General features: G+C 41.5%; 1 protein-coding gene across 1 annotated transcript; it reads right to left on the bottom strand.

Moving 5' to 3' along the window:
* Positions 1-24,434: 24,434 nt before the first annotated feature.
* Positions 24,435-69,974, bottom strand: ELL2 (elongation factor for RNA polymerase II 2; the record flags this gene model as incomplete). The annotated part of the gene is made up of 12 exons (XM_079548843.1): positions 24,435-24,551; positions 24,681-24,725; positions 25,751-25,922; positions 29,928-29,997; positions 32,177-32,738; positions 34,136-34,229; positions 34,522-34,646; positions 37,342-37,601; positions 40,054-40,217; positions 44,782-44,903; positions 60,531-60,578; positions 69,846-69,974. 12 exons carry the CDS (start codon positions 69,972-69,974, stop codon positions 24,435-24,437), a joined length of 1,908 nt encoding a protein of 635 aa, XP_079404969.1.
* Positions 69,975-72,089: the final 2,115 nt, after the last annotated feature.

Here is a 72,089-nt window from a genome sequence, read left to right as displayed (position 1 = left end):
TTCTTACAGGGGTGTGGTTAAGCCTTTCCTACCTCCTGTCACTAGCTTCAGGATACTGTCACCACAAGTGGACAGTACAGATGTCAGGAAACCTGCAGCTAAGGTGTTTGAGAGCTGCCATTCCCAGAAATTAAAGCAAAATTTAAGTCTTTTGTGAGTATGTGTTTTTACATGTGAAAATTCATTAATGGGTGAGATTCCCTGTCTTCAGTTTCCGAAAGTGCTTTGATGGATTGTCAGACTTGTTTCAGTTTTCAAAGAGTCCGTGTCTGACTTGTGTCTTCAGCATAAGGCTGCATGCATGCTTCAGGCATGGCAAATATCGCACTACAACTGGGCAGATTCAGATTCATGTGAAAGTTCCACTTCCACCTGCTCAGAAAGTCCACAGACTGTGTCATGGTGAAGGAGACTTCTGCATCCTTGGCACAAGGTAAGGGCACTGGGTAGTATTCCAGTATCCATCAGCTTGACTACAACTGAGTTTCCCAGGCCACATCTTGGCTAGAATTTTAGCCAGAACATCATTCATTAGCATAAATTCTTCTACTAGGGGTCAGCAGAATTCCTCTTGACATCTTACCCAGACCTCCAGTAGCACATAGAAGAGATCCAACCTAAGATATAAAGAATGAAGTCACTGGAACAGAATAACAGCTATGTGCATGGGATGGAATTCCATGCCCAGATAAACAAGCTTTATCCTTGCAGGATCCTTTATCCTTCTATCTCCTCTAGAGATCCTCTGAGTGGTGTATCCTACCTTCCTAAGTTAGAAAATATACAATGCAAAAAATAAGGCTCTTTAAGTCAGTTATTGAGATCGGATGTAATACTGCTCAGCCCAATGCTTTGTTTTTTCTTGAATTAGATCTGTTTGCTTTCCGTAAGTCCTTAACACTTTCCACACATTTGATTTGCTCATATGGGCAGTGTGGCTGCCTTCAGGGGAAGGGAACCCTGAAAAGCACCCAGCCCAAGCCCTTGCTCAGAGCATGGTCACCTTGAGCAGGTTGTTCAGGATCATGTCCGTAGGAGTGTGAATGTCTCCAATAATGGAGACCTCGGAGATGGAACAACCAAATGTTTTCCTTATGTTTAGGTGCAGTCTCCTGCGTTCCCATTTGCCCTCATTGCCTCTGGTTATGGCACTGGGCAGCGCAGGGAAGAAACACCAGGACTCATCCCTTCTTTTTTAACTTGTCATCAACCTTATAGATTATAGGCAGACACAGGATCTTTTCCCCTGCCCAAAACAGGGCTTCCCAGTTAGTTGCATCATGGTAGAAGGAAAAGCACACAGTTATGTACTGAAATGTAGGCATTCTGAGCACTGCCCATTCCTTTGCAGAAATCAAAAAGAAAACATTAGACAGCTGGGTTCTCTTTGCACACCATACTGCAGTTCCTTGCCAGGCATTAGCTGTGTGCTTAGTACACCAAAGAAAATTCCAGGCCAGGCATTTCCTGGTTTCAACTTCTAGTTCACTATCTGTTCTAAGAAAAAAGAGGACTTCTGAGAGCAGCTGCTCTGCCCAGATTATTTTATCTGCTAGGTGTGCCTCAGCCTTTGTGATAGCTGTTGTGTGGTTTTTAGTAACCAGTTTCCCATCTCGAAAATACAGCAAAGTTTAAGCACCACTTTTGTGCTTTTCTGAAGACTGCATATACCAAATTGGGCATTTCTGAAGCCTGTTAACCTACAGATAGTTACTTTGTCACTTTGGGGAGCTTTCACAGTGAGAATATGCTGCTCAGAGTAATCACAGAATCACAGAATGCTTGGGGTTGGAAGGGACCTCAGTGCCCACGCAGCCCCAACCCGTGCCGTGGGCAGGGCTGCCCATCCCAGCTCAGCTGCCCAGGGCCCCATCCAACCTGGCCTTCAGTGCCTCCAGGGATGGGGCACCACAGCTTCTCTGGGCAGCTGTGCCAGGGCCTCACCGCCCTCTGAGGAAATAATTTTTTCCTAACATCTAACATAAACTTACCTCTTTTAGCTTAAATCCATTTCCCCTTGTCACTTTTCGAATGAGAAAAAAGTGGATACCTGCTTATAAGTTCCCTTCAGGACTGGAAGGCCACAATGAGGTCTCTGCACAGCCTTCTCTTTTCCAGTCAGAACAAGCCCAGATCCCTCATCCTTTCTTCAGAGCTGGAGAGGTGCTCCAGCCCTCTAATCGTCTTTGTGGCTTCCTCTGGACCCACTGTAGCAGCTCTATATCCTTTTTATTCTGGGGGTCCTAGGCCTGGATGTAGTACTGCAGATGGGGCTCCACAAGGCGGAATAGGAGACAATTCCCTCCTTCTCCCTGCTGCTGCTCTTCTTCTGATACAGCCCAGGATGTGGTTGGTGGGTTCAGTGCAGGGTCCAAACAGAAGGTGCAAAAAAAGAAAAGAAGAAATGTGACAAAGAAAGTGCTGAACGTGGCCAAGCTAGCTCGCTTGCTTTGGTCTGGACAAAGTGGGCAAAGAGCACAGAGAAGGTAGGGAACTTTTGAAATCACACTTGACATTGGAAAAAAATAAGAGCCCAAACAATACCTGGAATGTGTGAGACAACAAAGCATGGCTGAGAGATATGTCCTCTTCAAGAAGGCCTACTGTCCTGGCTGGTTCTGCTTATGTGACAGCTTCCAGAACTGCTTGTATCCCATGCCTGTGTCAATGTCAAAAAGAAGAAATACAGATGTATTTTGTGTGGCAAAAAGCTCCTAAGATCCTGTTTTTCTGAGCCTTGGGCTGAAGACTCCCAGGGAAAATAAGCTGCAAGAGAGGACTCAGACTGCCATATTCTTTCCAGTGTAATGATAAACAGCCAACAAAGAATGTGCAACCAGTAGTTCTTCAGAAGTTCAAAGTTTGCTCTTTCGAAACATTTAACGCAGTTATGTTTCTTAGTTAATTAAGTAATCCTACCCACAGTTATAAAAACACAGAAGATTTCCTTCAATTTGTTCTGTTCTGTATATGAGAAGAAAAGTCTTAAAAGTCAGGCCTTGCTTTTATCAAATATCTCTAAGGGAACTCAGAAAAAACCCAGCCAGGTTAACTGTAGGTTTTGCAACTGCTGCCTTTGTAGCATAGTCAGCTGGCTGACTCAGAGACCAGCTCCAGATACTGGTTTGGGACATCCAGCTCCATCTGGCTTGAGATTCTTCCTCTTGAGAGGTTTCCTTACCTTATGGACAAGGCAGACATCATTGTCATTGCTATACTCTTTGTTTAGTTTACATACATGCTGTATGTCTGGTGCATGGTACACAAACAAGGAAAGAAATGCTACAGAAGCTGAAGAAGCAAAATGTCATGGTGAGTAGCTACTTGTGGGTGTGGAGTTAACTGGAACTTTAATCCTCTGGATTTATGTGTAAATTCTGCAGTGTGAGGTCTTGTGATGAGAAAATAATGATTACAATTAGCAGTAAAAAATTTGTTCTTCCTTGTACGTAGTGCCAAACACATTTAAGCAATGGTCTGCATTTCCAAATGACAGGTCAGCAGCTCACTCTTTGTAAAGAACCTTGTGAAGGCTTTCCTCATCACTGTTCATACAAGAGATGCACAGGCATTACTAGAGTTACAAAGCTCCCCTGAAAAACTGTGCTGCAGATGTCTGCCTGCTGTGATGACTGCTGGGTAACAGCAGCTAGATGTGGAGGTACAGAAATGCAACAGGCTGCTAGTCTGCAAAGGAGGGACCTGAAATACGGAAGGCAGAGAGACTTGGGCTGCCCTTCACTGAGTATTTATGTTAATATTTAGTCTGTGATCAGAGTTCAAGGCAGCTTCTGCCGTAAGAGGCTGTGGTTGTGGTGCTAACTGTGTGTGGGGGTCTGCAAGGGAGAGCCTTCCTGCACCCACCATGGGGTGGTGCACAAAGTAACAGATGCAAAACTGTGGCTTTTGGGTTTAAATATTTCAGTCATTGCTCACTGAGCTATTTGATTATTTGCTGCATGGTGTACCAGAACTACTCATTCTGTGCCAAGGACAGACTTTATTTGCATGTATTCAGGGTCCACAATTGATAGGTTTGTACAAGGTTTATTTTACCTCTCACCTATCCGGTGCCTTGCAGATTCCACGGTACTTGCTTTTTCTAGAGCTTATTGTAATGAAAGTGTGAAAATCCTAGAAAAGTTCACTCTTTTGGATATTCACCTGAGAATATCTTAAAAGGAGAATGTATACTTCCTCTGGGAGAAAACTGCTATGAAAATGTGTAAAAAATGCATCATTAAGGTAAGGAAAAATGGTAAGAGAAGTATAGTGCTAATGCAAAAATGTCTACAAAACTGTCAAAGGTATTTAGGTATTATTTTTATTATTTTCTGGCAAATACTAGATGATAAATTTGGTGGGAGACGCAGAACGGATGACAGTGAGGAACTGATTCATTTTCTTACCAGAAGAAAGGGAGTTGCAGTCTTGATCTGGGCAAGAATGGTGGGGAAATTCCAGCTCAGCTGGAATTCCAGAAAATTCCAGCAAATTCCAGCAAAGTCAGCAGATTCCGATGGTGCAGCCGCACGTATGGCTGGAAGCTATTTTCAGCAGCCAGCGGGGAGTTAACAAGTATCCAGTCCAAAACCAGCAGTACTGCCACAGTTTCAAAATCATTTCCCATAATGTTGGATTTATTCCAGAGTGGAAAGAATATTTGGGATCTCAGCTGAGCACAGCTTACCTTACCTTTACTGGCAATCTGCTAGCCTATGGGAATTCTTTAAGTACAGAGCACCGTGATCAGAATGTGTTTAAAACATTAGGAGAAGATTCAACTGATGTCAGGCTGCATTGTTGTATTTGCAGGATAAAGTGTTATGCCTCTGAAGACTGAGTGAGATGTGATCAGTGTTACTGGTGTTAGGGGAATATTGTGCTTTTGCAGATATCTCATCTAGTTAAAGATGAAGCATTAGAAGCTCTTTTGATGAAGAGTTGGAAGGAAATTCCCATTATCCGGACATTTGAGTGATGTGGCAGGAGGAAATAGTTGTATCAGTGAAATAATTCCTTTTAGCTGGAAATATGGTATTTCTGGCACTTTACACGAGGACAGCACAGACGCAGCCATGTTCTCAGCCTCTTGCAATGAACGACTGTCTGCACTTGGCAAACTCAGTAAACTGCGTTATTACAAGGACAGACTTTTTGCTCTGGTTTCACACAGATATGCGTATGAGTACGGCTGTAGACTGTTGCACACAATGAAGAACAGAATGAGATGCAGTTACAGTGGTGAACAGATACCAAATAAACATCGCCTGGAGTGAAGCTGCACTCCTGGGAGCATGTGGCTGGTTGAGGAGCTTTGAACCCCGGCGTATTTTTGCACAAGACCCAAGCAACAGCTCAGTGTAACTGTTCCTGAAGCCCGGCTGCGCTGTGCTGATCCTGATCTGCTCCGCCGGGAGGCAGCAGCGCGCCGCGAGTTGATGCTCTCGGTCCGGTACTTGAGTCAAGTTGTGACACCGGGTGACTCGAGCTTGTGTTGCGCAGGCACAAGGGGCACAGCCCAAAAGATGAGCTGTGGTAATTACAGATGGCACGTGAGTAAAATGTGTTTTGCTGGAACTCTGGCATTATTTTGTTCCCATTTTTAATTAACTTTGGACTAATTAAAATGCGTCTGAGGGACAGAGGGAGTGAAAGGAGAAGAAAGAGGAGAAGGAAAAAGAAAAGAAAGGGGAAGAGGAAGAAATAAGGAAGAAAAGGAAGAGAGGAAGGCAGAAAGAATGGAAGGGTGAAGGGAAGGGAAAAAGGAAAAGGAAAAGGAAAAGGAAAAGAAAAAGGAAAAGGAAAAGGAAAAGGAAAAGGAAAAGGAAAAGGAAAAGGAAAAGGAAAAGGAAAAGGAAAAGGAAAAGGAAAGAAAGAAGGGAGGGAGGAAAGAAGAGAGGAAGAGAGAAAAGAAGAGAGAACAGGAGAAAGAAAGAACGAAAGAAAAAGAACGGAAGATAAAGAAAGGGAGGAAGATAAAGAAAGAAAACAAGGAAGAAAGGAAACAAGGAAGCAAGGAAGCAAAGAAGGAAGAAGACTGAGCTTGTGCCCAAGCTTTTCCTGCTCTACTGTGCAGCTACTATTAAGTGCTAGGTATAGTAGTAGGTGTGTGAGACAAAAGGCTTGCTGGTTTGGTCCTGCTCTTTTGAAGAATTTTTGCCTGAAGGCATTTAACATATCTGGGCATAGGCTGGTTAAAAGTGTGATATGTATTTTTAAATAAACATTTTCTATCAGTAACATTAGATATTCTCATTACTCTAAAATGTGCTAGACATTATCACAAAAATGTGGAAAATTGTTCACTGTTGTCATTCAGGTGTTAAATTTATATAGATACATTTAATGGTGCTTGCAGTGGTTTGGACAGCTTCTTTTTTTTTTTTTTTTTTTTTTTAAATAAAGCCACAAACAGATGCAGCAAAGTCAAGGAAGGAATCCTCCTGTTGAGTTCCCAAACTCTTCCCTCCTGGCACGGTATAAACACCAGACCTCAAGCCCCCCTTCCATTGAATTCAAAGATTTTCTCTCTCTCTTTTTTTTTTTTTTTTTTTTGGTGCAGATTACTTTCATAATTTGCTTTGAGTAATCCTCATAGATATATATGAGGATTGCTCACATTTACTTATTGTTCAAAAGTCAGTGTTTATATTTGTCTACATTGTTCAAGAGGGGACACAGAATTCATCTTTTGTGGATCTGCATGAATTTCAAGGTAGGGACACTGCAAACGATTTCAGACATGCATCTCCCACTTCACTTCACTTTGGTTAGTAATTTCCTGTCTTCTGTTTGCAGTCTGTGTTTGTCTCACAGAGTATGTTTCCTGTCTTTGTGTTTCTCCACGTGTAATAATGTTCCCCAGGTGATGGAGCACTTGTTTAATTGAATAATATTGCAGCTGAGAAGTGCTTGGAGTCATTTATGATGCTGGACTTCTGCAGGGATGGAATTCAGTATATTTCCTCTTGCCTTTGTAATTCTATTAGAAAATTCAAAGCAATTTCCTAATGACAATGCTACTACTCAGCAGAATGCTGGGAGGGTGTGTGAGCCTCTGTCTTGCAGACATTTTGCATCCACAGCTTTTCCTTGTGCTGCTGTTGATACACATCAGCATGAAGTCAGCTAGGCTAATTCAGTGTAGAGAAATCAGGGCCATAAATTCTGTAATGGAAAGATTGAATTGAGCAGAGCTGGAAGATGAAAAATGCTCTGAGAAAGAAAGAAGAAATACATATATCAGATTACAATTTATTTTTACCTCTGTGCCAGAAATTCTCAATAAGTCATTGTGCTTGTGTATGTGTCTGAGGGTGCCATATTAATGTATAATTGCATTATGCAACACATGTTGGACTTTTTTCTTATTATGAGAAGCTGCATTGCTTACCCTGCAAAGCCGTCTGTCTTTCATCATTTGTAGCTGGAGCCAAGAGCTAAAAATGACTCTTACTCTTGAGTGTGCTAGCCAAGTAAAGAAGTTTGGATAACTATCAGAAAACAGATTTTAAGTGTTTGTAAAAGAACCCTAATTGTTAGCTGGTCCGATGCCAAAACATTGTACTGATGTATTCCAAGCAGGCATTCAGGTAATGTTGCTCTCACAGATGCTGGAGGAGGAGGAGGAATACAGAGGGAATTCAGTAACATGAAAGCAGTGTATGTTCTTCCTATGCTAAGATTTGAGGCAGGATTCACTGCTGGTGGATACATCCAGGAATTCCAGCTGGTGTCCGGGGTGTGCCATAAAACCCTCCAGCCTCAGGCATCCATGATGGTGCCACCATTATTTTGCTGCCAGTCTGACAGAGCTCCAGAAAAATGGAGGAAGAAACCACAAACAGCCAACAACTAGATATGAAATATTTTTCTCTTTCCTGCAGGCTTCTGTTTTTGTTGGTGGTATGTTATTTTTGTTGTTTTTTAATTTTTATATTCCCACGTTCTTAATTACTGGAAAACTTGAAGAGTGATTTAAGAAGAGTGTTTGGGGCTCGCTCCCTGAATTCTGAAGCATGTGAGCAGAAGGCAGTGATATGGTGGGACACATGCCAGTGTTTCTGGTGCTTCTTTGGGAAGGAGAGCACAATATTTGACAGCAAGGTGACCTGATTCCCTCTTTTCAAATAGAAATGGGGAGGTCGGATAGCTCTCTTGAAAACTCAGTGAGTGTCAGTGCCAATTCATTTGACTGTGCCCTCAGGTATTTTTAATTCTGTTAGAACAGAGTTTTGCAGAATGTGGAAGTGTTTTCCTACCTATGGGAGAGAGATCTGCATTGGCACCACCCAGCAAGGCAGTGGCAGTGCCCCTGAAGCCCTGCTTATACCCCTACTGTTACTCCTTCCCTCTTCTCCACTGTTGCACACTTTGAGCACAGTGCTTCGTATGGCAACAGGAAGATAGCCAAAACTAGCTAAAATCTGCCAGATGTGTCAGAGAAATCATTGCTTTGTGGTTCAAAACAGATTTGCTGGATGAAGACTGACTTGTTTTTGCTTTGTTTTGTTTTGTGGTTTTGTTAATTTTTTACTTTAATCTCAGATTCAGGGATGAGATCTGTCTGAGGCATTATCAGAGAGGAGAAGAAGGAAGTAGGTCATGTTTTGGAGAAGAACTCCTTGAGGAGAAAAGCTGTTGTTGTGTAGCAAGGTGTCCCAGCCTCTCCTGATAAGCAGACATTGTTAGTGAGAGCTTGGTCCTCACTGCAGCACCTTTGTGTCTGCCTCTAGCAACAAAAATACCCCAAACAGGCAGGTGGGGTGTGCTAAAAGACAGCAAGACTACCAGGATCTCCTGTCTCAGGTGCAAGTAGCTACCAACGCCATGTGCCTGAACTCAGACCTTAAAAATCAGAAACAAACATTGTGTCAGTGTTGAGATTGAGAGCCCAGAGATCATAGAATCACAGACTGGTTTTAGGTTGGAATGAATCTCAAAGCCCACCCAGCCCCAACCAGTGCTGTGGGCAGGGCTGCCCCCCAGCAGCTCAGCTGCCCAGGGCCCCATCCAACCTGGCCTTGAGTGTCTCCAGGGATGGGGCACCACAGCTTCTCTGGGTCTCACTGCCCTCTGGCTAAAGAATTTAATCCCAAAGTCTAACATAAATCTCACTTTTATTTGGTTTAAAACCATTCCCCCTTATCCTATTACTATCAGCCATGTAAAAAAATCAGTCTCCTTCCTGCTTATAAGCTCCCTTCAAGGACTGAACGGCCACAATAAGTCTCCGCACAGTTTTCTTTTCTCCAGACTGAACAAGCCCAGCTCCCACATAATTTTTTTCATAGGAGATGTGCTCCGGCCCTCTGATCATCTTCATGGCATCCTTTCAATCTGCTCAAACAGCTCCATGTATTCCTTGTGGGGGCCCTAACCCCCTCCATCTGGGGACTCATGAGGGCAGAGCAGGGACTATCCCCTCCCTCTCCTTGCTGCCTCTTTCAGTGCAGTCCAGGATTCTGCTGGCCTTCTGTCTTTTTATCCACCTGAACCCCTGCGTCCTTCTCCACAGGATTGCTCCCAATTAGTTCTTCTCCCTGTATGTGCATATATAAGGGATTTCTCCAACCAAAGTGCAGTGCCATTGACCATGACCCTCTGGCTTCAACCACCCAACCAGTTCTTTACCCAACCTTCAAATCCATATCTTTCCATTTGGAGATAAGGATGTGAGACCATGTGAAAGGCCTTGCAGATGTCCAAGTAGACAACATCAGTTGTTCTGTCTTTGTCCACTGATGCCATCATCCATTGTAGAAGGTCACCAAATTGGTCATAATTTGCCCTTGGTGAAGCTGTGCTGGCTGTCTCAGATCACCTCTTCAGCATACATGTGCCTTAACATATCTTCCAGGAGTCTCTGTTTCACAGTGTTCCCAGGCATGGAGGTGAGGCCCGTCAGCCTATAGTTTCCCTGGTATTCCTTTCTATCCTTCTTAAAAATCTGAGTTATATTTCCTTTTTTTTTCCCATTACTGGGGAGTTCACTCGATAGAGATGACTTTTTAAATATGATGGATAGTGTCTTGACAACCACATCAGCCAGTTCCTTTAGGACCCTGGGATGCGTGTCATGGGCCTCATGGACTTGTGCACATTCAGTTTGGTCAGATGGTCCTGAACTTGTGCTTTGCTTACAATGGGAGGGATGTTGTTCTGCTTAGAGGTTCAGGGATGTGAGAGACATGGAAAGCCAGTCTGCTAGTGGTGAGAGTAGTAGGCTAGTACTCTGGATTTCATAATAGCAGAAGAGAGTTACAGTGAAGTGGGGGCATGCTAAGGACATTACAGTCCCAGGTTGCACCAGGGAAGGTTTCAACTGGCTTTAAGAAGAAATTTTTTCATGAGGAGGTTGGTCAAGCATTGCAATGGGCTGCCCAGGGTAGTTACAGAGTCCTCTAAGGGGACTTCAGAGGTGTGTGGACATGTCAGCAAGGAACATGATTTAGTGACAGGACTTGGTAGGTCAGGTTGGTCTTGAAGGTGTTTTCCAGTTTAGAGGACTCTATGATTCAATGACATCAGGCAGATTTTGTTCTCCTGTTGAAGGAGGGTGTGGGGATGGTGTGGGGTGGTGCAAATGGACTCCAGCAACACAATACACACACCTTGCTCCTCACCACAACAGAAAGCTGCAGTGCCGTTTACATTTCTGTGCCTGGGCAGTTATACACCTGTGCGCCATGCCCCAGACCACCTGCAGTTCCCACAGAGAAGAAACTCTCAGCTGGCAGTCACACCCAGGAAATGCTTTCTGCTGAAGCCAGGTGTGGTGCCTTCTGACGTTTGTGTGGGACAAAGGCTGTGCCTTTGCTTTTTTGTTTCCAAGTGCAATAATCCTTTACAGAGCCAAGGCACAGGACGTCCTTACAGGCGATTTGAAAATGATTTAACATCCTCAAAAGCCTAGAAGAAAAAATGCTGTATCCACTAGAGATTGGCAATATGCAGACTGAACGACTTGTATTTATTTATTTATTTATTTATTTATTTATTTATTACTTTTTGTATTATAGAGGGATTTTTTTGTAGTCTAGAGATTTATTATTACCGAGAAAATGACTTCTTGTTACATATATTGGACAGAAAATGTTGTGCCTTTCCAAGGTGACAAGCATTTTGTACATTCAGAAAGCACAAGCATGGGTCAGAGTGTGCTTTGTGTAAAGCCTGGAGCTGCAGTAAAAAGGTAATGTGTCACTCAGCATCACAGTGACAAATGCCTTTAACAGGGAGAAATCAGAGGGTACAGTCGGTGGCTGTGTTTCCTTTTACTCCTAACTGGAATCAGGAGAAAGAAAAGTGTTTTTCGTGATAAATAAATGATGAAGGTTGAATTGCCATAATTGCTTTACTAGTGGGCATCTCCATGACCTGACCTGACAATACCCCTCAGCAGCCCAAGTGGAGAACATCAGCCTTGCCTCAGTTTGTTTGTGCAGAAGATATTTATGTAAATTAGCCACCGAGATCTGGAACTCAATCTGTAATTGAGCCTTGAACAGAAAAGATACCACATGCAAAAACCCAGGGGCCAGTTACAAAGCTCTGCAGACTTCCACACACTCTCACGTGAAAGTTCCTGGTTTGTGGTGGCTAGGATTAACAATTGCCACAACTTGTCTCTATGTTACTCCTCTGCTTCCTATTGGGATTCCCAAAAAGTAAGAAGTAAAGCCTCTGTTTTTCCCAGCATTCTGTGCCCTAGTAGGGCCACCCCAGAGCCATGCAGGACATTGCTGCCCATGCAGCTGCTGAATGGGAGCACAGCCCCCTCCAAGTCAGTCCGCAAAACATGATTTAGCTCCCAGGGACTTGGAATCTGGAAAAATAAGACAGAGATTGGAGACCCTGTTTTGCTCTTTGTGAAATGTAAGAGCAGCAAATTCCTGTCTTGGTTTGTTTCTCTTTGATTTTTGCCTGAATTACCATGGAACTTCTATAAGGACGTTTAAAATTACTTTTCCTATGAACTTCAACTCTGTTTCACCAGGTCAAGAGAGTTGATCCTGCCCCTCTGCTCTCCACTGGTGAGGTCTCAGCTGGAGTACTGCATACAGCTATGGAGTCCTCAGAGTAGGAGAGACATGGACCTGTTGGAGCACATCTGGAAGAGGGCCACAAAAATGATCCAATGGATGGAATATTTTTCCTATGAGGACAGGCTGAGAGAGCTGGGGCTGTTCAGCCTGGAGAAAAGGCTGCAAAGTGACCTGAGAGCAGACTTTCAATGTCTAAAGGAGGACTATAAGAAGGGGACAGACTCTTTAGCAGGGGCAGCACTGCTAAACCCTCTTTAGCAGGGTCAGCAGTGGCAGAGTAAGGAGATGGTTTCAAACTAAAAGAGGGGAGATTTAGAGTGGGAATAAGGAAAAAGATTTTTACAATCAGGATGCTGAAGCACTGGCACAGGTTGCCCAGATTGGTGGAGGATGCCCCCTTCCTGGAGATAGTAAAGATCAACCTGGACAGGGCTCTGAGTAACCTGATGGAGCTATAGTTGTCCCTATTCATTGTGGGGGAGTTGGACTAGATGTCCTTTAATGGTTCCTTTCAGCTCAAATGATTGTATGATTCTGTGATTCATACACTCAATACAAATCTGATTCTTTTCTTGGGAGCGAGGTGTGGGGAATGGGAGAAGGCAACAGAAAAGGGCTATGTTTTGTAAGAGCAACTTCAGGTTGCAATGAAAGTTCACAAAAACAATCAAGTTAATTTTATGTATGCTGCAGCAGGTGGATTAGAAAGAAGAAATAAAAGAATCCTGCACCTTCAGAATTTTACTCTTGCACCGCAACTCTGTGGCTCTGCCAAACACTTTGTCTAGAAAAGAGAATCACAGAATCACAGAATGGCCAGGGTTGGAAGGGACCTCAAGGATCATGAATCTCCAACCCCCTGCCACAGGCAGGACCACCTACCTCCCTATTTAATACTAGACCAGGCTGCCCAGGGCCCTATCCAATCTGGCCTTGAACACCTCCAGGGACAGGGCATCCACAGCCTCTCTGGGCAATGAGAAACAATGTGCTCTTTACTTCATCAAAGTTTGCTTTTTGTGTGAAGCTGCTGGGAATTTGCAGTGTTGTTGAGCTTCTAGGTTTCTCTGCTCCAGCAGTGCACAAACTGCAGGTATACAGGTGGAAAACAGAAAGGCAAAAATGATTGTGTGAAACCCATCATTGCCTGCACCACTGGGGCCAGAGCACCTCCATAAAGCTGGCACGTCATGCTACAACAACTTGAACTGTTCGTGCTACCAGTGGTGCAGCTGTCTGATTTGTCTATGCATAAACAGGAAGAGTTTTCTGATTATAATAACAAAGCACAATTAATATATTAAGTGATTCAGCGCTTTCCTTGCGTTTGTCGGGGAGCTGCACCATGCTGTGAAGTGTTGCACGTTGGGATGCAGTGGAGGCAGGGTGAGGTGTGTGAAGGATCATGAGGGTAACTTTTCTGCTCAGGAGTTGTTATAAGGATAAACCATTTATAATAGCTACGTAAAAAGCTCCCCTTCCAAATGACCCGAGTATGCCCCTATTACTCCAGCCACTTCCATACAGTGAGTCTCTTTCATGATATGTACCCAGATTTGTGCCTAGTTTGGATGTCTTTTTTGACCAAAATCTTGTTGAAGATGTTCTCAGGCTCAAGATTTTCATGCGAAACTTCTGCACTTGCAGTTCCTAAGTCAAAACGATTGAGTTCTCTCCATGCCTTTTTGCCTGTCCCGGCAGTGACTCACAGTGGGCCATGTGGAATGCTCCTTGGGCAGCAGAGACATGAGCAGCCATGAAGCTTTGAAACCTGAGCACTGGGAGCACAGGGAGGCAGAACGGGATGCAGCCTGACCTCTAACAAACAAGCCATGCTGTCCTTCTCTGAGGCAGCCTGGCCTGTTTTCTTTCCATAACATTATGCCTCCGGAAAGAGCTGGCAGTGCTTTTCAGCAAACACTGGATCGTTGACTCAAAACATCTTTGTTTGGAGGAAACTTTCCATGGGCAGACAAGAGGCAGTCTCTGCAGAAAATCTGAAATCATAGCAGATCCAGCACCCCCTTTCTTTTGAACTGCAGAAACTTCACACCAGTGGTGGGAAAAAGGCAGACTGCCTGATCAGACAGCAGATCCCAGCTCCCTCCACCAAAGCAAGCAGGTGAGGTGCAGGAGCAGGTGCCCACCTGGAGGAGAAGAGCCTGGAGCAAAGGGTAGAGGAAGCCGCAGTGCTATGCTGCAGGTCAGGCAGGGTAAGGATGAAGGCACTGCCCAGCCTAGTGAGAAACAGGCTTGGGTTGGTTTTAAGACCTGAAAAAACATGGCAAATCTTTCTGCAGAATTTTTTTCCTCATCATCTCAGAGCTTTGGGGATGTAATTGAGATCAAAGGTGGTTTTGCAACGTGCCTGGCTCAGACACAGCCTGCACATCCTGCAAGGCTTTTCCAGGAGGCTATCTTGCTGGCAGATCTTTGGGCTGAACTTTGGGGTGCCTGGGGAAAACTGAGCCTTGTGGTAGCCATGGCTCAGCTCATTCCTAGTGAAGAACAATGGTAGGTATTGTTACAGTATTTTGCCACTGTACCCTGGAAAAACACGCAGCCCTGTGCTTGGCTGTGCTGAGTAAACACAGAAAAGGGCTAAATTCTGGCAAGGAGTGTGCCAGGTGTTGGCAATGTAGCCCAGAAAGGCAAGCTAACCCAGTCGCGCTCCTGGAAGCATGGACAGCTTGCTGTGTCCTTGTTGAAGTATTCTTGTGACTGTCTTCATTTTGTTGCTCTCATTTTCTTTCTCCTCTAGTCATCTCACTTCTTGTTACTTGCTTCTCAAAGTGCTTCATCCAGCAAGGAGAGAAAGTCAGTGTTGACTTGAATACTCTGTGACAGGGCAGTGAGCTGGGGTCTTTCCTGCTGGTTGAATGTGAGTCCAATTGTGGCAGGAGCTCCTTGGTGAGGGTGGTCTCCTCTGCCTGGATGCTCTCAGATTCACAACTTCCTTTTATTGACAGTATTCCACAGCTGAGGCAAGAGGCAAAAAGTGCTATTAGTCACTTTTGACATAATGAAGCAATTTGACCTGAAAAAAAGTTGTTTTTGTGGGTGTTAGAATTAATAAATTCTGACTTCCTGCAGATTTGTCTTTTCAGTCTGATTATCACTGGGGCATCCAAGAAGGATGAATGCTCCAATTAAATTTTTTCCTGCTGCTGAAGGAAAGGCTGTTATCTGCTCAGAAATAAGAGAAGAAAAATAATCTGGAAAAGGTATCTTCCATAAAGATGCTTGAGGAGTCTGTGGGTTATTCACCATTGAAAATAAAACCAAACCAAACCAAACCAAAACAAAACAAAAAAAAAAACAAAAATACCACCCAAAAATAAAAAAAAAACACCAAAACAAAATGAACAAAAAACCACAGCGAAACAAAGCATCACCACCCTAAAAAAAAAAAAAAAAAAAAAAAAAAAAAAAAAAGAAAAGAAAAGAAAAGAAAAGAAAAGAAAAGAAAAGAAAAGAAAAGAAAAGAAAAGAAAGAAAGGAGAAGGTACATATGCTCCATGGCAGCTTCACAGGCAGCAGGGCTGGGGATGGATGGTTCTAGGGAGAGATTTTGCAGCATGTCAGGAGCCTTTCACCCTGCTGGGACAAAGGCTCCAGGGAGATGTGAGATTGTTGCCCTTGTGCTAACTGAGGCACTGTCCCTTGCGGGGCTCAGTGTTTGTTTTCCGTCGCTCACCTCGGTGGTGGTCAATATTTACTCACCAAAGACTTTAACTTGCTGTCATTTCATAGAAATCCTTCCTCTAATGTTACATACTCATATGAGCTCCTTGCTTTAAAATGGCTAAAATTTAATTGTTAATGCTTAGTTCTCAGCACTGCTGTGGGGATTTATTGAATTAATGTGAAATAAACCCTGAAAGATGCAGATTCTCTTTAGGAAGAAAATCACCCTGTTTTCTTGAAATGTTAGAAAAGGAAAACCCAGTTTCAAGTTTTCTTTACTTAGTTGATGATGCAGGGGTTCAAATTCAAAGTCAGGTCTGCGTCTTCCTATCATACAATTATTTTGCTTTCCATGCTATGTATATCCTTGCAACTCTAGTAGTAGCTCATGAGATTATTTCTCATGGCAGTTCCCCCTATTAGAAGTCCAGAAGGGAATCAGAGCAATGGTCACTATTGGAAACAGCATAAACACAGCTCTGCAAGTCACCTCGGAGCTACCAAGGTCACAGAAAAAAAACAGCTTCTCTGCACTTGCTTAGAAAAATGTGACCACCAGGAGAGTTGGTGGATGTCAGGTGCAGCCTGGAGTCCCTCCAAGGGGTTTATATAAATCAGCTTCTTCTGCCAAAGGTCAGGTCAGCACACTGCTCATGGCTGCTGGCTTTTGGTGGCTGGTTTGAGGAACACGTGTTTCTATGTTCCAGCATTGTTCTTCCACCCATACCTCAGTTCTGAGCACACTTGTTTCTCCTGTGAATGGGAGATTTTTAAGTGCTGATCAGAAAGAGCTGGTGGTTTTGGTCTGCTTCCTGAGCATTTTGTCTCAAGGCCCAATACCTGAGGCATACTCTTTTGTCAACATAAGAAAATTCACTGTGTAAGAACACTGTGAACTTCATACTACCATAACTTTTAATTCCAGTCCTCAGTTAATTCTTCTACTGGTGTGGTCACAAGGAGATCAGCAAACAAGCACTCTTCCCACTGGTTGACGCAATGCCTCCCCTTCCCTTCCCTTCCCTTCCCTTCCCTTCCCTTCCCTTCCCTTCCCTTCCCTTCCCTTCCCTTCCCTTCCCTTCCCTTCCCTTCCCTTCCCTTCCCTTCCCTTCCCTTCCCTTCCCTTCCCTTCCCTTCCCTTCCCTTCCCTTCCCTTCCCTTCCCTTCCCTTCCCTTCCCTTCCCTTCCCTTCCCTTCCCTTCCCTTCCCTTCCCTTCCCTTCCCTTCCCTTCCCTTCCCTTCCCTTCCCTTCCCTTCCCTTCCCTTCCCTTCCCTTCCCTTCCCTTCCTTTCTTCCCCTCCCCCCCCCCCCCCCCCTTCACCCCTCCCCAACACCCTTTTTTCTCCCATAGGAAAAGTTGATTCTTTAAAATAAGAAGTCATGGCCAGTGAAAATTCCTTTTTATTTTCAACAGCTATTTGCAGAAAACTGAAGAAAATGTGCTGTGCTTCTGGAAAGCTCTTCTGATATCCTGCTCGTAGGGAACAGTTGTAGAAGGAATGATTATGTATATGTACATCTTTACAGATAATCTGAAAAAACTGATGCTGACTGACAGTTGCTGAGGATGAAAATCTTCTATTTAGCAATCAGTCTGTTTGCCTACAGTGCTTGCCAGTGTGACTCTACTGTTTCAGAAAGACTAGACTCAAGACGTGAAGACGTCTAGCCACCACATCAGTTTGGTTCCAGCCACTTTGCTGAGGTTTGCTGAGCTCTCCAGCTGTCATCCCAACTCCCTAACATGGAAGTAGCTGCTTAGGTTCCTCTTCTACTTCAGTATTTCTCACCATCTGTCCCATAATTTTCAGTGTGTTGGATGCTCTCCATGCAGCCTCAAGGATTTCTCAAGAAAGGGAGGGTGAGACAGCCTGGGTCTGATTGCCCTCCAGGGCAAGGTTTTGTGAGAAGGAGAAGAGCAGTGCCCAAAAGACTGTCATCAGTAGCGTTCGGTAACCAAATAAACACCTTCTTAGATGTCAAGGCCTGGGTGCCCCTTGATGCTCTTCTTTCCATGATGAGTTTGGCTGGAGCTGGCAGTCTGTTCTGTGCACTACTTTCCAGAGCAGTGAGTTGGGAATACTTTACAGTGTTGTCTTACTCAGGTCCTCAGGGCTTTAGAGGTCAGCATCCTACATTCTGGCGTTTCTGTATTGGTAGTTTATGTATTTTCCTTATTTTGATAGCATGTCTGACATGAGCAAATGGACATGTCGTGCTGAAGGAAAGCAGGTGCTGCTACCACCAGCTCCTTGCCTGGGTGCAGACCATGGCCCTGGTAAGTGTAAGGCATGAGCAGCAGCTGCCCAGGTGGTGTGGTGATGCTGACTTGGGATGCATGCATATCTTTCTAGTCAGAAAATACACTTCAGGATGAAGCTGTGGCCCCTTTCTGCCAGGTAGGTAGAAAGTGGCTTTCACGGGAAAAGCATATTACAACTGTGCTCTGGGCCATTGCAATTGTTCCCATACATCACACTATTGTTCTCTTACCAGTGCTGAAGTAATCTTGAAAGGCTAACTATGTGAACTGCTCCACATTTTTCTGCAAGATCTTTATTTGCTACTTACAGCACTGCAAGATATTCTAGGGGCAACCTTCCTCTTCCACCTCTAAGGCACTATGACCCCTCTCTGCCAAATGTCAAAACTGCAGTCACCTCCAGCTCCCCATTCTGTCCATCTTGTCCTGTGGTAAAGCTCCTCCTCAGAGCTGGAGGAGCTTTATGAACACAGTCTCTCTGTCTGTGACCGACTGTCAGCCTTATTCAATGCTGTGGGAATGAGCAGCGTTTTGATCAAGGGTCCTACTTGCTTTGTCTTATCTCTATTGTCACTACTGTAAACCTGTGAGGACCCAGGTGTGGTGAAATTTTGACTGTGTTGTGAGAAAAAATGTGCAACTAAAGGCAATTTACTGCAGAAAGAGTTGGATGGATGTTTAGAAATCATAAAATAAAGCAGGATCTGCAGACAGTAGTGGCAACAGCTGGCATTTTGTTTTGTACACTGGAAAAGATTATTCATCATTAAGGGTTACCTGGGGCTGTCTTGCACTCATTGTACAGTAGTGATAGTAGGAGACGATTTGATGGTGACAAAATGGTTGCTGTCCTTGTCTGGAATGGTAGCTCAGCAACTCAACTTCTGCTTATTCTTCTCCACATCAGCATTTTTGGCTTCTCTGTGAAGAGATGTCCTTACAGGCTTTTTTTTGCTGAGTGGTTCTAGTATCCAATATTGTTACTAGTAAAACAAATATGTTGAAAGCATGCATTTCACCAAACCTACAAGGTGTTCTTAATCTGTGCACAGGGATGCCGTGTTTAGAAAGGAGGAGAAAGCTCAGGCACAGTGAAGGTACAAAGTCGTGAAAGACTGAAACCCACAGTGAAGCACAGTAAAGCCCAGAGAGGTGGATGCCTCATCCGTGGAGGAACTCAAGGTCAGGTGGGATGGAGCTCTGAGCACCTGATCCAACTGCAAGGGCCTTTAAAGGTCCTGTCCAGCTCAAACAATGGTATGATTCTGGGAAGGCATACCCTGTTTCTGGGCTTTGTGTTTAGGGAAGGAGACCAGATGTTTCAGATAAATCTGAAAGACTTATCCCGTGATCTGGACATTTACCTGGGAATGTCAGGGTGAAGATGAGAATATCAAGTTCCCAGCAGACTCATTCAGGATAAAGTTTGGAGTGATGGCATGCACATTACAAGCAATTACATTAGTTCTTTTAAGCATCCAGTCACATTCTGTTAATGTGAAAAAATAGCCAAGAGAGCCTGAGCCATGGGAACCTCATTATCTGTCAAGAGCAGAAAAACTCATGCTCATACATGAGAAAATTCTATAGACCAAGGTGTCTGTTTAGGTTTGTGCGTGCTGTTTTCAGCATTTTTCCATATTGATCACAAGTGCCTTACAAACAAGCTGGTATTGTAACATCATAGTAATTTTCTGAGCAGTGTGCTGAGGTGGTTGGAGCACCAAAGCAAACCAGATCTAATGGAGGCTCTGTTTGTTGAGCTATCAGAAAATCCATAGTGCTCAGTCCTAGGGTCCTGATCATATCCTGGCCTTTGGAAGGACTGGGAAGTTTCTATCCTGTTTAGTATCACGCATTAGTAGTGTATAAAAGTTTGAAATTTTAATCATATCTAATCATAAGAAAACCTGCTGTGCCCAAGTTGGATGGGATCTGTAATGATCATTGCATCCAACTCCACAGAGCACCATCCAACATCCAAACCCTGTGTCAAGGACATTCTCCATATGTTCCTTGAACTCCCACCGCCCTGTGCATCCCGTTCCGTGCCCACCGCCCTGTGGTGCAGCCCCTTTCCCTGACCCCCAGCTGCCCTCCCCTGACGCAGCTCCATGCCGTTCCCTCGGCCCTGTCGCTGTCACACACAGCAGAGCTCAGCGCTGCCCTCCGCTCCCTGGGAGGAGCTGCAGCCGCCATGAGGGCTCCCCTCAGCTCCTCTGCTCTGCGCTGAGCAAACCTAGGGACCCTCAGCTGCTCCTCATACATCTTGCCCTCAAAACCTTTCACCATCTCTGTATCCCTTGAAATCCTCCTGCATGCACTTCTGTGCATGACTACATCTGTATGTGCCTTCAGTTGTAAGATTTTAGACACGGCAAATTTAACTTACCAGGTCAGTAATATTTAAAAGTGAAAGCCTCAGAAGTGTTTTGGTTCTAGGATTTCAAAGACAGTTCGTGGTTTCAGCAGTGGCATGTGTATGACTTTGGTTTTGGTTTGGCATTAAGGAATTTAGGCCTGAACGGCAGCTAGAAATGCACGTGGCTATCAAATATGTGGAGTTTTCACATCCTAAAAAAAGGTTAAGAAAGCAGTGAAACATGAAGCAAAATAGTTACCAGCTTGTAAAACTTTTATCTATGGCTCAGTTCTGCAACCAACAATTAACTGTTCAGAATGATGCAGCCATCTTGTACTAATAGCTACTGACGAACAGACAAGCACGTTCTATCACAGAAAATGCTGCAGCTAGCTCACAAAATTAGTGAGACTCTTGTGAGTACTGCCACCTCCTCCCCTGTCCCTAGCATATGCACCGGCTGGGGAAAGCCCCATGATCTTCACCATCTTCCTAAGCACCTGACTGTGCTCAATATCAAAGTGTTTTGCCAGAACCCTTCGCTGTGAATGTAAAATAGAAGTAGACAGGAACTTCAGGCTCAGAAGGGTAGGAAAAAGAGCCACTGCAAATTGGCATGTGAACATTTCGCTTTTTTGGGTTAGGGACTGTGCTAAGCATGGGTCATTCTCCAGCCAAGGACAGCCTGCAGCCTGGTGCTCAACGAAGGTGCAACAATGCCTCTCCGGCTCTCCGACCTTGTTCTGTGAATGGTGCTCACTTCCCTGCCCTGCCCACATTCCCAAGTGGTGCCACTGACAGTCAAGGACAGCCCCACACCTCAGGGTTGCAAAGTGAACATTTTATTGAACTCAAGTTGATGCAGAACAGAAGGGCAACAATGGCTCAAATGTTCATTGACAGAATGCCCCAAGATGTTTCACGCACAGAATTTAAATACAGTTTGCATGGAAACAATTGAAAAAAGTTTTACAGTACTCTGAATCAAAAGGGAAGTCACAGCCCTGTTGTAAGCCTTCATGTTTCCCAGATGCTGCCCTCCCTTAAACAATTCTACATCCTTCCCCAGAAGAAGGCTACAGAACTTCTGGCCATATCCCTTTCCCTTCAGGTATACAGAGCAGAGCAAAACTTCTGAGAAGAATCGCAGTTTAAAGTAGCCATAAGTCTTCACATGAATCACCATTAACATATCCAGAAAGACTGCTTGTAACAACACTGTTTAAGGAAAGCTAACAAATGAACAAGGTTACGATATCAACACTTTAATCCAAGTTGTTTAAAACTAACTGAAGCAACTTTGCTTCCAATACTTACACACATGTTTTACAAAACGCTTTCAAATATTTCTACTTTTTGATTAGCGACAAGATCAAATGAAGACTTGGAAGCAGTCAGCAGTGATCTGCTTCCTATGATGGTTTAGAGCATAGCTACTATTTCAAAAGTTTTCTTTGGGCATCGTTTTCTCCCTACAAACCATAACATGGGAAACCAGTCCTCATAACTTGTGATTTTTTTTTCCAGACAGCTGGAGAGTGCTGATGCCCCCTCATGTCTCGATGTTGTTTGAAACCGCAGTGAGATCCAGCTTCCTTTCAGGAGGAGGAGCATCTGCTCCTCTCCATCAGTCATTTGCTCCAGACCTGTTGTAGTGTATCCCCAGCCAACATGCCGCCATCTGCAGTGCTTGCTCCTCTGAGCAAGCAGGACACTTGTATGGGGCAGGGCAATAAAGTCACAGGCCTAGAGTCAGTGGGTTCTTCCACATCTGCCAAACAGGAATGGCAGCTCAAGGGCAACAAGAGATACGTATTGCAAAATAGTGCCGTAAATTTACATAGGCTGTTTGGTATACTTGCAAGGCTTAAGAAATGCTTGATGCAAATGAGCAAAACCTTCAATTAAGGTCTTTACAGTAGCTTGTCAGATCTCATGGTGATGCACAGTGGTGGACCTCTCAAGTAGCATTAACCTCCAGCTGCAACAGATACACAGGTAGTAAACCAGAAGATGCATGCAAATACGAGTCAATCTTTTCACATAAAAGGAGGAGAAAAATTTGTTAACTACACTAACCTCATTTTACATAGTGGTAGTACAACAAATACTAACAACACATTAGGACAGCTGTATACCAGTACTGAATGTCTCACAATGGCAGCTGAAGTAAGATCTGTACAAACAGTTTAGATGAAGAGCACTGCACTGCCAAAACACTATAGGAAGCTTTCCATTGTTTCAATCTGAGAAGACACTTTGTTGAAAGCTGGCTTGAGATCCAGCTATCCAGTGCAGATGCAGCATAGACAAAAGCTCCTGCACTTAGACCTAGGCACTGCTGTCCGTGTGCCTCAGTGTTTGAGTCCAGATGAATGCTGCTCTTACCGTTAAGCAAGAGGTCATCCCTTCACATTGCAGTTTGAAATGTGGAGGTTAAGCCAAGGGATCCAGAATCAGCTTGGCCTCAAATATGTCGTACAAGTCATGCAACAGAAAGGAATGCTTTTGCAAGCTAGTTCATCTTCACGACTGCAAGATATCTGAACCCACAAATTCAAGGCAAAAATTCAAATTCCCATTTACTTGAATGCATATTTTCAGACATTTTCTGGTTTACAATCATATACAACAGTTTTTCCTTGTTGTTGTTTTTTGTTGGCATTTTTTTGTGGGTTTTGTTTGTTTTGTTTTTGTTTTCTTTTTTTTTTTTTTTTTTTAATGCTGGAGATAAAGTTTATTAGAGATACTACCACTATTTTGGCAAACATTCCAAAATCATATTTGTAAACATAGTGCTTCCCTTTTCAATTGGCTGTATTTTGAAAAGACAAACATAAGACAAAGTAAGATTTTGCTCTATTCCGACCAGATAACCCGTGTTTTCACATGACAAAGCAAGCAATGATTTAAATCAAAATAAAATAAAAACTGCATGAAATGAAAATTTGTGCTGTTTTGTGATCACAGTATTTCATAGTTAAATACATCTGTTCTTTGTTATATTCCTGGCACCCAGGACAGAAATCTTTAAATATACATTTCATGTAGGCAATAGCTTCTTTGCATAACTCTCTTCAAAAAATACTTTATAGCAGTATATAAATAGGTAGCCTACATGTTTAGTTTTATAATCTTGCCCCAAAACTATATATCTGTTTAATTTTTTGTAAAGTATCAATTTTACCAATATTAATAAAGCTGACAAACTATTGAAATGGAAATGCTCTCATCTTCCAGAATAGAAGTAGCAATTTTGTAGGAAAAAATTCTAGAGGAACACTCGTCAGTTGTTTTAACCTGAGCGATGTCTGGCCTACTTAGAGTAGTTGGAGTAGCAGCTTTTTTTTTTCTTTTTTTTCCCCTCCTCATCATGCATGCTCACACCCACACATTTTTGCATACACACAGAACAGGCACACACTTTCAGACACTGGTAGGCCATGTAGTGCTTCCCAGGTGTTTCAGCAGGCGGGAAGCAGTGTAGCTAATAATTTAACTACACTAAATACACACAAGCAAACACCTTAAGGCAACCATTGCGATGGGGGGTTTAAGTTGCAGTGATGGGTTTCCCTAGTAACAAAGATGGGCTGTATATAGACTTATATACAACACCTTTTTAACCCTCCAAAACAATGTTTTTGTTTTTTGTTTTTTGTTTTTTGTGGGTTTTTTTTGTGCAAATTTCTAAACCTTCTACCATTTAAGGCAAAGAGTTTGCATTAACAAGAAAGGTCAGAAAAATAGCCTTATATTTATCCAAAAGTATTTCAGTTCGCTACACTATTTTCTTAAAATGTGCACAACTTCACAGTAGATGTACTGGGTCCCAGCACCTACTGATAAAATGATTTAAATGGACAAACATAAGTCTTGAAGAAAAAAAGGGACCAGAGAAAGCAGCTTCAAATATGCATATAAACAACAACAGAAGTAGTCAACTCAAGTAAACTAATACTGAAAATCTTTTGTAATGCAAAAGTTCAATCTTAGAATCTTAGAGCAACTCATATGGAATTTTAAATAAATAAGTTTCCATTCATTCACATATGCTGGTCTGAGCAGGAGACTAGTGCTGTAACTCTGATTGCTGTTGGTCAAATTCACTTATAAGTCTTTTAATGTGAGACAGCTTGTTATGGAGATATTCACATCTGTGTTTCTCTTCACGATAGTTGGGAGTAGACTGTAAAGATAAAAAGAAAATTAGGGCATGAAAATATCTGAAGTTTAGTATTTCCTGTCCTTTGCTTAAGAATGGCCATCAGCCCATTCCAACAGTTTATAACTCCCACAGACCTGGTGCTACACATACCTGTTGTATCTTTCGATACTCTTCTAGGACTTCCTCATGAAGCATCTTAACAAAAAAAAAAATTGAAACATGAAAGCAATATGAAGAACATTTCATTACTACTAGAAAATACAACCAAATAGAGCATTAAAATGAAGTTTTACTCAAGATATTTTCTTATCCAAGAGTCATCACTGTTCTGAGTCACAAAAAAACACAGACTAACAAACACAGAACACAGCCCAGATCTGCAATTAAATCTGTAAACAAGCAACAGGAAGAAAATGCGTTTGAAGATTCCCTTTGTGAAGTCATTCATGCCACTGTAAAATACTTGCTTTCACAGAGAGCACACTTGGGTGGAGTCTTCAAATAAGGGCTAAATGACTTGTTACATGGTTCTGTGAAGCCACAGAAGTCAAGAGTTAGCCAATGTAGGGTCAGACCACGTACGTGAGTTCTGTAAAGCTTCTCTCCTTTGTTTGATTGAGCAGTACCAGGGATTTTAAAATACTCCCTGCGCTCACAAATACATTTGCAATCTGTGCAAAAACTTATAAAAGCTAGCCAGATGCTACCAAACATCCTCAGCTCACACAGAGAATTTAAGAATTCCAGTACTGAGCATTTGGAATTTGCATGTCCAAATAATGTCATCCCAGGCTTGAAAGCTGGAATGCAAAGTTTTTAATACCCTTCTTTGCTAAAATTTACAGTTAGAAGCCAAATAAGTTTGTGACTGCACATCTTGTTAAGTATACAAAATAGACTTGTCCCCTTTAAACAATGGGAAATAGCAGGTCAGCAAAGCCTGGGGATTATGGTCCTTTGGTTCTTCTCCTTTCTCATCAGTGCAGCAGTACTCTCTTACTTCACCAGGATGCTGTGAGGCAGTCAGTAAAACTACAGCCAATCTGGTACCTCCTAACATACAACTAGTTACTTGGTATCCCTTGGACACTTTAAAATCATGTCAGTGTAATTTACCGGATTACGAAACTGAAGCATCTGCTTATTCTGAAAATACAGAATTCTGTAGGGTGTAAAAGATGGAAATAAGACACAGTCTTCATGGTTTTACTCTTCTTTACCTGATATTCCTTGGACCCTGGAGAAAGCTGTTTTCGCTGTTCATCAAGCTTCATGAATTTTCTGGTGATACTCTCCATTCGAGCATGCAAACTCCTGTATTCATCATACTCTGCATTGAAGTCATCCTTATAACGCTGGCGTTGCTCATATGAGACTATAGCTATGTATTTTCTAGTAGAAAACACAAATGCATATTCAATCTTATACAAAAGACACTTCATGGTATTGAACAGATGCAGTGAGGGAGCGGTTAACTGCTGAGCTCTGCCCTACCTTACCTCCTCTGCAAGGAAAATTTTGAAGGTTAGGAACTGATTACTTTGTCTTTATCCAGAGACATTAACATTCAGCAGGATATACTGTGAGCAACAAACTGATTATGTGACAAAAGCACCAAAAGATTCTCAAAACAGAAATTCAGCTTCAGAAAAGAGCAAGGTCTCATAGAGATATAAACAAAAGACTGGAGCTAACATATGCCTGCCCCATGCTGGAAGCCCTGCTGAGCATGACAATGAGGGAAGTTGATTTGTGAACTCAGGATTGCTGTTATAATTTGACTAGTCATGTTTGAATACAAATGGAATGGAATAGTTCGGTTTGGAAAGGACCTCCAAAGATCATCTTGTCCAACTGCCTGACCACTTCAAGGCTAACCAAAAGTTAGAGCATGTTATTCTGGGTATTATCCAAATGCCTCAAACACTGTCAGGCATGGGACCACCTCTCTGGGAAGCCTGTTACAGAGTTTGACCAGCCCCTTGGTAATGTCCTAACGTCCAGTCTGAATCTTTCCTTGGCATCTTTGTGCCATTTCCATCAGATACCAGGAACACAGCCCAGTGCCTCCCTCTGCTTCCCCTCCTCAGAGAGTGGCAGAGAGCGATGACATTACCTTCCAGCCCTCTATGGACAAGACAACCCAATTGCCCTCAATCTCTTCCCACAAGATATGCCTTCCAGTCCTGGTAGCAGCTTTGTTGTCCTCCTCTGGATGTTTCTGAGGATCTTAACATCCTTTTTAGATTGTGGAGTCAAGAACTGCAAATGGCATCAAGGTGAGGCTGCTCCAGTGCTAAGGCTCTCCTGTTACTTGTATCCCAGATTGTCCCAGACAAGGTGAGGAGCCTGGTATTTTCCTCTGTTGAACTTCACGCCATTGATGACTGTAGTCCATTCCCTACAACCTTTTGAGCTCTTCTATCGAGACAGTTCATCACTCAGTGTGGTGTGAACCTGCTTATCTCACAGATCGACTGCTCCAAAGGCCTTACTTGAAATATAGAAAGATTACATCCACTGCCTTCTCTCCACTCATGAAATAGGTGACCTTATTAGAGAAGGAGATGAAATTATTACGGCAGGACTGTCCCTTCATGAGCCCACACTGACTGTGACTGATAATAGCTTTGTTCATTAACTGACTTCCTGTATCCCCTAGGACAATCTTCTCTGTAACTTTTCCAGGGATTGAGGTTAGATTTACAGGTCTGTAGTTTCCTGGCTCCTCTCCTACGCTCTTTTTGTAGATCGCTGTAATGCTGGCTAGTCTCCAAGTTCAGGCTAGTCAGCAGAGACCTCCCCAGACTCTCACAATCTTCTGAAGATGGTTGAGAGAAGTGCAGCACTAATGTTTGTAAGTCCTTCAGCACTCTGAAGGTGAATCTCACCTGGTCCATGGATTTATGAACACTGAGCTGCTGCAACTGTTACTGTACAATATTAGGGACCATGGATGGAAAGTCATTGACTCTCCAGCCATGGTCCTCCATGTCAGAGGATCAGGCAGACAAAGATCTGCCATTACTAAAAACTGAGGCAAAAAGGTCATTAAATGCTTCCACCTTTTCTTAAGCCCTTTTGTTGATGACTTGTTGGTCACCTGTATCAACTATCAGTACAGTGTTTTCCTTTGATTCCCCTTTGCTACTGACATACTTGAAAAAGCCCTTTTTGTTGTCCAGCATCAATTCAAGCTGAGCTTTTGCTTTCCCTGTTTTATTCCAGCTGTAGATGTAACTGAAGCTCTGTACTCTCCCCATAAATCCTGACTTTGCTGCTTGAGATTCTATGTTTTCTGCCCTAATTCTATGAGGGCTTCTCTGTTTAGCCAGGCCTGCCTTCCGCTTTGTTTGCTTGCCTTGCAGCAGAATGGAATTGAGTGATCCTGGACTTTCAAGAGTTGATTCTAGGAAAGTGACCAGCACTCTTGGAGAGACTCTACAGAGAAAATTACTAGAGGACACTGCTAACTAGCTGCCTGAGTAGCATCAGGTTTTCTTTCTTAAAATAGAGAGTGTTAACCTTTTTCTCCTTATGCCAAAAATTATGAAGTCAACTATTTCATGATCACTATGTCAAAGACAGCTCCCTACAGTCACCTCTCTCTGGTCTCAACCAACAAATCCGGGAGGTTGCCCTTCCAAGTTTACTCACTAAATATTTGTGATAGGAAATTATCTTCAACATGCTTTAGTATTATACTAATGAACTGTGTAATACTTGGAGGCAGAAAAAAGAGCTAAAATAAACTATCAAAATCCTTTAAACTGGATCAACCTGCAAGTTTGTTCAAGGATTCAATCTTTTCCTCAAGACAAAGCAGATGCCTGAAGCAACTCTATGTAAGTTATTTCCAGTAAGCTGTAGCTAACAGGTAGATTATCTGTACAACTATTTGAAAGGTTGCTCCTTTCACAAAGAATTCTCCACTGAAGTGTTTACACCCAATCAGAACTCAAACAACTTGATGAAATCTTACACTATTTTTTCCCCTTTTTAGCAAAGCTTAAAGGCACCCAACTGAAATATCAGACTACATAACAGAGTTGTATATTTCTCTATGTGAAGACAAAAGATTTCAAGACATCTTAGAAAGCTCAGTATCATTGCCTTCAGTGTACATGGGAAGCAGATGTCAAAGAGCTGAATCTGTTTTAACCCATAAAAGGTTTGGAATTAAACACAGGTTTGAACTCTCAGCCCAACGCTTCAAGCACTAAACTGTAGCTCTGCAAAACACGATTTACTCTGGCTACCTACATCATTTCACTGCAATAAATATGCAGAAGGTACTTCTCTATTTTACAGTGTAAAGGATAATCCCTCTAACTGAAAATTAATTTTATTATTCTTAAAAAAAAAAAACAAACTAAAAAATAATAAAAAAAAAAAACAAGAAAAAAACAACCACAAAACCAAACATTTAGCAAACTATTGATTCTGCTATTATGCCATTTCAAATCCAGTTTCTTAATGCCTGTGTTACTGCAATGAAGTATGAAAAATTTCGTTACATGGCAGGTAAATTTTAACCTTTGGGCATGTTAATGTGATATGTGACTTTCTGCAAAGAAGCTAAAATTAACCTTAACTGGGAATTCTTTCTTCGACTGCAAAGAGTGTAATACCCCAATCACTACAGATATGCAACATTTCATATATGAGTTCAGCACATTTGTACCTATTTCACAGCTATAATTAAGAATCTAAAATTAAAATTTGAATTGAAGTTTCTTTCTTATCTCTAGGTCTTCAGTCTATGATTCTGTTGTTAAATTGGTTGTTTTGCTGTAGCTTCCAATTATCAGTGGTCATTTACATAATCTTTAGAAATAACTTTGGTGGTTAACTCCTGCTAGTTCATATATACACACTTTGTAATGCTGGGCTTTAAATTTTGCTAATTTTCCTTCACCACCTTCCCAACTTAGATGTACTAAGCGGTGAAAACAAGATCTTCATTCAAACTTTGCATACTCAGTACTTTGGCGTTCAGCTCTCCTTTTGTCTAAAAAGAAAGCAGCACACACTCTAATGCCTTTTTATTTTGGTCTTCAAGAATGACATTAAATGTGTTTTTTTTTCTTTTTAAATCTGCCAAAGCATATTAAAAATTGTTTTTAACATTTTTTTCTCTCTCAAAATAATTAAAGGACAAGCTGAGATTTCAAAACTTAAGAGTACTTAAATAAGGCAACCAGTTAACTTAAAATGTAATTTTAGAGTGATGGCAAGCTCCTTTATAGGAAATTGCCATTATAAATGAATTTGTTGTTATTCTCCAACTACATTTTGGTAGTTTTTTCAATTTTGTAACTAAAGTAGACTTTGCATGGGTGATTTTTCAATTGCTTCAATAAATAACAGGAGATTTTAAATTATCACTTTACTCACTTGAAGTAGTCTGGTAGTTCATTTGTTGATGAAGGAGAATCTGTGGAGTCAGTGCACGTTTTTTCAACTCCTATAGAAAAGCAGAATTTTTGACACTTGTGATAAACAGATTTTTAATATAGCCAAACAATAAGAACCTAAGGGCTGGAAAAAATCCTATAGAGTTCTATTCTGACAGTAAATTACTGCAAACAAGCTTTGTATATTAACAAGGCTCATATGACCTTCTCCACAGTACACAGTACTGCAGTTCAAAAAGAGGGAACGGCTAGTTTATTTCTCAGGTTCAGCATGACCAAAGCATTAACCAGAGGTCAACTTTTATTAATTCAAGACATAACGTGGCATTTGCACAGCAATTCAAATTAAACAGCTTGAATAGCTGCACAATTAGATAGCTTGATTTATACCAGCATTCATGTTGCAGAGGACTACAATATGTACACTAGAAAGTTGAAGTTCTTTTTATGCCACATTTTTATCCTTCCTTCCCTGCCCTTTTTGGACATCCAAAGTTAGATTTAATTTCAGCACTCTTTTATGCAGGAAAGTCAAGACTGTTGTGTATGGGTTACTGCACTCAGGCTTCAGTAAACTGCAACAAAGAGATGTTCCTCACTAATGTAGCTATACCAAGTTTCCAAGTTATTTCCACTTGCAAATCGCCCTTTCGATGACATTATAAAAGCACCTCTATACCCTCTAATCAATTTAAAGAAATATTTCAAGACCCATCTACCTTTTTGATAAGTAAGAACAGCTGCTTTAAGGAAAATTAAGTTGTAACTGGAATTAGTGTTTTTTTCTTGTATCTTATCAAACCTTTGCCTTTTTTTTTTCATTGGTGTTTGTCAGAAAGCTTAAAAAACAACAACAAAAAAAAACTCTCTAATAATAATTATTATCTTACACTGCCACTGTTGAAGCACATTATTTCTGCTAATGCTCAGCCACTTTTACAAATCTGTAAGCCATCCGAGCAAAGGCAGGGGAAAAGAGTTATTTTACGATGTTCTACAGATGATGATTACATTCAATGTTAAAATTATAATGTTGAAAGCAGGAAGCATAGTAAAAAAGTAGTACATAAGTCAGAACAATATCTGAGAGAAATGCAGCCAGTAATGTTAACAAACACTACTTCTGTGAAGAATTTTGCTTTGAGCATTTTACTTCCAAGAACTCAAACAATATTTGCTAAAATGGCTCAGCCCATTTAAAAGCTTCAATTAGGGATCAACATTAGAGTTACTACAGATTTTTATTTCCCTAGCCATTTGGAGTTATATTGCTGGAATCTGGAGAAAAATGCTCACATGTTGATAAAGTCAAAATATGTTCAAGGTAATTTCACACCACATGTGGACACAAAGCAGTATAACAAGGGCATGTGGGAAAAGATCACCTCAAAGCACTTTTTCTACGTGCAGAAGAATACTTCAAAGGGGCACCTTGCATGCTCTAAACATACCTTCAAGCTGTGACAGCTAAGGGTCAAACCTGACTTCTAGCCCGCTTTAGTAGTGAATTCTGTGGCTGTTAAAGCCAAAACTCAAGAAAACTTGTCAGGTTATGTACGTTTTAGATTTTCCATGAAAATGCAGATTGCCATGAATCTTGTATTTCAATGCATGCTCACATACATTTATGTCTGAACTGTGTGTTTCAGTAAACTACCATGCTGCACCTGTATGTCAAACTTTTCTAATTATGTGCTATTAATGTGCAGGTTTTAAAAACAGCTGATTAAAAAACATGCAGTAAACTTAAATAAACTTTCAGTTTAATGTAAGTCAAATAAAAAAACAAATCCATTACCTGTTTTTTTCTAGCATCTATGCTTTCCTTTTAAAGATTTACTTTTCAATAGACACCCATGGAATATTTCCTTGTTCTAATGATTTCAGTACTGCAGAGAGAAAATTCTTAAAAATGTACCCAATTTTAGACAATGCTCTAGCAAAAAAAGTTCAGCCTCTGCTTCTGAGTTGTTTGGTGGGTTTTGTTTATTTTGTTTTATTTTATTTAGTTAGTTTCATAAAGAAGAAGCTGGTAACTAAAATATAATGAGAGAGGATACAATGAATTATTTCCTAATCCTTTGTTATCATTAAGTAAGAGATAACGGTAAAGAACTTAAAATACAGCAGGGGAAAAAGTAGATTATTCATGCTTCTAGTCTTTGTTCTTCTAGTGTCTTTTCAGAAGGCCTATTCATGCAATAGTTATGAGAAGCAGCATTTTAATACCTTCACCTGACTCCAAACCAGAGGGGCTTTTCCTCATGGCAGTCTCCTCTTTTCTAGGGTCCGTTTTGCTTTCAAGTAGTCCTTCATCTTTCTGCTCTCTTGTAGTGTCCTGCTTTTTGATTTGGTCCTTCTCCTTATGCTTTTTGGCCTTCTTCATGGACTTCTTGCACAACACATCCTCTTCACCTGCAAATGTGGGATGTTCCAATTTACCAGCGGCAGGCGCTGGGGTTCTCAAAGGAGTCCGAGAGGTATATTTTTCTTGCTGGTGCTTGAAGACACTACTGCCACTTTGGCTGATGCTATCTACAGGCAGATCTTGCATCCCACGTCCCTCAGGTGTGCTGGGGGAGATTGAGCTGGCAGTCTGGGGCGGATTGGAGGCAGGCAGGTGGGCGGCAGGCAAGGATGGTGGAGCAGGTGCTGCAGTGGCAAGGGTTGCCTTCTTGCTGGGGGCAGGAGGGGGTCTACTCAAGGACGGCTGGACTCGACTGTTGAGGTGGGAGATCCTCGGCTTCTTGTTCATCAGGGGATCAATGAAGTTGAAATCCAAGAGCCGTTTCTGCAAAACAAAATGGAGTAGTAGCGTTCATTTGAATGAAGAACACCTAAGAACAAGCAGCTGTTGAACACAGATCTACCAACTAAAGAGGAGACAACAAAGAACAGGTTGAAAAAACAGTTCTGCTACAGCTGCCCCTCCAGCTATTTTGTCCAGTTGAAACATAGGTTCATGCTTTCCTCAACAAGCCTGTTGTGCTTTTTCTTGGTTTACAAGGTGGCAGCATTTTTAAACTAAGCACTGGGCACAGTTCTGTGCCATCTAGTTGTAACATATAGAGGTTCACAGCACACACACTATGTTGCTGTTTGACAGGATGAAAATAAGGGAAGAATAGGTGTGCCCTTCCTCCACTTTTAAACTCATGTATCTTAACAGTGTGAGACGCCAAGTACTTTACAGTTTGTCATTACACACAAGCTCTGGTGTACCTAAACTTCTTCAATTTTCAGTTGTTATGAAAATACAGTTTCAAAGAAAGTGTCATACTTTTCCTTAAAGGAATGCATTTCATATGGATTTTTTCAAGCCACTTCTGAAGAGTTTGTATTGCACTTTTTTATTGATAGCAAAGCAGGACGCAAGTATCTGAAGTTTGAAAAGGTTGGAAGAAGCCTGGACCCACTGATCCAGACCTCCCTTCTACCCTGCATCATACTGGCTGTTTAAAGATGGCAGCAAGAAAAAATATATACCGCCACACAGCAGATTGCAACTGTAATTTCTGCTTATTCTAGCTTTTCCTAAGCATTATATTTAAACAGCAACATAATTATGTTTGTGCATCTTTGATCATTTTAACTACCACACCACAAAGAAACTTGAATACATGCAATCATACAACAAAAAATATATACACATTTATAGTTTTCAAAATGCCTTCCTACACACCAAGATAAACAAATCAAGGGGCAATACAAAACAACTTTAAGACTTTAATCAGAAAGTACATGATAATAATGGACAGCCAACAAGCCTAGCCTCTACAGATGAGCTATCTCCTGCAAGGGTCAGTGTGCTATTGATAGACAGGTGCTATGCTAACATCTCAGCTCTTCAAACACTACAGGGATAGCCTCCAACCAATCTAGACGTATTTACAAGATAACAAGTACACAGGAATTCTGTCTTTCCAAAGATTCCGAACATTCTGAAACACAGAAGACTAAACATGGCAGCTTTTAGGCTATGTTATCATTAAGTCTTAAGGTCTTTGACAGTGCAACCATCTTAAAAAATAAAACCAAAAAAACCCATAAGCATCCATCTAGAAGTAAATGCTTTAGTTTTTCATACGGCAAAGATAATACGAGTGCTCTGTATTATAGATTTTATTCCAATATAAAGCAAGTTAAACCTTGGTACATTATAAATAATTTTTAAAAGCCACAAAATACCTGGGAAGGAGAAGCTGATGCAGCATCTTTACTAGAAGTTACAGGAGATCCCAAATGACTGGTGCTGGTGGTACTCTGAGATGAATTTACTTTTCTGTAAGGATTACCCACATTTCAGGTTACAAGGCAAAAGTATCCATGTCATAGTCCTTTCATTATTGGCAAAACACACAGTTTCTAAAACTGTTATTTTCTTTCTTCTACAGCAGGTGACCAACCTGCTTTGTTTTTGTTGCCCTCTTTTTTGAAGTTTTAATTTAAAAAATTTAAAAATAAAAGTTTTGTTACTAGCATACATTAACCATATTATATGTTTTATATGTGGCCCATGACAATTCCAATCCAAGAAGTCTAACTAGATCCCCATGTGAGAGAACTGAACTTACCTAGAAAGTATTAACTCCAATGTCTGTTTATCAACTTCATTGTATCCAGGCCAGTCTTTCTGAATGTCTTTAAATAAATAATCCTTCAGAGTATAAGAATTATCCTTGGGATTCAAGTTGGCTACCTAGACATTTACAAAAGAGAAAAAAAAAAAAAAAAAAAAAAAAAAAGACAATTATACCTAAAGGTAAACCACAGTAGTAATGTACAGCTAAATCAACAACATAAACAAAATCAAGCACCATTTTTATAGCTGAAATACAAAGTAGTTCTCATGTCATGTGTGCTGATCCTCAGAAATGTGGTCAAATTTGGATATAAAATTTTGGATGTAAAAAATCCCCAAAAGATGCAAGCTTCTATGAAATTGTACTCTTAAGAAAAACTTTTCTCTGCATCACATATCTCTGCCCTTAAATACAGCTACGCCAGAATGAAATATGTGGAGAGACCTGTGCTGCTCAACTTCAGGATGACACCAGCAATCCCTGTGTTTGACAGTGCTGCACTGTGTTTGCAGAGCACAGAGTCCTTGGAAAATGCTTCTTTCACCACCTCAGTGACTGCAGAAGGAGCAAGAGAAGCTTTATTTGCCATCGCTTGTCTTGTAAATAGAATCAATTTTCTTTTTCAGGTGACTGCACCACAAGAAACAATACCTTTCTATTGAAAAAGCTTACTTGATAATGAGAAATACACTTATTCATTTAGTATAAAGAATAAGTTTTCACCCATTCCATTAGTTTTAAGACACACTGGCTGTTTACGGGTGGAAAAAAGGTAACTGCAGGAATACTTATCAAGATCTATTTAGGAATCAAGATGTATAGCTAACAGAGTGATGTACAGATGCATTCTTTCTCTTGCAGGCAGAGAGCTGTCTGAAGCAAGATGCTATCATGAGAAAGTCACGTGTCTCTGAAAATAAGTTTGTTTGTTTTTTTAACCTTCCTTAAGAATAACACAAAGTATACTCAAAAAATTTAAGCTATCTCTAGCAAAATCTCATGACTAGTGACATCCAAAGCACTGTTTCAGGCTTCCTACTCTGACACCTGCTCAAACTTTCAGAGAAAATCTCAAAGAAGAACAGTGTCAGTCCATTTGCTTCATACAAAATGCTCCAACACTTTGCACCCACCACCACCACATTGCGCTGCCTTGAGCATTTTCTCTCCTGTAATGTTTACTATTAAAAGGTGTGAATGCTGACACTCAATGAAGGAGGATTTAAATGTGCTAGTGGGTTAAGCATTCTTTATGTTTTGCTGCCTTTTCTGACGCATTCTTGCACCTGATTTTAATTTTATTGTGGATAAATACTGCTAATCTGTGTGTGTTTCTCCTCTGCTTAAAAATAATTCAATGTAAACAAAATATGGTGAATCTGTAAACTTTGTTAAAAACTGAATTAAAGCTGCATTCTAAGATAATGAAATATATGCATATGAGAACACAGTTTTGGTTCCTGACTTTAGGCTCCTAGAAAACTAATAATGAAGACAAGAAAAATGTCAACAAGCCTTTCTACAGTGTAGTGCTGCTAACTTGTTTATTTCTGAATGTAAACTAATACCTTTACACAACTCACACCACATAATAGAAAGAGACTCCAAGAAAGTCTCTAAACATTGACAAAAATAATGGAAAAATAAATGATTGTCATATTTCTTTTTACTATAGCAAGCAGAGCTTCAGAAACTTAAAATACAAAATTAATTATTTATGAAGTTGATTAAATTCATATGTAAGAACATGGCTCTTTAAATTACACATCTTTGAGGTTAAAAAAAACCAACACCCTATCGTCGTTCTGGACAAACTAAACAATACTTAACTTATTTGAACAACCACTGTTTAAAATTCAGTGTAGGATCAACTAAAACTGCATAAATATTGAGTTACTCACTGCAGTGATTTTCAAAACTATTCTAAATACACAGGAAATACTCCTACTTTACATACACAATACAGTCATCAGTCTGTGAGAACAGGTAGTATGAAAAACATTACATGTTATCTTAATGGGCCTTATCAGAACTATTTCGTTAAAAAAGTAGCAGTGTGTGGCACACTTGAACACAGAGCTTAGAAATCTCATCTACGTCATGCAGCAGGCCTACTGGTGATTTTCATGAATATGATACAGAAATGCAATGGGAACCCAGCTCACTGGGGCACTGGAAAAGCTAGCATACAGGGAAGAAGCCTGCAAAAAAGACAAGGACAGAATCCATTTGATAGCAAAGCAGTTTTTTGTTTTTGGTTTTGGTTTTTTTTCCCCAAAAGAGACCACTGTTTTTCTCATTTACTGTTTGCTAAGACTGTCAGATCCCAAGAAGAGGCACTGACCATATAAAGGCCACCAACTACATACATGTGAAATAATAACTTAGTTCATTATTGGACTTTACTCCATGCAAGTTTGGGGCAAGAAATATTAAGTACTAAGAAGAGCTACATCAAGCAATTGAGAGAAAGCATGGTCAGGTTCTCTTAATTACCTAGTTCAACAGTTTCTTTTTAAACAGAGGGAAGAAAAAAAAGAAGGCATTAGGAGCAACAAAGCTAAAAATAGTTAATTGCTGCCTACCATCCCAGCAAAACAAAACCACCCCCACATATCTTTTAATCTTTTCTTCCCTCACTTTGACTTGCATTTTGAAGCACGTGCGTAAAGTCAGTTGAAACACTTAAATGGTGAGAGGATTATTTAAGGTGTTTATTATTTTCTCATTTAAACATGGGAGTAACACATCCCAAAATTATGACTAAAAGAATAGCAAGAGTAAAAAAAATGCTGGCAACCATGATCTCACCTGCTGCAGGATAGCTGTAAGAGAATTCCTGTCCTTCAGGTTGACACCATCTCTCTGCAAACGAGCAAGTAACTCTGGTTTCTTGTAGGTCTTCAATGCCAGTAAGTGAATCACTCTGTCTCTGTATGGTCGCTGAGAAACAGCATTGTTTGCATGTGTCCTCCGTATTGTATTTGCTGGGTTTATGGGTGTTGACCTCTTCCTTTCAGGCACAGGATCTGGAATGATTTGTGGTGCTTTTCTTATCTGTACTCTTTTTCCTAAATTAAGGGTTTAAAAAAAAGAAGTTATATGGGAGTTTGGGAGAAGAAAAGGAATTTGATTTTAAAGAGATTAGCAGGCCAAATAATCTGCAAGAACTGGATTTGGTTAGCATTTTAAGATCCACTGGTAAAAGACAGAGTAAAGATGCATTAAGGTAGGAATTAAGAAATTATTCAATACAACAAAAATCAGGTAAATCGGTTATATTGTTAGGAAGACTTTACTGTAAATTTAGTAAATGCTGATTTTATTATTTTTCCAGTTTATGATCTTAAGCACTGAATAAAATAAATCAGATTATTTTTGGAATAACACAGTTTGAATAAAAGGCCTTCTATATAATTAAAGTGTTCGTCATTAATGCCAAGGGAGACCACGTCTAAACAAATAATAGCACTGCTGCTCAAAGAGACTACCAACCTGACGTCATCGCCTGACCTACTTATTTGAAAAAGAAAAGTTCTCCCCTCTTATTACATATGGCCATACATATGACATCAAGTTGGGCAGAAACAGTACACAAAAAATCTAATTGTTCTTGGAATACATGACAAAGAAGTTTCAAAAGAAAGCCTGCAGAGCATTTTGGATCAAATTCTACAAAAACACATATTTCTCAACTGAAAGAACAATGCAAGTGCTTGCAAACAGTGAATCCAGAATGTTGCAGCAACAGCAGTCAACCATTAACTTGAGTTTCTCAGGAAAAGCCCTCAACTTCTCTACTCCATTTTTTAATAACATCTGCTACAATAATGGATGTGAGACAAACTGTGCATTTTTCAGATGTTAACAATTAGTGTTTGGTACATAAGGGAGGCTAGTGATTATGTGTCATAAGAACTGAAGCTCTACCACTCTTCCAACAGCAATGCTTGGAATTCAGGAAATTTCTGTAGTCACAGGAAAGAGAACAGCACATAGTTGTGTTTATATACTGCTATTCCCAGGAACAGTAAAAATTTATTGCCATTTTGCAGAAAAGGCCAAATCACTATAATCTTTCAATCTCCAGTTTTTGGCTTTCTGGTTTTCAAGAACAAACCTAACCACAAAAAGACACATGATATGTTTATGGAGCAGCATGAACTTGCCAGTTGTGTATTAACGCATTTGATGTGTTGTCACAAGGTAAACACAGTTTAGATAAGCATCCCTGGCACTACAGATAGTGTATGTGGCATTCAAGCAAGCACCTTAAGTTATGTCTCTGAATCACTTTGAAAAAATCAACTGAAAACATAACAACATATTACCATGAGTGACAACCTCAGCTCCCAATCTATGCTGTGTGAAGCATGCTGAAAACCACCCTCCATACCTCCGCAGCAATTTAACCCTGTCCTACCTTATCTTTGCCTGTGCCAGCCTGAAAAGAAGTATCCCCAAACACCATCATTCTCCTGCTGCTCATCTTCAGACCCCATTTATTTAACTTAAAAACATTCACTTGGAGCCTGTTCAAGCAACCATCATGAAGAACACAGATATCCATGTGAAATGGAGCTTCTCCAAGCAGAATGTTATTGCAGAATGCAGTGACATGGCACATCTCACCTTGCAGCCTGGACAGTGCACATCCCAGTCCCAGTATTAACCCATTCCCAGCTCTATACCCACAGCAGAAGCCACTTGCTCTTCATTTTGCAATTCTAAGAAGGTTCTGCAGGCAGAGACACAGGAGCACGCAGCTTGCCATGGCAGGGGTGTCTATGTCTGCATAGTGACAAAGCCCAGCGCATGCTGGCTTTTTCTGCACAGGGACTGATGTGGCCTGTCTAGCTCACTGCCATGTCCAGCCCCAGCACTGTGTGCTCACCGAGACTCGTATCTCCATTCTCCTTGGAGAAACAGTACTCAAAATGGTTTAATGATGCAGTCTCGCCTACACATTTTGTTCTGTGCAAAATGATGAAATCCACATGCAGACGACAGTTATTTTTTATGGGAAAAAAATATGGTTTTAGAGTAACAACAGCTCATCCACAATAAAAACATAAACAAAATCTGATTAACATGTATGAAAAGCATATTTTTCAAAGCAAGTAATTGAATTGTGTAAGAGATGTCCTTGACGTTATTTTTTCTTTTTAATTACTTTTACAAGTATTGGTTTAACACTGTATTCTAAAGTGTTGCTACAGAACCAAAAATATTAGTTACTAAAACAGAGAAGGTATGTGTATGGGAAGATAAAACCCTGCACTTCAATGGTCAAAATTTTTACCAGCCAAGCAATAATAAGGAAGGAAGAGATGGCAGGCTTTCCAGGGGAAAAATAAAGCCAACCTTTAATGCAGCAACAGATTTTAAATCTGCAATATGATAGTGAGCCACCTAACGCTGAGTCTTTTGAACACATAAACTCTGCTGACAGTATGATGAAAGGACCAATTACTAAATTTGAAAACTTACAGACATCTAGTAGAAAAGGAAATACAACCATACCTAAATATGGTCCACCAGGCTTAATAACCTTTGCACTTCGATTGCGTAATTCCTCTTCTGCTTGGGTCATGCGCTCTTTGGTCATCTGATAGGAATCATTTGTTGCACATACTGTAATTTTATTCTGTATAAATCCCAGGCTACTCAGTTGTGAGGCTCCAGAACTATAAAAACATTGAGAAAAAATGAGCCCAAGCACTATTTCAAGTCTAGAAGTATGGTTGTATAAAAATCTAAAAACCTGCTCTGTCAGGCAAAGAAAAATGTTTTTCAGTTCTCACCACTAGGTAATATATGCTTCAAATCATTCTGCAAACCAAACATCATTGTTTTATCAATGTTATCTGTCAATATATTTACAATATTCTCATATAATCACATTCAAGAGGCAAGCTCAGGATAGTATGAGTTGCTACACAAAAAACTACTATAAACTACTCAGATTACAATGCAAACTGAAGTAGACTGACATCCAAACTATAAGCACTATATGTCTGTAAGCAGGCATGCCCAACCCGCAGCCCACAGGCCGCAGGATGCCCAGCACAGCTGGCAGTGTGGCCCAGCCCCTGCCCTGCGCCATCATGGAGGTGGCTCTTCACAGTGGAGCGGCCCCAGGCACGCACCCATTGCTCAGCAACAACCTAACTACTGGTGTGCTATTAACGCTGTGTCGACTGAAAACAAGCAAGGCACCGGGAGGGCAGTGCTGACTCAAGTGAAGGCAAATAACTGCTAAATATAGGGATCTGAACAGTGAAGAATGCGCAGCTGTGCTTTCAGTTTTGATAAAGGAGTTTGAGAACAGGGTTCAAGTCTGCCGAAAAAGTCATCAATTTATGTTTGTGACTCCATTTTCAGTTGATACACATACATTACCTGCAAATTTTCAAGCGGAATATAGAGAGTTGCAATGAGACATTCAACTCAAAAATCTGATCGTGCCTCTTTGTCAGACTTTCACATTTCCCCTCTTACACCCCTTGCTTCACAATCATACTTTATTCAGCGTCATTGCTTTTTGGCAGTATGTATATTTGTGAACAATAACTTGCAAGGATGAAGCACACGAAGACTAAAATTTCATCAGAAATCTCTACTCAACGTTTTGAGAGCTCACTGAGAACTGCAACCCCTGCCATCGAACTTGACTGATGCATCAGTTTCACAAAAACATAGTGAAACCCACTAGTTTTATAGGTTTTGTTCCTCTCTTTTTTTTTCTTTTTTTTTTTTTTTGAGGTTTTGATAAATACATTAAAATTCTTTGTTATTTATATATTAACAATATTGTATATTTTACAAGAGCTGTTCTGAAAATAATATCTCCTATTTTACAATGTCAGAGGCAGATGTTGGTGGTAGAGAAGCAGAGGTTGGACTTTCCTGCCAGCATCCCATTACATGTTGTGTGACAGATGGCAATAGAGGACCAGTCTGACAAAATGGCATCTGACATGGAAGTGCAGATGCAGTAAAGGTGTGTGACTGAAAAAATGGTACCCACTGACATTCATCAGCACTTGCTGAATGTTTATGGAAACCAAACAGTGAATGTGAGCACAGTGAGGCAGTGGGTGCTGTGTTTCAGAAGTGACAACAGTGACAGTGGGTCACCTCTGCTGGTGCAGATTTCTATGAGTGCAGCAGGCAGGCTCTTGTTTATCACTGGTGAAAAATGCACAGCTAATGGTGGTTACTGTGTTGAAAAAGAGTGCTTAGTAGTTGAGAATTTGCTCTATCAAATAGTGTTATTGTGCCCTTTGTATCTATTGAGTTTCCATGGAAATAAATAGGAGGCATTATTTTGGAGTAACATATAAATGTAGCCCAGTACAATTCCTTTTCACTCAGTGGTGGCAAGAAAAAGTTGGACACCCATGCCTTAGAGCCTTCTCAAGTCATGCTCAGCAATTAGTTAAACACACATTTGAAAGTCACCTGCTTCCTCTGCCTGTCAAAGGCAGAGGTCTTGCCCATCATTGCTTTAGTCCCTCTGAGGTTCAAGAGACGTAAGCCAGACTTTCCCTAAAGCTTGCATGCTATTTGCTATCCTGAACTCTCTCAGGATCCCCTGCTGACTCACTGTTTGATAGCCACCTGCAGCACTTGCGGTTTAACTATCTCCTTCTCTGGGGATATGTATTTAAGTAAGGGACACTTAGACCAAAGCCCCATGCAACAGGAAAGAATGCAAGACCAGATATGTGTCTCCTCAGCAAAGTGCAGGTGGGCATCAGGTTTCTGAAGAAGCACAGTCCTCTAGGATCTCTGCCTTGCATTCACAGCAGCTGCAGACATCAGCAGTGGCTCATGGTCAGAGGCGTCAACAGTTCCAAACTAAGAGAAAAGGGAGATTTTCCCCAGAACTGCGTCCTCATTTCTCCTAGATAAGTTTAAACACATTTTTACAGAGTAATACTCTCAGCCAGATGAGCACACATGTAGCCTAGATTTCCTATATAGCCTAATAGCAACTTAATTTAGCCTGGTTTAGTGACTATGGCTGTTAACAATTATTTTGTGTAGCACTCACCTCAGCAACACCTCCAAACAGAGAAAGGATGCTAGGCTGCACTACACCAAAACATTCTGGACAACCCTAAAGATGATTTGAATAACCTAGTAAAGGTTCCATAAAAAAAGGCTGAGGAACATTTGGCACTTGTTTCTTAATTTACCAAGTTGTTTCTGAAAGTCACAAAGGTAGACCAAGCCGAGTCACTGCACAGTATTTCAAGATACAGCTACAATTTTGTCCAACCAAAGCTCAGAGCTGTATTTTTGGTATTATTTCTTGCTCAGAAATCACAGCATTTACAAAAGAAAATAGTTCTTGCCATCTAGAGCACAAATTCTACCTACTGCACATTTCCTTGAACACTGCTGTCTTTATACACCATAGGAACTGAACAGTTCAAGAAGGACCATCACCAACACCAAAGCATCATGCACTGGTCAGCAGCATGTGGTATGATACCACCATGTAGGACTGTAGTGGCCTGACATGAAGTCAAGAAGATAAGGAGTTCCGTGTGGCAGTCTTAGAGCATGGTACAGCTCCCAAACCAGCTCTAAAATATTCCAGAGCAAGAACAGATTGAACAGAGCTCAGAACAGGTTTACGCCATGGGAGCTTCTGAGCACTGACCAAGGGCACTGTGCAATCTACTGCAGAATAGACTGCAAAACTTAAGCCAGTTTTGAAGCCAGACCCACCTTCAGCAGGAAACCAAATACTCTCCAGAGGTTCCTTATGAATTATTTTTAAAAATGATTCTGCATTAAATACTTTGAACAGACCAAGACCTGACTACAAAGAAACAAAGTGAAAGCTCATCTGAATTAGATTTTGTAGAGCCACATTCAAACTATGTAAGCATATTATTCAGAATTATTTCTAACTAAAAGTTCTTAAATTTACTCTTACTTATAAAATGAATTCAGTTTAGTTTAACTGAATCTGCTCCTTCCCAAGCAACAAAGAGCCCACAGAGAGGCTTAGTGAAACACTGGAGTCAGACTTGAGAACCCTAAAGAAGGAGCCTGATGCAGTATCTCTCAGAAAAAAGATTTTTATGAGTCCTCCACAATGGCTCTCCTTAAGGTCTCTTGCAGATTTTCTAATTGGGAGCTGGCAGCAGCCTCGGTACACTAGCAGCTGCAGTACATGTGCAGAGCTTTCAATCAGACAAAAGAAAGAAGAAGCAAGACCTCTCAACTCAACATGCACTCCTGTAGGCTTACTTTGTACCTCAGCAGATGTCTGACCCCTTTCAGACACAAATTAAACAAAAAAAGAAACACCAAAACACACCACTCCAAACTTGAAATCACTAAACTGTTCAGCTTTTAGTGGTTCCATCAGTTGCATAAATTCACAGAAAGGCTGCATTGTATAGAGGAAAACTAACACAGAGAAGGAGGATGTTTAGAGATCTTCTGTCAGGCAGAGAGCTATTCAATCAGCTCATTTTCATACTGCTGGCAAAATTCTCTATCTAGACAAATCCCATGTTTCCAGAATAAGGGCAGAAGCTTTTCTGTACCACAAACACGATTAGCACCTGAGACACGCTTGACTGGCTGTTTGCTATCAGCTTCCAATGTGATTAAACAAAATCTGCCTGCAACTTCATAATAAACAAGACAGACAATTGTTCACATCAATGCTACACTAAGTGCGTTATTGTCGGGACTGAGGCAAACCTGACATAGAAAGATAGCATTTTCTTGGCCATTACTTAGACAATTAACACTTTTTACTTTGACTGAAATGAATCAGGACAAAGTGCTTCTGTACTGCGTTTGGGCTCTGAAGTGCAGCAGTCATGCAGTTACGGGTAAGGTCACTGATTAATGTGGTTCTTAAAGTCAGACAACTATCCATTATGGCTATCCTACTAGCATGCTGCCAGTTACATTTACATGTGGTTGGAGAATGGACCTGGTCTAGCTTGAATGATACGGAACTCCAAATGCTTTTAAAAATAGCATGAAGAGGTGAAAAATTACTCAAAGCTTCTTCTTTTTAAAGCAAAACCAAAATAACTCTGTGTAAAAGCTAGTATTTATAATGAACAAAAAATTATGCTACTGCTAGGAATTTTTTTTTTTAACTGCAGCTCATCACTAAGAGCATGCATCTGTTAAAGATTTTTGCTACATGCTCAAAGCCACAGAATCTGCTTAGATTTGCCATGACAGAAAATGTTAAGTAAAACTTACCTTGAGGCAGTTTGCTGGATACAGTCAAAGCTTCCCTGAGGGTTATCTTTGCCAACATTTGACAAGTAGAAGTTAAATGTATGCGATTCATTTGGGTGATCAACTTTGGGAATTTTAATAAGCTAAAAGGAAAAGAAAATGTTTATGTAAGGACTTCCATCTAAATTCCTTTGCTTGTCATTAGCTACAATATAAAAGTCTTCTTAGAATTTACTTCTAAAAGAGAAAATGTTTCAATTTCAAAAGTTTTAGCATGTTTTCAGTTACATCACCAAAAAGTCTGAATTGGCATAACTCTACCTCTGAAAACAGCACCAGCTATATGCAGCAATTGTATTTGTACTAGAAAAGCTACAGTCATTCAGCACTCAATTCAGCTAAGCATTCAAGTAGGAAATGGTCTCTTCTGATTTAGTGGAATTAACATGCATGTGCTTAACTTTATATGCAAGCATCTGAGTACAGTTAAACAGACTGAAGATCAACTAACATAACAGAGCAAAACAACATGCACAGACCAACTTTGTGATTTATGCAGTCCTAATAAGGCATGTACTGGAGTCAGATACAAGAAGAAACAGTAACACCCGAACTGCAAGCCTAAAGTTTCTTAAATTATCAAACATGAACAACTTCAACAGATAACAAAAGCCTTTTTGCTTTGCTTAGCTCTGGATTCAGTTATTTGCACAAATGTGACATGTAAATAGTTTTTGGTACATTTAGTCAGAAACAACAAAACTTGATTTCCTTGGCTGAGCTAATTATTTAGTAAAGAATGTGCCACATTCTGCTGGAGCTGAAAAATGTAAATATGGGAAATTGCTAAAATGTTTATTGGCAGACACAGATTTTTCAATGTGCTGTTTTTTTTTAAAAAAAGCACAACTTTTATAAAATAGCCCTTAAGCACACACACGCACACACACGCACACACACGCACAAAAAGCTGCCATTCAAACACTTTACTCTGAAGGTAAAACTAGCTTGCATGAAGTTGAATAAGCTGTTCTGAAATTTGCTTGTTCTGAATTTTTGGAAAAATACGGAATATTTTGTATATTGAATTGTATATAAAATATGGAATTTTACATACAAATTATAAACAAGAAAAGTTTTGAAAAACAATATTCAATAGTCTTAGAAATCTTTCTGTTATCATTTTGCTTATGAAATTGTCCAGTCTTCATAAAAGTCAAGATCATTTGCACAAAGTACAGATAATTGAGTCTTTCAGTTTTATATTTTAATCATCAGTACTGCCAGAGCTTAGCAACAGCTTGTTGCAGTGGCTGGACACGGAGAAAGACAAGGCATCTGAATGCTATATTCTTTTACTCAAGATCTAAACTAGTATTCTCAAAAGAGCAATGTAGGCATTTGAAATAAGAGATAAAACAAGATACCAGATGCATAATGTCGGATTATATACATAGCTTTACCTTGTGACTGTTAAGAAGATTACTACAGAGTAACCATTAACCTAAAAAGATCATAGGGACACAGATGACACTAAAATTCTACATTCTATAAAATTATCACTGACAGAATGTTTCAATTTACTGATTTTATGATACACAGCAGGTGTATATGCATGGATTCAACAGCACCATATGCAGTGGATTGCGGGTTCTATCCTTTGTAGAAGACACGATGTGTTTTTAGCCTGATGTAGTTTCTGGAAAAATGGTAAATATGTAATATAATTTGTCAAAGGCTGCCCATCTCAAATTGCAGCCAAACAGAAGCAGGTAATTGTTGCTGCATATGCTTGCGCTTCATTCTCAAAATGTTAGGACAAATCTTTATTTTCTATTCATCAGCTAAAAGAATCTAAATGCATGCAATGGCTGTAAGAGGTAATACCTACATCAGAATATCTGCACCTAAAAGTTTAGAAAAATACATTTTAAAAGATATTTGTTGGTGTTCCACTCCCTTCAGCAAAGTATCATTTATTCTAGATGTTGAGAAAGACATAGACAAAGTAAGAAGAAAAAATAACTTTGTCTCTCTGCAGATAGAAATATACAAAGGAAATCACCATTTGAGTTTGCTGAAATTGAAACCCCAAATCTTCTTAAGGCTTCCTCTCATTCCCTCCCACCCACTTTTGTAAGAAAGTCACTAATGATGGCTTTCTAATTTAATCAGAAAGGCTTTAAACTAGAGTTGCTGAGGGTGGGGGTCCTCAAATCACTGCACTTTGAGGCTGACAATGGTAATGGATGCCCTGGGCTTGGAGTAGGATCATAGGCCAGTAAGACAGCACATCCAGCAAGACAGCACATAAAGTTCAGCATAAGGGAACTCTAATTGGTAAATCAGCCTAAATGGGAGCCCAAATCAAGCACCTGTACAGCAAAGAGTGGAACATGGGGAACAAGCAGGAGGAGTTGCAGGCATGTGCATGCCTACAGGGCTATGATGTCCATGACATCACTGAGATGTGGTGGGATGACTCTTATGACTGGAATGTAGGAATAGATGGGTATAAGCTATTTAGGAAACAGAGGCAGAGAAGAAGGTGAGAGGGTGTTGCCCTCTACATCAATGACTAGCTGGAGTCCATGAAGCTCCACCTGGGGATAGACAAAGAGCTGACAGAGAGCTTATGAGTTAGGGTTAAAGGGAAGGCAGGGGAGACATCATACAGGCTGCCTGATTGGGAAGACCAAGTGGATGAGGATCTCTATAAACAGATAGGAGCAGCTTCATGTTCACAAAACATGGTTCTCATGGGGGATTTCAACAACCCTGATGTCTGTTAGAGGGTCAACACAGCAGTGCACCAGAAATCAAAGAGGTTCCTGGAATGTGTTGATGATAACCTCCTCTTCCAAGCAGTACAGAAACCCACGAGAAAAGGTGCTATGATGGACTTTGTCTTCACCAACAAGAAAGAACTGGTGAGTAACATGAAGCTTGCAAGGGCTGCCTTAGCAGTAGTGACCATGAAATAGTGGAGATCAAAATTCCCAGGGTGACAAAGAGGGTGTGCAGCAAGCTTGCAACTCTGGACTTCAAGAGAGCAGAACCTTGAACTCTTGAGGGAACTGCTTGGCACAGTGACATGGGAGAAAAGTTCTGGAGGGAATAGGGGCCCAAGAAAGCTGGTTGGTATTCAAGTACCATTTCCTCCAATCCCAGAAGCAGTGTATCATGAGAAAAAAGAAGGCAAGCAAGAATGCTAGGGGACCTCTGTGGATCAACAAGGAGCTCCTGGACTTAGTTAAGCTCAAAAAGAAAGTCTATAGGGAGCAAAAGCAGGAACAGGTTACCTGGGAGGACTACAAAGAAGCTGTCTGAGCAGCCAGGGATCAGGTTAGGAAAGTAAAATCTAGACAGAATTGAATCTAGCCATGAACATAAAGGGGAACAAGAAGAAATGCTACAGGTTTGGTTTTTTTAAATCAGTGTTAAAAAGAAGGTCAGGGAGGATGTGGATCCTCTCTGGAAGGAAATCAGAGACCTGGCCATGAGGGATATGGAGAAGGTTGAGATGCTCAATGACTTCCTGGCCTCAGCCTTCACTGGCAAGGGCTCTAGTCACACCACTCACGTTGCAGAAAGCAATGGTAAGAAGTTAGATCTGCCTGCTGTAAGTGAAGATCAGGTTTGAGATCATCTAACGAATATGAGGGTGCACAAGTCCATGGGACCCAATGAGATCCGTCCATGTATTTTGAGGGAACTGGTGAATAAAGTTGCCAAGACACTATCCATCATATTTGAAAGGTCATGGCAGTCTGGTGAAGTCCCCACTGATTGGAAAAGAGAAAACATAACCTGCATTTTCAAGATGGGAAAAAAAGAAGATCCAGGAAACTACAGGCCAGCCAGTTTCACTTTTGTGCCTGGCAAGATCATGGAGCAGATCCTCTTGAAGGCCCTAGTAAGGCACATGGAAAGTAAAGATGAGGTGGCTGGTGATAACCAACATGGCTTCACCAAGGGCAAGTCATGCCTGACAAATTTGGTGGCCTTTTATGGTGAAGTTACAGAGTCAGTAGACAAAAGAAGAGCAACAGACATCATTCACCTGGACTTGTGCAAAGCATTTGACACTGTCTCACATGACATCCTGGTCACCAAAATGGAAAAAAAAAATATAGATTTAATGAATGGATCACTTGCTGGATAAGGAATTGGCTGGATGGCTGCACACAGAGAGTTGTGGTCAGTGTCTCAATGTCCAAGAGAAGACCAGTGATGAGTGGCATTTCTCAGGGATCGGTGTTGAGACTGGTGTTATTTAACTTCTTTGCAGGCAATGTGGACAGTGCGATTGAGTGAACCCTCAGCAAGTTTGCAGAGGACACTAATCTTTGTGGTGCAGTTGACAAGCTAGAAGGAAGGGATGCCATCCAGAGGGACTTGAAGAGGCTTCAGAACTGGGCTCATGCCAACCTCACGAAGTTCAACAAGGCCAAGTGCAAGGTCCTGCATCTGGGCCAGGGCAATTGTAAGTGAAGATACAGGCTGGGTAGAGAATGGCTTGAGAGCAGCCATTCAGAAGAGAATGGATTGGGAGGTGATGAAAGATGTGATGACCTGGTAACGTGTGCTTGCAGACCAGCAGGCCAACTATATCCTGAGTTGTATTGAGAGAAGTATGACTAGCAGGTTGAGGGAGGTGATTCTACTCCTCTACTTTGCTCTTGTGAGACTCTACCTGGAGTATACTGTGTTCAGTTCTGGAGCACCCAACAAAAGAAGGACATGAAGTTGTTGGAGCAGGTCCAGTGGAGGGCCTCAGAGATGATCAGAGGGCTAGAGAACCTCCCCTCAGAGGTCTGGCTGAGAGATCTAGGGCTTTACAGCCAGCAGAAGAGGCTCCGAGGAGACCTTGTTGCAGCCTTCCAGTAGCTGAAAAGGGCCTACAGGAAAGTTGTGGAGGGACATTTTATAAAGGCAGGTAGCAACAGGACAAGGGGAAACGGTTTTAAACAGGAAAAGGGTTGATTTGGCTCAATATTAGGAAGAAGACTGGAGTGATGAGACACTGAAACAGGTCACCCAGTGAGGCTGTCACTGTCCCCTCCCTGGAAGCATTGAAGGCCAGGCTGGATGGGGCTCTGAGCAACCAGTCTAAGAGGTATCCCTGCCTAAAGCAGGAGGGCTGGAACTAGATGATCTGAAAGGTCCCTTCCAACTCCAACCATACTATGATTCTGTGATGATGAGGGAATCAACTGCTGCCACTGATGTTCCTCATAACCAAGTAAAATATCTAGAAATTTACTTTCCTCCTCTATTTTCATGATATATTTTTCAGAAACTTTGCAAGATCCAAAGAATCACTAATCAGGCACTCACTAATTTGGATGAAGTGGAAGCAAGAATTTTTGAGGAATTTCTGTGCTTGAAGACTTCAAAAAAGGCAGAATAACCAATCTGAGAATTAAAAAAATATTTTTTTTTATCTTTAATTCCAAAATATTATTTAATTTGTAATAAAGCAGATGCAAGATTCTCATTTTTGTGATTTTTTTTTCTGTAAAGTTCTTGCCAGTTAGAAATCACTTTTAAAGAACTCAAAATAACAACAGTCAGTGGGTGACAGCGGTTGCTAATTCAGCTTGACATGGTGTTTCTTGCAAAGGGTAGCTAAGCCAGTAAATTGAAGGACTCAGCAGATGCTGCAACAGCCTTTGAAAAGAACCCTTTCAGAGTATTCACATGTAAAGAGCTTTGTCCCTTAAACAAGGGAAAGCAATGAAAAAGCCTGCCATGTCTTAGTTTAATAAACACTAGAAGGGTTCTGAGGGAAGAAGAACATTTTAATTTATATTAAATGCAATTAAATCAGATAAAATGATTTTCCATACTCTAGTTCAAAACTGGAAGCCGAAACACTTAGGAACCTGAATGAAGTATTGTATCTGTAGGTGATACAAAACAGGCAGGGACAAAATACATGAAAATGGAGCTGAAATTCAAAGTTGTCATAAAAAACTAGAAAGCAAGTTTGAAAACTGGAACATACCATCAATCAAAAGCAGCAAGTAACTCATTTTAGAGTAAAAACATGGGAATCAGCTTATACAAATGCAGCTCTTCAGAAAACGCTCCACTGTTGGGCAGAACACGAACACAAGTCAGCAGTACTGTGCTTTTCCAGCACCTGGATACAAACCCAAATACTGCAATAAGAAGCAGTAGTCTGAACCACAGCAAGATGGCCTGAGCTGTGCTTGAGAGCTGTTTCTTTTGATCTGTTTTCCAGCTACATACAGGCTACTGCTGCTTTTGCAATTATTCTATTAACTTGCTGATAACCTCTAAATTTGCAAAAATTACCCCAAATGTTTGAAATCCAGTTTTACTGCTGTTGACACATTTGCTATTTCTTTCTGCATCTTGCAAGACTAAAGTAGTCTGACTCAACAAATTCTGGAAATAAGGCTCCTTTCTTAACAAATGGTCTTTCTTTTATACTATAAATTTATATCATACAGTTCTGAGAAATTCAACAGACAATTCAAGTATTTTTAGCTTAATCAGAATTCAGATATTACGTTCAGCTTGAGAAAAGCAGAGTGGCAAAAAGTTTGTTTTGCCTATTTGAATTCTATACTTTCTGAAGAAGCTCAAGGAATATTTATTAGTAAAGTACATATTGCAAATGCATAGATCTATAATAGAAAATAATTTTTCATTTGTATCAGGAAGCAGCACCACAAGCCAGTTGTCAGTGCTTTTGTTTCAGAAAAGCTGTTTTATATTCGCTTTCAGCCTTCCACACATAAAGAGCATCCCCATTGATCTAGTGGGCAGCAACACTGCCCATAGCAAGGCTCTGGAACTGAATGGGTTTTAAGGGTTCTTCCAACCCAAGCCATTCTGTGATTCTACGTAGGTGATGTGCAGTACTTTGAAATTGGCTTTATTTCGCAACAATAAAGAAGAGCCTTTCTGAACTGCAAAAATTCAGCTTGGTATAATTCGTTATTAATAGTTGCTGATGTGCTCTTCCCCTAGAAAAAGAGAAGTCCTTGCTGCCCACCTTCATTAGACCTACTTTATCCTTAGCAACAGACAACAGGATAGAGCAGCGAAGGAAAATGAGAAAGCCCGGAAGAGAAGTTGCATGTAGGCACACCTTAACTAAAAAAAGTGCTCAAGTTGTGTCTAGACACAGAAACAAGGTCACTTTGAAAACAGCTGTGTATGAACACCATTCAAAACAATTTTTCCCCCTATTTTAGGTACCATTCTAGTGAAACAAGCCCTGCATCTGCCCCCTCTGCACCTGTTCCACTTTGAAGCATGTTAACAAACTGGTATGAGTTCCTGTATCTGTAGCCCATATTTTTTCCAGAATACATACTAGCACAAGAAGACAGAGCATCATTTTTAGTTCTCACAGATGTCCACCTCACACAACCAAACACATTTATCCTTGGCTGGAATACATATAATATTCCTCATAGTAACTAACAACTATTCATGCCTAAAATTCCTAGTATCCCTGTGCTGCTATCAGTATCACCCATCTCTTGCTTCTCCTGCATGGTGGTCAGTAGACAGCACTGGGAGACTGCAAACACTGAAGGAAAACAAAAAGCTAAAATGCAGCTTCTGTACAGAGGTGAATACTTAGTTTTTCTATCAGGTTCTGCACTCTAATGATCAGCTGTTGTTTCAAACCCTTCCTTTCCTCATACTTCCTCTCTGCTTTATTTCAGAGCTGTTTTCTTACATCATTTTATCATCTGTGTCATCACCCTCTTTCTTCATGGTTAAAGGAAATAAAGATTTTGTTTAAAGTACTTAGTGAATGCAATGATAAAAAGTCTTTGTGAAAGGCAGCATGTGAAAACAAAAAAAAAAAAAAAAAAGGTCAGAAGCTACTAGAGAAGAACTATTACCATTCTGGCAACGACATAATTGCTTGTTTAACTTATAGGATTTGCACTACTTTAACAGAAGTGCACAGGAAGTCTTAGTATCAATGTCAAACACATCTCTCTAGGCTAAAACGGAGGTGCAGAAGTCTCTGTTTTCTAGATCCACACTGAAAAGACAGGAGTGGCTGAGCTGATCATTCTTAATTAAGGGCAGCTACAGGAAATTTGCTCCTTCTGTCTCCATTTACATAAAGAAAATGATTTCATCTATGCTTGCACACAATTCAGAGACACAAATTTAATTAACCCCAGAATCTTCTCTCCCTGGCAGATTATTCAGATGAGCTGTGCAGTGAATGACTGGATAAGGGATCTACTGCTTTCAAGTACCATAGCACAGACAAGTTGCAGGCGTCACTGCACCAGCCCTGAACACATCAGCTCTCTTGATTCTGTTGCCAAAAGCAAAAAAAAAACTCTTAAAAGAATAATTGTTACCAATGGCTGAATCTCCAGCATTGTTATTATCTTTCTTTCAGGACAGGAATATCAGGAAAGACTCTTAATACCGCTTATGTCCATTTAACAACGTACAGTGAGCTCTTACAATGCAGCGAAGCCTGCCAAACAAGTGGTTGCCAGCAAGAAGCACAGCTCCACCACCACACATTCCTCCCACTTCCCTTGGGATAACCCTGGTCTTATGCCTGTACCAGTCTTGCAGACAGGCCTTCTTTTCCTATAGCATCACTAGGTACAACACAAAACCACTGGTGCATCAGTGGAAAACAGAAGTGCCCATAAATACAGCAGAGCATAGAACAGTAAGGATACTGAACCTATAGCATGGTATGAGCTATCAAGATACCAGCTTGGATATGCTGAAGGAAATTTCAGTAACAACTGAATTGGTACAAGGTTCTGAAGAAAACAAAGCAAAACAAAACTTCACACTTTCAGCACTAGTTGTAGATGACAAATGGGAGAACAGGCATTCTGAAGAGGCTTAGTTTTAAAATTTCTTCACTTTCGAAGATTGAGACTTTAGGACAAAGTGGTAAAGCCTTCTGCTGTTTGGAAACAGACACACACCACAAAAAAAAAAAAAAAAAAAAAAAAAAAAAAAAAAAAGAGGTAAAGTGAAAATAATCTTCCATATCCAAGTGACAAAACTCATGATTTAAAACCAAATCTGATAATCTCAAAGCAATTGTCTGCATTACCTATCATCTCAACAGCATTATGTGGCACACAGTGGGCACCCTGTTTCAATCTCCTTTCTCCCAATCCACTGCTGCAAGACAAAGTTCACACTTGCAGAACCTTGTGCATTTCCACATTGCTCAAAAGTGCACTCAGAAAGGCATGTGTATCCCAATCTGGTCTCACCTACCAGGTCAAAGTGCTTGACATCAGTGCTAAGAGTACCCAACTCTCTGCAGCCTTCTTTAAAACATTGTCTTAAAATCTATGTACTCAAATTGGTTTGCAACTTATTCCGATTCAATGGGTTTAGTAATAGAGAACATCAACTAGAACAACTCATACCCTTGACTTTAATCTCTTCCTCTTCATCATCCATTTCAGGATCCTTCATTACTCTCTCCTACTCTCACATATCATCCTCACTGGTTTTTTTCTTATAATAGCACTTTTCATATTTTTCTCTGAACAATCTTGTGCAGGCTTTCTCCTTTCAAAGAAACCACTGCAGATTTTTTGAGTTATAGTTTTACTTCATTTCAGTCTTTTGCATCATTCTTGACAATGCCATGCACTGTTATAGTGTCCTTAATTCAGGACAGACATATTATGCTTCCCAAGCCTGAGTCATTTCATATCATTTGCTTCTGAATACATCTACCCACTCTCTCCACTTGTTCTCCCACTGCCTGCAACATGTCACAAACATTGAAGGCATCCACAACGCACTATTTCTGTGTACCTCTGCTTAGCAGATACATGTAAGTCCCCCCTTTTCCTTCTCAGAATTACCCCAACCTGACTCCTCTAACCAGCTCTGTTCTCACAAGTCATTACTGCTGCAGGTGAGATCTGGAAGCCCATAGGCCTGGACTTAGACCTGCTCCCTGTCCTGCACAGGTCTCCACCAACACTCAACTTAGTCTGTGAGCCTCTCCCAGATCCACCACTTGGTCAGAAATTATTGAGTGACACGGCAAAGCCCTGCAAGTCAGGTTCTTTGACGGACCTTTGGGTTAATCCATTTCTTCAGCTGCTATCCCAGCTGCAGTTTACTTGCAGTTTTTCCAGATCAGAGCTTCATCTGTCAGGAGGCAAACACAGGCAGTGACATACTGCTGCCAGGGAAGGGCTCAGCAGCGTGTTCTGTCAGACTGTATAGAACTTCCCATTGTACACAACCCACAAGGGATGATTTTTACTATGGCATTATTTGGCTTTTGATTATGCAGCTTTTGCCCAGGTACCTTGCTCCAAGCTTAAAACTTTGATTATTAGATAGCATTAATGTAGGTGTCCAGCCAGCACCTCCTGGGAGACAAATGTTCCAGAAAGCTACTTTATCATAACAAAGCCTCAAAAACCTGCTTTTATGGAAAAGAACTGTTTAGCACTGACTTTTATTGTTTTCATTTTAATGTTTGCAAATCCTTTTTGCCAAAAGCCGTTTTCTTCAAGGACCAAACTTCATCCTCCTCCTTTATTACAGCCAGACTACAGAAGGTCAGTGGTCAGTGCTGCTTTCTAAAGGGAAATTAGGATGCCTCAGCCTGTCTGAAGTAGTATCATTACACATGGCTACCTTGCAAACAAATTAAAGTGCCTTACTCCAAAAAAATTCACTCGAAATGCATTTTACTAATTACATTGATCTGTAGATAAATGAAATAACCTAAAGGGGAAAAAAAAAATAATTCTACTTTCACCCCTCCCTGCTTCCTTCCCAAAGCTTTGGCTTTTCCTCTAAAAATCTAGTCTTTGCTCCCTCAAGTTTGCCTTTATGGATCATCAGTTCATCTTTCCAGGCCTTGGCACTAGGGATGGTGCTCCTTTCAGTGCCACCAAACCAGAACGTGACACCCATCTGCTGCTGAACAGCTCTCCTCAAATGAGGTCTGCAAACAGCCTTTCCAACATGTGGAGCCACACATGGGCCACACTGCTGCAACAATGAAATGGCACACTTAAGCTCTCCTGTCCTTCTGTACTGTTGGCAAGGATGCAGTAGAGCCCTTCCTCCACTCTGACAGCTGTACATTTGTTGCCAGAGTGATAACGTTCCTGGCTAGCAGCACAAGAGGAGCCAGTTCTGCAGGGAAGCACAGTAACAAGTACTTCCTAATGCAATGTTTTGGGTTTTCTTGGTCCAGGCAAGGTGGACAAGCAGCATGGAGGGAGATAACAGGATTTGCACAAGAAGTAATTACTGTCAAGGGAGGACCAGAGATTTGTGTAGGGACAGAGACCATGGCAGGTAACTACTATCCCCAGACTAGTGCCAGAGGTTATGTTACAGCAAAAAGGAACAAGAAAGAATACCACCAAGCTGACACAATGCATTGCAAAAACATGTAAGACAGTGGGCATTTCATATTGCTTTTAGAAAAATATTTTTATGCCGAAGAATAAACCATAATTCCTGCAACACACAAAGAGTAAAAAAGATTCATTTTAAATTGTAATGGATAATTGAACCAAAACTGATACCACTTGGTAAATTTACAGAAGTGGTTTCTATCCTCCCCAGGAGAGCCAAACCCACCCTTGGGTGCATTACTGGTGTTCAGCAAAGCCAGCAGTCCTCCACCCATGAACCAAGCCCCCAGAGATCATGTCCCTAAGATCAATAATGTCGATTTTGAATTACTTTGACGAGAATGCTGAATAGCACTTCAGCATTTACGTAGAAGTAGGTGCTTTGATTTAATTGATATCAGAGCAAGGATATTTCCCTTAAGTCGTTTGGAAACCATCTGAGTGGCAGTAATGAACATAAAATAACATAGCATTTGACAAAAGAAAAATGAAATCCTTAAGTCTAGAAATAGACATATTAATAAACATAATTAGATATTTTTAGGCAAGGAAGTCATAATTTCTCAAAAGTCATTTAAATTGTTATAGGACAGAGTATTTCTAAAGAAATAATTTCACTCTGCAAGGCAGATGAAGCATTTATTCTAGTCATAAGTAGTTGGTCTACTTATAAGCTAGATCAACTGCTAGATTTCCAACATACTACTCATTTTCCCAAATCAGATGACCTGTTTTGTAAGCTGAGAGGAAGAAAAGCACCACTGTGCCAACCCCTCTGCAGATAAGAGTTGAAGCCCAGTCATGCTGAAGGCACATAGACTGGACATAGCAAGAAACTAGGCAAGCTGTCAGATTTGGATACGTTGCAGTTGCCACAGATTACATCTCTATCTAAGAGGAACGAGTGCAATACAAGAGATGGCAAAGAAAGAAAAAAAACACAAAAGTGAAACCACACAAGGAAAACATGCCTATTTAGAACTCAGTGCTAATGTGGACTGTATACTGGACTAACAGCAGCAGCTTGTTTTACTTGTAGCTGTTTGTTAAAACTTATCCCCACTCTGCATTACAGTGAAAAGTCATTGGCAACACTGTAATTCCTCAGAGTTATTGTATCTAGAGCAACACAGCTCCTACACTGACTGAGAACACATAAGCCAAGATGTTTAATTACAAAGTATTTCTTAAAAGCTAATCTCTATCATCTAAATGACCTACATCTTGTCTTTCCTCATCACCCTCAAGCTTCTTCAGATGGTACCACATCACGGTCCAGATATTTTAGAAGTCAATGTTCCCAGTGGAAAGTTCTCTCCATTAGGGGCTGATTTGTGGTCATTTTAATACTTGCTTAACAAGCAACTTACTTATATAATAACTTATAACAATAACTTACTTAACAAGCCAGAAATGACAGAGTTCTTAGCTGGACACCAATTGTACTGGTACTGTTTCAGTGATCATCACACCGAAGATGTTTAGAGGCTAATAACACAGCACACACAGATGTTTTGTTATCGTTCTGAATGTGGACCATCTTATTGCATCTCTGTTTTTTTCTATGGTACTTTCTGAGACTGTCAACACATATCCAGTGCTTTTCAGATGCTCTCAGGGTAACTTTGTCCTAAAACAAATGGAAAGCTAAGCTTGACAGTTTTTCTTTATTTATTTACTGGGTAAAGTAGCCATAGTGACACTCTGGCACCATACTTAGGTCCTTTTTAGAACATATGCATGAAACAGAAGTTCCTACTTTGCCTCTTCTAACCTAAGGCTCTTATCTCAAACTTCAGCTTCTCAACATCTTAATCCAACATGGCACCAGACCAACTCAAGTCAGCATACTACTTTCATTTCTCCACTTGAGCCCTACCCATGGAGGAAGATGAGTAGAACATGTAACTAGAGCTGAAATACTTAAAAGCCCAGATTCTTTTAAAGGCAATTCAGCATTGTATCCTAGAGTTATGCAGCTGCCTGGTTCCACAGACACCAAGAACATATACCCCAGGATGGAAAAGTCTCTCATGGCAGCCCAGCAGCCTGGCCTGCAACTCCAAGAGTTCTGGAAACACCTAAAACATGGTGGTGCAATACAAAGAAAATGGAGTCTCATCATCTACCTTAATGAACTTAAACTATTATCCCTGTGTTAGACAATTAGGACCTAGAAATGTCCTGGAATAAGTTCTTTGGTTTGCACTGACCTAATTATGGATAGACTTGAGAAGTACCATAGGAGATTTTTGCTTCTGCAGCAAGTAATGAAGCCCTATCAGATATTTCCACCTCATGGAGTATGGGAACAGGATTCACTGATGAGTTTTATAATCAAGAAAATCCAACATTCTCTCTTGTGTTCAGTACCAACCTGGACATCCACAGCACTCTGTGGAATCTACTGACCTAGTAGATTTTTGAGCACAGCTGTTAGGACATCTGTGCATCACACAGTGATACTGCAGGGGTTCAAATGCACAACAATGAAAAAAAAAAAAAGATATCTAGAGATGAGAAACAAAGCCTCCTCCAGCCTGGTAGTAACTGAAATCTCACATGCTGCTCCTATAAAATGCTACTTGAAAATGTGGGATAAATAAGGACATAAACTTCTGCAGAGAAAGAGCATACAAGGTAGATCAAGTGTGCTAGTAATTTTTTTCTTTTGCAGTATATCACTTTCAGACCTTCATGCCAATATTTAGGTTAATTATTAATAATCCCATAACTGATTTTGAACTAAGCAAAACCATAACTTTTTCCAGGTTTTGTAAAAAAGAACAAAATGCACTCTGAAGGATGGCTTTATGGTCATACAAAGGAATAGAGGAAAAATGCAGGCAAGTGGCAAAAGGGGATGATGATGCAATTCTCCTGACTGCCTCCCTGCTTGCAAGCACTCACTGATGAAAAGCTCGACATGAGCCAGCAGAACGTGCTTGCAGCCTTGAAAGGCAATCATATCATGGGCTGCATCAAAAGCAGCATGGACACCAAACAAAGCGAGTTGATTGTTCACCTCTACTCCACTCTCCCAAGACTCTGCCTGCAGTGCTGAGTTTGCCTCTAGGGATCCCACCACAAGAAAGGTGTGGAGCTGTCAGACTGAGTCCAGAGAAGGCCACAGGGATTAACATAGGGCTGAAGCACCTGTCCTACAAAGTGAAGTTGTTAAGTGGAGAAGTGAAAGTACCGAAGACACCTTGAGGCAGCCTTCCAGTAGGTATCTAAAGGGAACCTGCAAGAAAGCTGTAAAGGAACTCTTCGCCATGGAGTGTAGTGATAGGACAAGAATAATGGCTTTAAACTGAAAGAAGTTAGATTTAGACTGGGTAACATAGAGATGCTGTAGATGTTCCATCCCTGGAGGAATTCAAGGACAGGTTGGATGGGGGTCCTGGGCAACTTGATCTTGTGAAAGGTGTCCCTGCCCAGAGGGTTGGAAATGAATGAACTTTAAGGTCTCTTTTAACCCAAATCATTCTGCGATTTGACAATTTGGGCAGGCTTTGTAAGCCAAAACAAAAGAAAGGTGACCTTTTCAGCAGAACCACATCCCTGACACTGATTCTGATTCTCAGCCCACCAGGTCTAGCCCACTGGACCAGGACTGTAGTTTCAAATACTCCAGACAAGAATACTACCTTTCACCATCTTTAGGACTTTATCTATCCTTCTCTCATCTCTTCCTTGCTTTCTCTGCAGAAGCACTGCATGCATATATAGAAAACTGGATCTGTTAACTGATCTGAATTAAAACTAACATCATCTTAAACTTCAAATATTAAACCTAAAATCCTAAGACTAACTACAACCTGCACTTAGTTTTATGTTCAGCTTCAGTTCTCCAGTTTGCACTTGTTGATTATTTAAGAAGGCTACAGGAGGCCTCTTCCTTTAGAAGGCCACATTTCCCTATTTTTTTTTCCCTTAAATTCTTCATCAACAGGCTTGAAATATCTCATTTTATTAGAGTTTCAAAAAAGCTTCAGAAATCATCAGTAGTCTCCATGGCCTAAGAAATAACATGCCTATTCCCCAAAACTACACTTCTGCTCCACACCTTAAAAGCAATCACTTCAACTCAGATTTGCAATCCTAGACATACACTGCTTAGCTGCTAACTTACAAATTTATAATTTTTCCTTTCAGATTTAGGCTTGAAGTTGATAAAAGTAGGAAAAAAAATTACACAGAAACATGGCTCTTCTCCATATTTTGAATAAATATATAATGCTCTTAAATAAATACATAATGAAACACATGGCATTGAATGCATCATGAAAATGTCCATATGACTTCTCTCTTTTAAGAGATTGTACATAATTTCTGGGTATCTTTTCCTATGTAACATTAGTACAAAAAACTTACCCCTTGGCGTCCTTGAAACTGAATTGAAGGTTGAGAAGGAACAAGATCCTGCAAGAGAAAGAAAACAAGCAGAATGTAAGCAAAACTGCAAATCTCCATACACTGGTAAAAGTTATTTTGCTACACAAATTAAACACGCGTGGTAGATTCATTTACAACAACCAGCCTACTTCCCAGAGGCCATATTACGATACAGAGCAGCTGTGCAAGTAAGGCTAGGGCTCCTGCAAGCAGTACCCTATGCAGAGCTGAGGAGTTCAAGACCTGATGTTTTATTAGGATACATAGGCACTACAGGGAGAGAATGGGCAAGGAAATTAATGGTTGGTATTGCTGGCACTGAAAGGAAGAAGAATTCCCCTACATATGACTGAAAAGAGCCCCAAGAGCCCTGCTTTTTCCCTCTCCCAGACTCTGCCTTCACAGGCCTGCCACTCAACGTTTTGGAAAGTGCTCATTTTCTGAAGAGCCTACTTGGCAACATTTTCACATGCATTTGAGTGTCTGGCTTTCCTACTCTGCAGTTCAGCTAATCAGTTAGAGTAAGTTCTACCAATGAAAAGATTCATTGTAACCAAACAAACATCAAAAAAATAGGGCTCCCCCAAACAGTCTTCACTTCTGTAGCAATTAATCTACTAAGAGAAATATGTAAGAGCGCCAGAAACAACAAGAGCTACCTCTAACTCGTCTCTATAATTTCACAGCAGCCTGTTCCTGAATCACAGTGACGGAAGCATGCTGCACCAATTCTGTGCTCACATTACAGCTCATGAAGACTTACAGATGTTTTTAGGGCAGGGGACCAAGAAGCTTGCTAGTTGAAAACAACTGCTCTTTGTCACAGGCTGGCTTCTGGTCAGATCTACTCCCTGACATAGCTCAATGCACAACACCGAAACACCACTGTCAGCAGGAGCACACTGATAAGAATATCCTATTTAGCAGCAATACTGTGCTCAGCTTTACAGAGCCCTGAAATTACGCTGCAGAACAGAATAACATATGGGCTCTGTGCTGACTGGTATAACTTACTAGGATTTTATAAAGCGTTAGTCAGCCTCCTGCCAACACTTACACTGAGAAATGTACCAAAGGATAAAATTCTTATTCATACAGATTTTACTCCAGAAAAGCAAGTTTTTATAGACTGTAAATTGAGGTGCCATTCAGGAGCACAAAGCTGCAGATGACATAGCATAGAATGACTGGAAAGGTGAGGTAGGTGCAATTCCTGCTCACTGCTGCCTCCAGCCACAACTTGCTCCTCTATGCCTTGCACTTGTCTGGGTTTTCAAAGTAAAACTCGTGACACTGATACAGCAGCAAACTCCTGACTTTGGGGTTGGTGATGAAGTAGATCTGCTCATGAGGGTGCCTGTGGCTGCCAAAGCCAGCAGAGGTAAGTGGCAAGGTGTCAGGCAACAGGCCTGCAGGAAACCTCCAAATTTAAACCTCACATCTTTAAAAATGGCTGCACCTATTTTTCACAGAAGGCTTACATTGCACCTCCAGTTTCACAGCAGCCCACAACACAGTTTGTATTGTGGGTCAGTTTCACACAGACCCACAATACAGTACAAACGTAAGCCCTTAAAAAACTCCACAGAACTTTCAACTTCAAGCTGGATAGTGGCAGAAGCCATACAAGTTTGAAACTATTAGAGGATTTTTATCAGCTTATCCAGTGCCTACAAGTGTTTGAAAATGCAATTTGATAAACATATGAAGCCTGACACAACTATAAATCCTAACCTGTATCTGAGGTGTCAGTTTTCCAGAAGGAAACTTTGTTCCACACAAAGTGAGTTAGGAGAGCACTCCACCACATGCTGAGTCAGACATCCCAATGCACCCATCATACAGGCTAATGCTGCAGCTGTCACCATCTTACACAGGCTCACAGAACCTGACATCAGCTAGTTTCTGATCCAGTCAAAGTGTGCTGGCTGAACAGCAGCCCACCCTACTTCAGTGCAAGAAAACACAAGGAATCTAAATTTAGCAGAGTATCAGTGAGCCCTCACGTCCTTCCTGGCACGTTATCTGGAGAGCCAGACTGCCTGGCAGGGAGCAGGCAAGGAGAAAGCCCTGCAGTCCAGCCTGCTACTGCTGTCAGGCCTTCACTCTGAAATGGGCCTGGGCATGGTTGTAGGAGCAGAACAAATAGCTTTTCTACTCATAAAACTTGCTCCAGCCCCCACTCCCTTCAGTTCACAGTGTCTCTGTGGGGAGCACAGGTGCCTTGCCACTTTCCTGAGCCATTCACTTAACACCTCCTCATAATTACTGGTGTTGGAGGACACAGCCCCCGTTAGTTCTCTTTTGAATCTGTTCATACATCCACTGTCTGTGAACTTGCCTAATCCTTTTGAGAAACCACAGATATTCTCTGCCTCCAGCCTCCTCTGACAGCCAGATCCACCCATCTATATGGGGAATAGATCTGCTTTAACTTATCTGTTTCACCAGATGCCCTCTTGTTTCACCTCAAAACAAAGTCCCAGCTTTTCTGGTCTCTTGGGAGGTGATACAGCTCCCCTCGATCACTTGAGAGTAAGGAGGGCAGCTCTCTCCATACATCCTTCCGCAGATTCCCAAATCAAATTCCTACTGAGGACTCCAAATGTGGGTACACAAGAGCTTTGAACAGCAACAGTAGCAACAGAACACAACTGTATCACTCTCAACTCTAGGACTAGATGCAACTGTCAATTCCAATTCTTACCTCATGGAGTTTACTTGTTCTTATCTATGCTAGGGGAAAATGATATGCTACTATTTTTTCCACAAGCCCAGGCCAATGAGGTCTTTCTGGAGCTTCTCAGCATGAATTTCCAATCCTGAAAAACCTGAAGCTTTGACATCTCAATAGCTTCTCCAGACAACTCCTGAACATGTGAAATGGAACTGCTCCTCCGAGTGATGCTTGGCAATCCAGATCTGAATTTGTTTCCACCCTAAAGAGTGACCACAAAGTCCAACTTGTGTCTTCAAGTCCCTCCTTTGGTGCCAATCCAACGGCAACAACTTAGATTCAGCTAAGCAGTCCTCTAAGCTCTCCTGTTCCCTTCCTGTGAAATCAGCAGTTCTGGAGATCTTGGAGTTCTGCAGCCTGGGGGCAAGCCTAGCATCCCACCACAGTAATCAGATCCTGGAGAAACTGCCAGTGCTTGCAACGCGCACATCACCTCATTGAAGTAAGAGTAGTAATAATCAAATGCCAACTCAGCCAAAAACCAAGTTACAGACAGCTGCAGGCACATTTCACTTAAGCAATTTCCCTTTATTTGCATTTGAAAATTTTATTTAAGAAAGAATACATTCTCCTATACAGGACTGGTTAGAGAAAATTATATAGAGGAACAGTTACATTCAAATCTTTAATCTCTAAATTTTGGGTGAAAAAAATTCAAGAGCTACCTGGCTTGTTTGCTCCAGGTTTACAGTTTTGCTTAATTGTCTTTGGGCAGGGACTGTGTCTGCTTGCAAGACTCAAGATCTGTGTGTACACATGGTGCTTGGTAAATAACTCTAATATTTATAAGGCACCACCCTTGCATACAAGGTTAATTATCTACTGTTTTCCAGGCACATTGACTCAGAGTGAATAGAAGATACCTTAACATCAGCATATTAGAGATTGTGATGTATAATAATTTTTTATGTGTTTTAATGATTTTAAGAGCTACCAAGAAGGCGGCTAGCACACAATGCAGTTGCAAGATACTGATGCTTACCAGCAGTGCCAACTTAAGAAATTACTCCCTCCCTTCCCCAACCTTTCAGCAGCTTCTCTTTGCTGCCTTAGGGCTGAAAACTGCCTGCTGAGCCTATAGGAAGTTACTTGCTAATTTGCAGCATGACCATACCTCAGCACAACTTATGCTAAGGAATTAAAGAAGAAAAAGTGTTTGGACTATAGAAAGACTATCTGCACTGATAAGATTAGTTACATTGTTACAGACACCTGTATCACCAACACTGAGGATTATTCCTTACGTACACATTCCACCCATTCAAAAAATCATAGTTAGCCAGCCAGTCTTTGTTTTAATGAAATTCGGAGAGCTAACTCTGATCTCCAAATGCTTAATATATTAAGAAAATCATGCTGTGAGTTGGCAAAGCCATTCTAATACAGATATGAAGATACAACTTTATCTTTGGCAACTGCAAATTCCCAACTTGTGGGAATTACATAATTGGTTTCTGGGCTTTTATTTATTTGTTTGTTTGTTTATTTTCAAAATATACAACCTCATCACATCGTCTGGACAGTAATCAGTAAGCTGGAAAACCCACAACAGTGACAAAACTTAACGCATGACATACTGATATACAGTAAACACTTGTTTACTATGAAAAATCTAGAGATCGCGTGCCAATAATCCTAATAAGAACGCTTCACGAAGATAAATACAGAGGTATTTGTATTTGCCATAAGTTTATTACTCTCCTTTTACTAACAGTAATATGCAAAGATTATAATCGGCACTATTTGGTAGCCCTGGGCATCAAACGTGAAAAGTCCCAGTTCTGATTTAACTGAACCTATACCTTCTGCTTCTTTCACAGGGAGAAAGACTAACTCGCAGCACACATCAACCTAAGCAGAGCCTACTGTCAGTGTATACTGCAATGCCTGCTGCAAGCAGAGCTGCCTGCACTGGCAGCAGCAGTGGTACTGGGACAAGGCAAGAAGGAGGAGCTGCAGTTGCACAGAGGTAATAAATGGGTGATCTTGGCTTCAGACCCCTGGTGTGATGCCCCCGGTGTCTGAGCAAAATCAGCATCGGAGCAGGGAAAGCAACAGTGGCTCAGAAAATGGAACCATCACTCTTAGGGAAGCTGGCAAACAGATCCACTAGGATAATAAAGTTGTACTTTTGCTACATGGCCATCAATTGCTTCAGAGCTAATTGTTCCTGAAAGAGGAAGGTCTAGCTCCTTTCTCTTCCCACTCCCAGGATTCAGTTCCTCCCAGCACTTGTGGATATCTTCCTTAACCTCAGTCAGCTCACTAACCCCAAGCAAGGCACCCTGAAAAAAAAAACCAAAAAACAAAAAACAAACAAAAAAACAACCACACAAGTTACATCGGTAGTTTTCTGCAATGAGAAGAAATGGTGCCATGAACCTTCAATCGGTTTAAGCTGCCTCCGTTTTACTCCAGATATTCAGCTCGGTTACGCGATTATCTGCACAGGGTGTCAGTAAGGTGCTAGCCTTAGATCAACTCCATGGCAAGGGTGGGAATAATCTCATTTGTTAAGACAGCATTTAACTGCCCTCAGCTTTTCCTGCAGTCCTATGTCTCATCAACCACAACCTTCTGACATCTGAAACAGGATACACATCCTAGTCACCTTCATACCAGATATCTGATTTATCCAGGGCATGGTCCATCCTGTGCATTAGACAAGTTAAGAAATCTGTGGGAAGATAATGGAGCAATAGCATTGGAAGGGAAAAAAAATAATAATAATAATTCATTTTTTGCACCTGAGAGTGGATTTGCTGGTTTGGCCATAGCAGTACTCATACTCAGCATGGCAATCGCCCTTCTCCCTACATCAGTTTCTCTCTGATGACATGAGCCCTCATACCAACAACCTGAAACCTGAGCAGGAAGGTGGCCAAGCAAAGGATAAGAATGGCAAGAAGGGCTTCTGGATCTCTTTAGCAGCAGGCCTGGCTGAAACACGCATGGAGAGACAGCAGTATTCTTCCAACAAGGCAGTAAGGCAGCACGTCAACATGTATCCAACAGTTTGCAACAAGAACAGGGGCGTAAGCACCACTTAAATAGACTCAGTCATCTCCATTTCCTCTCCATCACGTGGAGCTTGTTGTCTTCTCTTGGAGGTACAAGCACTTACTATCACAGTGTTCCTGACTCACAGCTGTCAAGCAGTGCCTCTCTACTACTCATCTACTTCATAGGAACTGTATGGAATTCGGTTGTTTTTTTTTTTCCCCACTAATAAACTTGTTCTAAATCAGACTTGTAACTTTGTGACAAAGGAAAAAACATTTGGAGTGGTATATCTCCCAGACCTTGCTGCCACAAGAAATAGGGGTTAAAATAGGGTTTAAGGAAATAGGGGTTGTGAAGGTGCAAATATGTTCATAATGAATAACTGCATAGCTTTAATCAATTAACTCTGCGTTATTAATTGCACTGTCTTAAGAGATAAGAAGTCTTAGATTTCAAGAAATCAAACCACAACAAATACAGAATGCATCATCAACTCTTAGTATGTTTAGATGGGCAATAGAGGCAAAAATGTAGAGACCTCACCCAGGCACTTGCCTTCTTTTGCACAGAACATGTGAGCTACAGGGAATTTCAGCCCTGGCAAATGAAATACAGCAGCTTTCTGTGACTTCTATTGCTCAGAGTGAGGGAACATCAGACAAACATGCATCTCATATGCTTACTAACTCCAGAATTGCTGCAGCTGGAACATCCAAATGATGAATAAAAACTTAAATGCAAGACAGATTTGTAAAAGTCAGAATTATCCTTGGGCTTCAGAAGCTGAGATTTTAGAGGCAAAAGAAAAAAAAGAAAAAGAAAAAGAAGAAAAAAAGAAAAAAACTTGCTTAAGCAGCATGCAGAATAAAACAGAGATCTCCAGTTGCTTTCATCTGGAGAAGCACAGCTAGGACATGACTGTAAAGGTGATGTTCCCTTTGCAAAATAAGTTTTATCAGCTGCAGACACAACTGTCCACACGACTCTGCAGAAACTGCTCAGTACAGCGTTCCCTAATCTGCTTCAGAAGCAGTCAGCAGATTAGGACGTGCCACCACCTGCAAGAGTAAAATTATACACTGTCACCAAGCAGTGAGAAGCTCCACAGCAATATGACTGTTTCTGTTATACCTGTTCTCATTATAACAGAAGATGCACCTGCATACTATAACTTGAGCTAATCTAATCAGGTAGCTGCCTCCAAAACACAAAGGCTGTATTTGTAGCACTCACTCTGGCCATCTGTCCTTCTATCAAATCAGCTCTCAAAGCTCTTATGTTTTTCCATCCAGAACTACTCTGGCAGGAGGAAAAAAAAAAAAAAAAAAAAAAAAAAAGGAAAAAAAAGAAAAAAAAGAAAAAAAAAAAAGGACAAATAAATAAGGTTGTTCAGAACAGTTCCAAGGACAGCACAAGGGCCAGGGAGGCAATGCACCATGGCCATGAGAGCTGTTCTGTGCAGCCAAGTGCTCATGCTCACCAGGGGTTTCTAGTAGCACAGCCATGACCCTTTGGGATGCACTATGCAAGGCTGTGCTACACTGCTCCTGTGCATCCTCAGAGATTACACACTGCACTCTGCATTCCCCACTGCTCAGTTGGGGCAGCGGCTGCATGACATGGCTGTGGCTCTGAAGGCAATATGCAGCAACCACCAGTACCGAAGTAAAACTGCCTGCAGAACAGAAGTTGGTTAACAAATGAGTAGTGATGCTTTAAGTTCACACTGCCATAGATGATGCTCAAATACTGCAAACCATGCTGCTCAGTATTATCAGAACAAAGCTAAACATTCTCCAGCATGTGGATTCAGTCCCCCTCTCCAAAGGCGTGCAGGAGACCTGCCCTCACTTACAACAACCTGCACAGATCAAAAAACACTGTTTCAGCTCTGTGCTTCTGCAGGTGAAGGGAAGTTGGATTTAAGGATTCAAGAGGACACCGAAAAGCAAGTTAAGAAAATTTTTAGAAAAGTAATAATATAGCACAAGTACTTCAAACTTCACACACTGTGCTGGAATCTGAATTTGTGAAGCAACCTAGCATACAGAGCCTGCTTACAGGCTGCCCAAGTTCTACAAGTGATGGTTAAGTAGGTCATTTGAGGGTTATCACGATTCCGCACTTCTACATACTGCTTGAAGAATTACTTGTGATGTACAGATAAGATCTTTCTGCACAGAGAAAGGCAACAGCAAAACTGTAGGTCATCTTTCCTGCATTCACTTAATAACATCCTCCCTTTTTCAGCAATGCTGATTGCAAGCCTTCGTTATAATTTCTTTAGTAAGAACTGAAATGGGTCAGTGATGCAAGAGAGCATAAAGCTGGTGAGAAGAATTGAACTGCCAGCTGCAGGACATGTGCTCTGCCCTCCTTAAGCACTGCAGGGACATAAACCAGCTATTTTCAACTGGATTTATTTAAAATACATACAACAGAAGCTGAGAAGGTCTTCTCTCTCTCCCATTCCTCTCACCTGATGCAGAGATTCCTTACATAAAAACAATGGCTCCCTCAGAATCTCTCAAATATAGTCTGAGAACTGCTTCCTGAATAGTGTCATAGGAGATTTTGGACACTGTGGAAGTGAGAAGATTGCAATTTAGTTCATTAGCTTAAAGGATGACCATTTTTAAGCATAGAAGTTCTAGAGACTGCAGTATCAAGGGCTGAAGTTTTACACTCGCCACGTTACTGTCACTGGCCACGGTTCCAGTGGCACACACTGACTCCTGCAGGTTCAACTGAGAGAAAGCAGGTCTGCAGAATGAGCTAGAGGTCCACTTAGTGAAGTTATGGAGATGGTGAAAGAGCAAAATAGGAAAAAGAATTTCATTTATTTTCGTGACCTTCATTGTCACACATAGTTCTGTATTCACTTGATAACACCTTGATGACGAGGCATTCATTTTCTGACTCGGAAATTGATTCCACTTTAGGAAAAAAAAAAAAAGCCTAGGCAGGTAATTAATTGAAGTTGTTTCACAGACCAGAATTACACCGTTCTCCAGAACAGAACGCAGGTTCACTGCCACCGCTGCACACCCGACCTGCCCTAAGTTCCTCACACACACAGCTGCCTAACTCCCAGCCACAGCATCTCACGCACGGCTCCTACCAGGTGCACAAGCCTCGGGGACCTCATTCCTGACGGCACGGTGAACTACTCTGCGCACCAAGTTGAACTCCTCACTGCCTGCAGCCTGGCTCCCATCAAAGCACCCTTCATCTACACCGCACCGGCTGCGGGAAAGCAGCCCTTTCCAGGCGCTCTGAGTTCATCCCCGCACGTCGGTTTCAACGGCCGAACGCCGCAGCGCTGCCGGCAGCCACCACCCAGCGTCGGGAGCCGCAGCCCGGCGCGGGCATCCAGCGGGGCGGGCGGTGCGAGCAGCCGGCACCTCAGCGCTCGCTGTGAATCACGGCGTGCGGGAGGCGCGGGGGGAGAGCGGCGGAGCGAGCCGAGCGGAGGCGAGATCGCCGCGCGGCTCCTGTTGGCCCCGCGCGGTGATCTGTTGGGCGATCTCCTGTTGGGACCCGGCAGCCCTCACCTTGCGGCTCTGGTAGCTCTCCAGCGCCCGCACGGCGGTCTCGGTCAGCTTGACGTGCAGTACCGAGACGTTGCCCGCCGCTTTCCCGCAGGACACGGAGTAGCGGCCCCCCTCCTGCAGCGACGCCATCTTACGCGCCCCTTTTCTTCCTCCTCCGCGGCCTGCCCCGCCGCCGCCGCCGCCGCCGCCGCCGCCGCCGCCCCGCTACTGCCGTCTCCGCCGCCGCCGGCGCCTCCCGCCGCCGCCTCCGGCCGCCGCCGCCGTCGCTACAGCCATCGCGGCGCGGACGTAACGCCGCCCGCCCCGCGCCACGCCCCGCCCTCCGGCAGCGCCCATTGGCCGAGGTGCGGCGCTCGGGCGCGACACGTTAGGACGTCACGGGCGGCGCTCCACGTGCGCGCGCGTTGCGAGGCGGCGCTGGAAGGGTTAACGCCGTGCTCTGCGCTGCTCCCTCGCGGCGCTCCAAGTGTTTGATGGAATCCTCTTGCTCCTTCTCCGGCTCCACCATTTCCTAAAAAGTGGCAAACCAGCAGAACGCGGAGGAACTTGGATGTGCTCTGCAGAGAAAAAGCTGGCAGTTGGTTTGGCACTGACCAAAATTACACTCTGACAGCTAACTGCAGATTGCCATCTGAGTCGCTTAAGCGCATAGAAAGACATCTTACAGGCAGCTGAAAACAGCTTTACTTTCTTTGACCCCATTTCCAGTGTTATTTCTGCTCATCTCAATCAACAGGCACTAAGAAGCCAAACTTGTCCTGTCTTTGTGGGATTGGGCTTAAAACCAAATATGTTGTCTGTCACCTTCAATGGCGTGCATTTTCACAACAAAAATTCACAAATTCATCTTTATTCGCAGGACCACATCCATTATTGTCCTGGCCTGGCCTCCTGGCTAACACACGTGATGGCTCTCAAATTCTGTCCTCATCTCCAGTACTTCTGTTCTTTTATTCCATGCTCGTTATCTGAATTACAGAATATCCTGAGTTGGAATGGACCCACAAGGATCACAGGATCCAAATCAGCACCAAAATCAAACCCTGTGTCTGAGGGCACTGTCCAAACACTCCTTGGACTCCAGCGCTGGGGCCGTGCCCACCGCCCTGTGCATCCCGTTCCGTGCCCACTGCCCTCTGGTACAGACCCTTTCCCTGACCCCCAGCTGCCCTCCTCTGACGCAGCTCCATGCCGTTCCCTCGAGCCTGTCTCTGGCACACACAGCAGAGCTCAGTGCTGCCCTCCGCTCCCTGTGAGGAGATGTAGGTTGTGATGAAGTTCCTGCTCTTTCCAAACTATACTACAATACCTTCACATATCCATATACACCATACACATCTCACACATCACATTTTCTTCAGGCTATTTCTTTATACACCTTTTCAGCTTTTCCTCTGAAGATTATTCCCTGTCCAAAATAAGCAAAGGAAATGTGGAATAATAACAAAGCTAATGATAACACCATCTCTTGACCATGTAATGTATGGCTCCATCCACACTGTCACTCCTCATTTAGGGGTGGCTTACTAAGTCCTATAATTTGTATAGGTTTAGGTGTGTCTCTGCATTGCCCTGTTGAAATCAAGGTTGCCTCTGTGTGATTCTTTGCAAGACTGGTTCTCTGGCATGTAAATCTTCCTTAGCATGACTGCATTATTACATAAATAATAATACCAGTAGAATACAGAGAGCAGACATCAGAGGCATCTTCAGAACAGCTCAGCATGGAGTCTTGACATTATGCACTGAGATACATCTCACTAGGCCAAAATGCATGCACCATGGGGTAATGCAAAGTCTTTATAAAGAGGAGAAGATAGAAGGAAAAATGTTTTGTTTTGTTTTGTTTTTCTGAGTGTATTGTATAGAGTTCATGCTTTTAGTAAATCAAAGCATCCATGCAAGTTCTCTCTTCCTTAGCACACAGTTACACAATATGAAATGGCATTTCTGATCAGTCAGTTAGCATAGTACATGGTCCCAGCTCCTGTTATTATCAGGATCAAAGTGGGTACAATATGAGTGGGTACAATATGATACTTAGGAAAATAATGAAAAACACACCAGACTGATAACTGAACCAAAGCTTGCTTCTTTGTTTTGCAAAGTGAGATTGCTCACCCTTGTTCCTGAAAACAGTCCCTAGAAGAAAACATTATGCATGTCTCAGTTAAGCCAACAGCCTCACGTTCTCTGTGCTGTAGGTTTTTGGATTTTAGAACTCACCTATATATGGAAGAACCC

Source organism: Tetrao urogallus (genome assembly GCF_951394365.1).
Source record: "Tetrao urogallus genome assembly, chromosome: Z".
NCBI classification, from domain to species: Eukaryota; Metazoa; Chordata; class Aves; order Galliformes; family Phasianidae; genus Tetrao; species Tetrao urogallus.
Note: the sequence above shows the minus strand (reverse complement) of the source record. Positions and strands in the feature narration are given on the sequence as shown.